The sequence below is a fragment of the Ipomoea nil genome, unplaced genomic scaffold, assembly GCF_001879475.1.
Source record: "Ipomoea nil cultivar Tokyo-kokei standard unplaced genomic scaffold, Asagao_1.1 scaffold2818, whole genome shotgun sequence".
NCBI classification, from domain to species: Eukaryota; Viridiplantae; Streptophyta; class Magnoliopsida; order Solanales; family Convolvulaceae; genus Ipomoea; species Ipomoea nil.
Genome location: NW_017619246.1, coordinates 2,407,689 through 2,479,777, shown reverse-complemented (window position 1 = coordinate 2,479,777; position 72,089 = coordinate 2,407,689). Strand labels below are relative to the sequence as shown.

Genomic DNA, 72,089 nt, shown 5'->3' with positions numbered 1-72,089 from the left:
AAGAAAGACCCTTCATAGCCAAGGAAATTAATTAAGGCTAAGAGGTAACCCATGTCTCAACAAAACCTATTTTCCTTGCTATAATTATCTTCTTTGGCCTTGATGCGGCCCAACATATGAAGATCCATTAAGAGTACTAATTGGGCCAATCACAAGGCCCAAGTCCAAACAATTAAGGCAACTCTTCATTGGTGATGTTCAAAGATGGCGGAAATCCAAGTCAAGCCCATTTGCAAAATATGAAGAAGAACTCAAGGATTTTTTATAATTGTTTAAGTGCTGATTTTGGTGATTAAATTAGGCCCAAATCAGCCCTATTATTTTTGGTCATCATTAATTTAAATTGTTTGGAATTAAAGAGAAAACACTAGTTGTATTTAGAAAGGATTCCTTAAATCATTTTCTAAATAAAACTCTATTTACTTGTTTTCTAGATTAGGTTTAGGACTCTTTTTTCCATTGTATTTAGAATTATAATGCTGCCCCTATACCTATAAATAGGGCACATCCATATCAGTTTCAGGGAGGCTTTAATTCAATAAAATTCTTAAGTTTTTCTTCACACTTGTGTAAGAAACCTTATGGCTAATTGTGGACTCAATTAGTGGCTAGTCGTGGACTCGACTAGCAAATTGATTCGTGGACTCGAATCAATCTTCCTTTCTTCAACCTTAGATTTAGGTTCGTGGACTCGTTCTTGAATCGAAGGAAACTAGATCCGACTCTAGTTGATTGAAGATTGCATCATCGAGGTACTTGAAGCTACAATGGGATTCTTCCAAGTCTGTGAGGATTCGAGACAAGGGGTTTCTCGTGAGGTCTAAGGTATTTTGATCCATCTCAATCTTTAGTTTTGAGAGCATTCTTGAGACAATATTCCATCTTATTTGAACCTTGGACTAGGTTCCTATCAGGCCTCCTCTCTATACTTGTGTCTTGTTAAATCATTTATGATATTGATGATGAGTTCTTGATGATTATGAGATGATTCTATGTGTGGTCTTGATGATCTTGATGATGATAAGAGATTATTGATGATTATGTGATGTTCTTGATGAATCTTGATGTTTGATGATTAAAAGAGGAACTATGATTTTATTGATTTGAATATGATTAGAGCCCTAGGTTAAAATTGGGAATTTCGTATTGTGTTATTCTTGATATAATTGGGTGGGATTTCGCATGTTCGGGTGTTGATTATGTTTAGAAGTCATGATAGGATATGTGCTATATGATTCTTGCTTTTGATCCGCTAATTGTCTACGTGGTGTCATCAATTGCGTTTAAAAGTGTCTAAGCATGGTTTCGGGTTCCATAACGGACCCCGGGACGTTTATTTTAATAAAGAGTCAGTGGGGGGTAGGTGGGGGTAGGGGGACCCGCCACCTACCCGCTGCCCGAGAAGGGCATCGCTAGCAGCGGGCAGGCGACTGCCCGCCGGGCACCCACTGCCCGGAGTCCTAACACCGGCGGGCAGCCGGCGGGTGGTCTACCACCCACCGGCTACCCGCTGGAAATTGTCCCAACTCGGGACTCCGGCTTCCCCGTTTGATGTTTCCCCGACCCTCATGGTGTCCCAACGGACCCTGTTTATCGTGCCTAAAGTCTAGTTTGATGTTTCGGGTCTTATTCGTAGGATAAATGAGTCTTATATATGTATATACGTTGCATGCTAGTGGAATTGGTATCCTGTTGGCCCAGGTGAAAGAAGTATGAACCCCTTAGGATTATTCCTAGTATGTGGATGACCACGCATAGGTTTCGTTATACGTTTCCCCCCGCCCCCCCCCCCCCCCATTCCCAATGTGTTAATATGGGTTGCATGTGCTTGTTATGTGTTATGTGTGCATGTTTCCCCAATTTGGTTGCAATCAAATTGGTATTCCTGAGCTGCGGTCAGAATTACACTCTCGGGCTGCGGTCCACCGTTTGGTTGCGATCAAACGTTTTACATGAGCTGCGGTTCATATTCCTGGCTGCGGTCATTTGACTACTCTTGGGATTCGGTCCACTGTTTGGTTGCGATCAAACATTATGATGAGCTGCGGTTCATCGGTCGGTTGCGATCGACCCCTTCGTATTGCGATACGAGGCAGGGTTCTGCGGGGCCGTGTCAGAGCTATATGCGTTGACCCTCATGTATGGGCATGCGATTGGTCCTGTGGCGCCACCAAAGTGTGCTTGTGTGTGATGAGATACGAATTGGGATGATGATATGAATGAGATGAAGTGAATCTGTGATCATAGGATATATGCTAGTATCTCTATATGCTTGATTATAACTGTTAAATGTGCTTATCCCTATCTGTCGAGTCTATTCTTGGTTTTAAAACTAGTGTCTCCTAAGTATATATCTTCCTGCTTCAAAATGGTTTTCATATATCTATATATATCTATCTATAATATATTTCAACGCGTTGGAGTGGGTTACCAGCATCTCTCGCTGAACAGATATATTTGGCTTTCAGGCACAGAGAAGTAGACACTGGAGCGCGCTAGAGATTTGGAGCGTAGAGTAGATAGTTTTCCCTTTCGGCCTCCGTGCCATGCTTATGTATTTACATTATCGAGGATATTAGTTGGTTAGTCTGTGCACCTGGGTTATCTAGCCCAGGTGTGGCATAGCACCCCGTACTCTATTATATTATGTTTTGGATTTAATGAGAATTTACCTTCATTATATAAGTTTCAAAAGTTTTAAAATTTCGGGGTGTTACACTACCCGCCGCCCCACCCGCGGGGTACAGGTGAGACATGGTCTCGTACCCGCGGGCGGAACCGCGGGTGGTTGTCCACCCGTGGCCCCACCCGCGGGGAACACATTTTGGGTTGTTTGGGGATTTGTTCCCCGTGATTCTTTTGACTCGGTAATTGATGTTTTGACTTCCCGATGTTGTTTTGTTGGGCTATTAGAGGGTCTTCTTGATGTTTCGTTTGTCTAGAACGATATGTAAGGAATCCATGTAGGATTTGGTGTCTTGAATCGTTCTAAGTGTTCAACCTTGTGATTCGTTGAACCATGATGAGTCTTGTATGTTCTACGGAATAATGTTTCGTTTACCCGTTTGATAAGCATACTAGTTTGATGTTGAAATGCTAGCGTGTGTGGTTTGTTCTCTCCTATTGTGGATGACAACTTGTGTTGTTCATCGTTGATGTCGGATTGTAATCCTTCCATGTTGAGTATGGTTCCATATCTTTGTTGTAATCCACTTATTGATTCCTGTGATGAATGTGTGTGTATTGGTTGTACCTTGATTGCACGGTTAATGGTATGGGACATTAATCACCAAGGTACAGATGTGGTCCTCGTGGTGGCCATGAAATGATATTGGAGTTGTAATCTGGGCTTCAGGCTCATGGGCTTCAGGCTTACTTGTAGGTGGTTGTGTGATTGAAATGAACGGTACCCTCGTGTACTATGTGTTGGTGGAAATGTTGGTGGGGGAACGACGGTTCCCGTAGGTAAGGTTGGACTCAAAAGTACAGGGGTTCTCGGAGGTAATGGTTGCAACTGTAATAAGGCCGGGGGTAGCCATAATGTTGGAACAAGGCATAAGGTTGGAACTTGTGACATGAAGTGTCACTGTGGCATGTAGTTGCCAATGTGTGTATGTCTATCCTTTTCTGATGAGCATGCCGAGTGGTATTCTACTTTGTGATCAGTAGAATACACCTCGAGTTGTACTTGTGTTGTTGTTGTCCTTGTCTAGATGTCTTCTACTTTGTGATCAGTAGATTACATATTGATCTGTGTTGAGTTGTATTGTTGTTGTTCTTGTCTTGATGTTGTTTTGGGATGTTGATTCCCTTTGTCCTTTTTGGGAGTGAAATAGAGTCTTTGCAGTTGACAACTCTATGGCTTTGAACTGATATATACTGTATTCCGTTTCAAAAATGATTTTGTATTACACAATCTATATATGCTATTTAACGCATATTGATGGGTTACCAGCAATATTCGCTGACCGGGCATCGTCCCCTTTCTTTATGTGCTTTACAGGTCCTGAGTAGACATGTCGAGAGCGTTAGCAGTTGGTTGTTTAGCTCCCTTGAACAATGTAGTTAGTGTTTGGCCTGTGTGCCACAGTTGTTGAACAAAATAGTTTGATGGTTTTAGACTTGCCTGTGCATTCACGTTGAGGTGAATGTGGCATAACACTCCTTGGTTTTCCCTGTTTTTATATTAGATTTCCGTTTTATGATATATGTTAGTTATCTTACCTTACGTATTTAAGTTTTAAAATGGCATAAAAATCGGGGGTGTTACAGTTGGTATCAGAGCCTATGTTTGAGCCTAGGATGTTAGAGTCTAGACTTTTAAGAAGTTAAGTGTGGTTTGAGACCCTACCTTAAGTATCTAAGTGTTTAAGACTTAGGACTTCTAGGACACGTGGTGAGCTGTGTGTTGCTGATGAATGTAGAAGTGTGATAATTGTATTTAGTTATATGTCTAACAATAAAGTATTTACACGATATATAGCTTCAAAGTCCTATACAACAAAGACATACTGATAGAATATAACTCTAGACTAGATAAGCTCTAATACGCCCCCTCAAACTCAATGAGGTAAGGACACAACATTGAGTTTGTCACGCAAAAAGGAAAATCGAGAGGAGCCGAGGGCCTTCGTGAAGATATCGGCCAACTGGTCCTTCGTAGAGATGAAGTGAACCGCCAAGTCCCCTGAAGCGACCTTATCCCTTACGAAATGGTAGTCAATCTCCACGTGCTTCGTCCGAGCATGAAAAACGGGGTTCGCACATAGATAGGTGGCCCCCAAATTATCACACCACAACCGAGGAGGTGAAGATAGCCGAAGACCCATCTCAGCTAACAAAGAAACCAGCCAAGACACCTCAGCTGACGCATCTGCAAGCCCCTTGTATTCAGCCTCAGTAGACGACCGAGCAACAGTCTTCTGCTTGCGACACACCCAAGAAATCAGATTGTTGCCAAGGTAAACAGCAAAGCCACTCGTAGATTTCCTATCCACTGGGCAACCGGCCCAATCTGAGTCCGAAAAAGCATGGACAACAAGAGAATCAGACTTAGATATACGAAGACCAAACTGTAAGGTACCCTTCACATAGCGCAATACACGCTTCAAATCAGTCCAATGAGCAACCGTGGGAGCATGCATCGACTGGCACAACCTGTTAACCGCATAAGATAAGTCAGGACGAGTAATAGTTAAGTACTGAAGAGCACCCGCAAGCCGGCGAAACGAAGTAGGATCCGACAACGGGTCAGACTCGGCAGGAGACCCCGACTTCGTAGTAGAAACAGGAGTAAGAATGGGCTTACAGTCCTCCATTCCCGCACGCTGCAAAATATCAGACATATAGCGACGTTGAGACAACACCAATGCGCCATCAACGGCCACAGTCTCAATACCCAAGAAAAACTGTGGAGCACCCAAGTCTCGAATCTTGAAAGCACCAGCAAGACGATTGAACAACGCTCACACAAGTGCAGAATCACTACCCATGATGAGGATGTCATCCACATAAACGAGCAAGTACACACGGCAGTCAGACTCCGCATAAATGAAAAGAGAAACATCGGTTTTGGAAGACCGAAAACCAATCTTGAGCAGATAATCATGTAACCGTCGAAACCAGGCACGAGGAGCCTGCTTCAAGCCATAAAGAGACCTCTGCAGAAGACACACATGATTAGGAAATTGCTCATCAACATATCCGGGCGGCTGACGCATGTACACAGTCTCAGCTAAATGCCCATTGAGAAAGGCATTGTGGACATCCAACTAGCGGATAGTCCAACCCCGAGAGACGGCTAAAGCAAGCAAAAGACGAACCGTAGTGGGCTTCACAACCGGACTAAAAGTGTCGAAGAAGTCCTCTACAGCCACTTGATTAAACCCCTTCGCCACTAAACGGGCCTTATGACGCTCAACCGAGCCGTCAGCTTTCCGTTAAACTCGAAAAACCCACTTGCAACTCACAATGTTCTGACCTGGACGACACGGTACCAAACGCCAAGTGTCATTCTGCAAGAGAGCGTTAAACTCAAGGTCCATGGCAGCCCGCCACTCGGGAAAAACAACTGCCTGGGAATAACATGTAGGCTCATCAGAATTCACAATAGCAGCTAAAGCCCGGCCAGCACGGGCGGACCGAGTCGTGTTACGAAGCTCCATAGTATGAGGACGAGGCCCAGGCTGCACCCGAGCCCGTTTTCGCCGTGGCACGGGAACCGGTGCAGCCACCGTACCAAAAACCGGAGTAGGCGCAGGAGGCATAGGCACATCACTGATAATAGAACGCGGTATAGGCTGGGCAACAGCCGAGATACCCCACGGTAATGACGGAGCTGCAACCGGAGGAGGGGGGTGCACAGGAATGGCAAAGGGAAAAGAACTCTCATCGAACCGTACATGCCTGCAGATGAACATACGATTAGTGCAAGTATCAAGACATCGATACCCACGGAACGACTCTGGATAGCTCAGAAACACACATGGGGAAGACCGAAACTCGACCTTGTGACGATTATAAGGACGGAGGTGAGGAAAACATAAGCAACCGAAAACACGTAAAAACGAGTAATCCGGAGGCCGACCAAACGCAACACAGTAAGGACTAACATTTTGTAAGACAGAGGTAGGCAGCCGATTAATCAAAAAAGTAGCAGCCTCAAACGCAAAATACCAGAAACGCATGGGAACGGACGACTGAGCGAGCAAAGATAGACCGGTCTCGACAACATGCCGATGCCGACGCTCAACACGCCCATTCTGCTCATGCGTATACGCACAAGACTGACGATGATAAATGCCCAAAGTAGAGAAAAGCTTACCAAGCTTTTTGTATTCCCCCCCCCCCCCCCCCAAGATCAGACTGAACAGAAATAATAGGGCAGGAAAACATGCGCTCAACAAGAGCCCGGAATTTAGAAAATATGTCATAAATATCAGTTTTTAAACACATCGGATAAATCCACATATAACGAGAATAATCGTCAACGAATAAAACAAAATACTTAAAACCATCACCGGATAAAACAGGGGCAGGACCCCAAATGTCCATGTACACAAGTTCAAGCATTTTAGTACTATGATTACTAACACGAGAAAGCGAAAACCGGGAAGACTTCCCCATTTGACATGCAGAACATAAAGTATTCGAATGAACTAAACTAGACTAATAAGAAACCGGACAATTGCGCAGAATAGACCGAAGAACCCGATAGTGCGGGTGACCAAGACGACAATGCCACACACTCGGCGACGCTTTCGCTGACAAAAGAACCATGGGACGCGAGACAGGAAGTGTATAGAGACCACCGGAACTCCCACCTTTAAGCAAGATGGCCTTTGTTACGCGATCCTTCACAAAGAAACATGACGGGTGAAATTCAAAAAAAACATTGTTGTCAATAGCAAACCGCTGAACTGACAATAACGAATGCGACAAGCCGGGAACAAGAAACACACGAGACAAAGATAAGGAACGAGAGGGAGTTGGCACAGAAGAACGGCCAACACCCGAGATTACCAAACCTGAGCCATCTCCGACACGGAGAGTATCACCGCCATTGTATGAATCCACACCGGTCATCGCGCCCACATCTGGGGTAACGTGGTCTGTAGCACCTGTATCCGGTAGCCAGGTGTGCGAAAAAGGAGATTCCTCCAATACAGTAGACTGCGCCAAGTGTGCCTGGGGAATTGGCGCATCAGAATAGCGCTTAAAACAGGATATAGCAGTATGGCCAATCCCACTGCAAATCTAACATTTGGGCAGATTAGTCCGACCACCACCACGACCGGACGGAGCTCCACGCCTGCCACCTCCTCGATTATTCCAGCGACCACAACCGCCGCGATTGCCGCTGCCACGCCCAGAACAGGAAACCACCATAGCAGCCGGCGCAGGAAGCAGACCACGAGCCGCGCCGTCAACATCATCAGCGCAGATAAACTGGTGCGCCGTCAAGTAGTCGCCCAGCTGTCCGATCGTCACCGCCGTACCCTTCACTGTAAGAGAAGATGCAAGTGCTCGTACTCCGGCCGCAGACCTTTGAAGACATAAAGGTTCTGCTCATCCAGTGACAATGGCCGGCCGGCGAGAGATAGTTCCTCAAGAATAACCTGAGCACGACCAAGGTACTCAGCGGTGGTGGAGTCTCCTTTCCGCAAGCCCTGAAGTTGGCTGAGAAGACTGAGCGAGCGTGCCCGTGTGGAGGACCCAAGCGCTGCTTCAACAGCAGACCAGACTGCTCGGGAGGTATCTTTGCCGACGGCAAGATACATGCACTCATCGGAAAGAGAAGATATGAGCATAGATAGGATTGTCTGGTCTTGCTGTGTCCAGACACCAAATGCTGGATTGATGACAGCAGTAGAACCACCAGCGGAGGGAAGGAACTGCACTGGACAAGGAAGGGAACCATCGACGTAGCCGATGAGGTTCTGCCCGCGGAGAAACGGCACCAACTGCGTACGCCAGAACAGGTAGTTCTTGGACGTAAGCTTCAACGAAACAAAGTGATGCGCACCCTGAAGAGAGATGGGTATCGCCAGCGACGCAGAAGAAGGCGCAACAGTGATGGTACGGCTATCGGAGACAGAAGAATTATCGGCCATACCTGGAAGCTGATACCAGATGAATGTAGAAGCGTGATAATTGTATTTAGTTATATGTCTAACAATAAAGTATTTACACGATATATAGCTTCAGAGTCCTATACAACAAAGACATACTGATAGAATATAACTCTAGACTCGATAAGCTCTAATATTGCTTGTAGTTTGTTCTGTTTGGTTGTTGTTTCTGTTTAGCTTTGAGTTCCTTTCACTAGCGCCAGGTAAGGGTGCGATGTTGTTTGTGCCTATCGTAACCGTGTTGTTGTTGTAGAAGCTTTGCCATGGCACCTCCTCGTCAACACGCACGCACGCTGGAGACCCCAACAAACGAGCAGCTGGCCCAGAACCTGCAACACCTCACGCAGACCATGCAAACCCTAAGTGAAGTGCTGCTGCACAACAATCATCCTGCTCCGCCGCCACAGCCTACCGGGCATAGAGATGTTGGACGCCTTGTATCGGGCCATAGACCACCGATGTTTGCCGGTGAGGAAGACCCCGTCATGCTCGAGGAGTGGGTGCGAACCTTCGACAAGATCTTCTCCGTGGTAGAGTGTCCAGAAGAGCGCCGAGTGGAGTTAGCATCCTTCTACTTCAGTCATGAAGCTGACTTGTGGTGGGTGCACGAAGGACCCACATGCCTTGAGGAGCCCGACTTCGATTGGACAGTTCTAAAAGACCGGATGCGAGAGCGGTTCTACCCGGCACATGTCTGAGCTGCTATGTATGAGGAGTTTCTACACCTCCAGCAGGGTTCATCGTCGGTGGTGGAGTACCACAAGAGGTTTTTGGAGCTCGCTCGCTTTGCAAGAATGCTAGTCCCCACCGAGCTCGCGAAGGTGGAAAAGTTTGTGGTTGGACTAAACTACGAGGCTCGTAAGGCGTTGACCGTGAGCAAGCCGATGACTTTGAAAGAGGCCTACTTGAGTGTTGCGGACTTATACCGGGTGCAACAGTTGCAGCGCAGATCGTTTGAGCTCGCTAGGAAGAGGAACAAAAGCGGAAGACCCCACAACTTCAAGAAGCCAAGGCAGGATTTCCGAGCCAAGACCGCACCTTCCCCACCTCAAGGACCAACTCGGGTGGAGTCCGGAAGTCAAGCTAAGACGTTCACATGCTGAAGATGTGGAAAGGAGCATGCAGGAAAAGATTGTCTAGGACAAGCTCTTCGATGTTTCAGATGCGGAGAGAGGGGACATAAGGTTGCTGTATTTCCTCTCCAAGCTAGTCAAAGGGCGTTGCCACCTAGTTCGGGACCCGAGGGAGCATCGGGAGGGAGTTCGCGTCGAGGAGCAGCTGGAGCCAGACCTTCGGGTCAGGTGTTTGTGATGGGGTGATCCCAGGCTGAGACGGAGGGGTTGGTTGAGGACGAGATGGCAGGTAACCCTTTTCTAAACCTATCCTTATCTTGAGAGTGTGTCTTTTTCCTTGTTGCCTTTTCTGTGTTGCCTTGCTTCCTTGTTGTGTGATCCTTTTGGTTTTAAGTGAGAGTCTTTCGTGAAGTTAATTGTTTATCTCTAAATGGGCCGTGCTTGTGTTAATTCCGTAGCCTTGCATATGTACTATTGTAACCCAACCTTTCTTACGAGTCATCTAAGTTTAATTAAGTGCCCTTCGAATTTATAAAAGACAACCCATAGAAATCCCTTCTTGTGTAGCCTAAAAAGACCAAGAAAATTTTAATTATAACCACCAAGTTTCAAACCTAGGTGTGTAAGTTACCAATTCAACCTTTAAACCACTTGAACCAATTATGCTTCATAAACCTCATCTCATCTAAATTCCATTTAACATATAATTTCTCACTTTACCAAAAAATCCCCAAATTAAAACCTTCTTTTTCCCAATTTTCCCCAAATTCCCAAACCCTTCCCCCTTCTTCCCTCTTCTACCCGTGAACCCCCCCCCCCCCCCCTAGCAGCCCTGCCCATCGCCAACCCCCTGCCAGTGTCGCCCAAGCCATCGCCGCCGACCGGAGCCCACGCCGCCGCCGTGATTCTGCTGCAGTCCGCCGATGAGCCGAGAAACAACGAGAGAGGGAGAGAGTGCGAGAGTGAAGGAGATGAAAGAAGAGGAGAGTTTTGGGTTTTCCTTTGAGTGTTTGGGTCATCTTGCAACCATGCCTAGGAGGACAAACTTGACGAGGAGAGTGGAATGGGTGGATGCCCACTACCTCGTGTTGGAAGGTAAAGCCTTTGACCCGGATTCTTTTTCAAGTTCCTTGTTAGAGATGTTGAGATATCAAGGTCTGTTGGATGGGTTTCTCGCCATTAGGGCCGAGACTTACCCGAGTTTGGTGAAGGAATTCTACCATCACATGGTTGTGACTAAAGATAGTGGAAAGATAGAGGTGACCTCTAAGGTGAGAGGTGTGAAAGTTGTGCTAACAGAGAAGAGGCTGGCTCAGCTCTTAAGTCTGACCACTACAGGAGTTTCACAGTATAGTGGTAACTCCTGGATTGGGACGGATACCATGGGGTATCGAGACTACCTGAGTTATCTGTTGGGTCGGACTAGTGGTTTCACCCAAGCCACGAGGCCGGAAAGGAAATAGTTGACTGCCGAACAGAGAATCTTGGTTATGCTTGTTTCGGACTGTCTGTTGCCCAATAACAACAAGAGCCGTTTGTTGGGGAAGTTAGAGTGCACTTTTGCCTTCTGTTTGAAGAACATGGTGAAGTTCAACCTGCCTGCTTTGATGTTGCATCATATGGTCTTTTACCGAGATCATAACCGAAAGAGTCTACTGTACGGAATGGTTTTGAGCTGGATCTTCGTCAGGAAAGGTGTAAGTGTTGAAGGTTGTGTGCCGAAGCCAGTGGGCAAAATGGTGTTGGATGCCACCAACCTGCGGAGTTGCAATCTGTTTTAGATGGATGACGGAGAGTATATCACGCTTGAGGAAGTTGCCAAGAAAACCCCCGATGAGAGAGATGCGTTGGTTGTTGAGATCGAGATTCCCGTTGGGAAGTTGAACCTCGCGGTTCAGAGTTTGGGAGGTGATGCGGGGGATGATGAAGAAGAAGACCAAGAGGAAGATGCGGATGTAGGAGAAGCTGTCGAAGTTGAGGAGAGTGACTCGGAGAGCGAAGAAAACCGGAGAAGGAAGGAAGGAAGCTAGAACCAAGAGGGAACACGACTCCATGACCCGTGAGGAGCGTGCGGTCACCCTTCTACGCCAGCAAAACCAAATGATAGAGGAAGGTTTCGCCTTCATGAAGACGCAGTTCGTTGCGGTTAACCAGAGGTTGGACCAGCTTGAGGCCAGTTTTAGCCGAGGAAGAGCCGATGAAGAGTCCGATGAAGACACTGAGGATTCGAAGAGCGAGTCCTTCTAGTGCGGAGTTGTGGTAATCTCGTCTTCCTTCCCTCGCTTGTTGATACCTTTATGTTGTTTTTTCCGCTTGCTAGTTGTTTCGTTGTTTGCCTTGTGTGTTCGTTCTTGTTTGATAGTTGTGTTGAGTAGTTAGCTTTGTGGATTATTTTACTAGGATCTAGTTGTTTAGAACTCTAGTGTGTTTAGAAAGTTGGTTGTTGTGTTTGACCTTAGTGTTTGTTATGCTTAAAGAACTTCGTTGGTTATTTCTTTCAACCTGTGGTTATGCTTCGGGGAGGAAGCATCTTTAAGGAGGGTAGATTGTGATACCCCGGTTATTTGAGTATTTTGTTATAAATATTATTATTCTAAATAAAATTTTATAAAATAGATATTATGTTAAATAAAACATTTTTACTATACGGTCTGTAATTATATTATTTTATGTGACCCAAAACTATTTAAACTAGTCTACTACTGCTACTCTTTTATTTCTAAACGGTGTATTATGGCTAATAATTATTTATTTATATATGTGTTACGTATGTATATATGTTAAGTACTAGTAGGCTAATATGTATATTAATATTATATTAAGTTTTTAAGTATTGTAGTCTCCTACAACTAGAATTATTATTTATAATACAAGTTATTAGTTAAGTGTTTAAGTAGTAGTCATATTGTTCCAGATAACCTAATTCAATATATTTTTCTATCTCTCTCTGTCGACAATCCCTCCTTTCTCCCAAACAAAAATAAAACCCTAGCAGTTTCTTCTTATCAATTAATTTCAAGAATTAGATGTCAAGATCATCAAGCTTAGGTGATTGCTTTTGGGCATTATTAGAGGTAAGATTTATGTTCACTAAAATTTCTTTTGCCCCAAATCAAAAATCACTTTTCCTATGTGTTTATGTGATTCATGATTTTAATGAATATGTGATATTTAATGTGTAAGTTATTTGATCATATTATGGGAGTAGATATGTGATTTAAGTTGTTTTGGAATCCCTGCATATGTGATATATGGTCATTTTAGAGTGTATGAAGGAAGAATTTTTTATTAGTGTAGTCACTATTTGAGAAAATTCTGACTGGCGCAGATGGAAATAAAAATTCGTGAAAAATCCTTCATAAACATATTTTTGCTTGAAGTTTTTTATGGATAACCTAGACTTGTTATATTTGATGTTTGTAAAAAGTTTTGGTTAAAAATATGTTTCGGTTTTTCCAGAAAAATTTCGTAAAGTTGAGGTAGTGTACTGCCAGTTTAATTTCTGTTTGGCGCAGTGTTGGGAAATATTTCGGGAAAAATACTTCTATGCCTTGGATTGACTTGAAATTTTTTGTGTGTAATCTAGACTTACTGTACCAATTATCTGGGAAATTTCATATGAAAATATGTTACCGATTTTTCTCAGTAAATTCTGCAATTCAGGTCATAGTTTCTGAAAATTTTTGTCAGTTTCTTATTTGAGATATTGAGAAGTTGCTTGCTTGTGAAATATTTGTTATAAAAACTTATATTGAATTAACTTTGGTCATGGAGGATTTGTACTTGGATTTTTATTGTGAGGTTGGTCTCTCACTTTTGAAATATTTGGTATAAAAACTTATATTGAATTAACTTTGGTCATGGAGGATTTGTACTTGGATTTTTATTGTGAGGTTTGTAACACCCCGTGTTACGACCCCTAACCCTAACAAAGTATTTAATCACTTGCCCTAAAAGGAGAATTAAAACCCCATTAATCAACTAAGAAAGGCCCACCATAGTCCATGGGTCCACATCCCTATAACCAACTCCTTAGTTCTATAAGGAATAGAATTAGCAAGCCCATAGTGTTTAGACCCCAATTGGGACTCTTAGGAATATATATAAATATAGGGTCATAGGAGGCACCTAGATCTTACACCACAATAATCTCTCACCACACAAGGAGTTCCAAGAATCCCCTTTAGGAGAAATCAAGAAAGAAGAAAGCTTAAAGGAAGACCCTTCATAGCCAAGGAAATTAATTAAGGCTAAGAGGTAACCCATGTCTCAACAAAACCTATTTTCTTAGCTATGATCTCCCTCTTAGGCCTCCCTCTATATTCTCGTGTCTTGATGAATTCTTCTATGATAATTGTGTTATGATCTTGTTGATTGATAAGATGATTTATATGCCTTCTTGATGATCTTGATGTTGAAAAGAAGTTCTTGATTTTGATATAATGATTCTTGACGAATCTTGATATTTCTTGATATTAAAGATAAAGTATGTTCTGGATGGTTTGGGCGGGATTAAAGCCCTAGGATGAATTGGGAATTTGCATTGTGATGTTCTTGATTTATATTTGGGTGGGAATTCGCATTTCGGGTGTTGTTTATGTTTAGAAGTCGTGATAGGATGAGTCGTATGTGATTCTTGCTTTTGATCCGTTATTTGACTACGTGCTGTCGTTAATTGCGTTTGAAAGTGTCCAAGCATGGTTTCGGGTTCCACAAAGGTCCCCTGGACGAAATTATGGTAAATGAGTCAGTGGGGGGTAGGTGGGGGTAGGGGAACCCGCCACCTACCCGCTGCCCAGAATCACCGCCGGGCAGCGGGTAGCCGCCGGGCAGTCACCTGCCCACCGGCAACCCGCTGCCGGAACAGTGAATTCCAGCGGGCAGTCGGCGGGTGACCCCCACCCACTGGCTACCCGCTGGCCCGTACCCCACCCCGGGACTCCGGCTTCCCCGTTTGATGTTCCCCATTCCCCACGGTGTCCCAACGGACCCCGTTTGTCGTGTTCGAGTCTAGTTTGATATTCCGGGTACCATTCGTAGGTTAAACGAGTCTTAGGAATTGCATGCTAGTTGAATCGGTAACTCGTTGGCCTAGGTGGAAGTTGTATGAACCCTTAGGACTATTCTTAGTATGTGAATGATCACACGTAAGATTATTTATATGTCTCTCCCCTCCCAATGTGTTATTACGTGCTCCTATGTGTTATGTGTTGCATGATTCCCCATTTTGGTTATAGGCCAATTGGGTGGTTCCCGGACTAAGGTTCGGAAGTCGGTTGAAGACCAAATGGATATTTCCCGGACTAAGGTTCGGAAGTCGGTTGAAGACCAAATGGATATTTCCCGGACTAAAGGTTCGGAAGTGGCTGAAGGCCAATGGATTTACTTCTTGGACTACAGGTCCAACTATGGGCCTCGGTGCTATGACCCACCGGACCTGAACGCACCAGGACGGTGTGTAGGGATAATAAGCCGAGGAAGGCTGTAGTCCACCGACCTGAGTAATCAGGCGGTGTGTAGGGCTACGGCTGGCTGCGATCCACCGAACGATGGGACAGCGGTGTGTAGGGCCATAGTCTCCGAGGATCTTCGCCCACCTACTGAGTACAGCTCAGGGGTAAGCCGGGCTTAGATCCGCTATGGTCCACCGATTGTGCGCATCGACGGTGTGTAGGGTCGTATGTCCCCCCTTGTAAAGGGGATCGCGGTCCACCGACTGGGTGCGTCAGCGGTGTGTAGGATCGTGATCCGACGTTGAGTTCGTCAACGGTTCTAAAAGGGTTGGTTGCGATCAACTCCCCTCATACCGCGGTATTGAGGTAGGGTGCTGCGGGGCCGTGTTAATGCTATACGCATTAACCCTCATGTTCGGGGCATGCGATTGGTCCCGTGGCGCCATCATTGAGTATGTGCTATGAATGATGATATGATGAAATCGGAAAGGGAACTGTGACCTTTGATGTGCATTTCTATGATGATATCTCTACTTAGCTATCTATTACTGTTAACATGCTTACCACTACTTGTCGAGTCTATTCCCGGTTTTAAAGGCTAGAGTCTCCTGAGTATATCTTCCTGCTTCAAAATGGTTTTCCTATATCTGTATCTATACATATTGTATTTCAACACGTTGGAGTGGGTTACCAACATCTCTCGCTGAACAGATATATTTGGCTTTCAAGCACAGATGAGTAGACACCGGAGCGCGCTAGAGACGTGAATCGTAGAGTAGATAGTTCCCTTCGGCCTGCGTGCCATATTTATGTATTGACATTATTGAGGATCCTAGTTAGTTTGCCTGTGCACTTGGGTTCTCTAGCCCAGGTGTGGCATAGCACCCCATACTCTTATATTATGTTTCCGGGATTTTATAAGGATTACCTTTATTATATAAGTTTTAAATGTTCTAAAATTCTGGGGTGTTACAGTTGGTATCAGAGCCTAAGTTTGACCCTAGGATAAGACTCTTAAGACCAGACTTTAGGACATTAGACTTGAACTCTAGGTATTCAGGGACATAAGACTCGGGAATCTTAGGACGCGCAGTGAGATTGTGAGCCTACCCACCACCATCACATAACATCGTATTGGTTTAAAGAGCCTAGTGGTTGCTACTCTGTGAAAAGTGGATATAGGAGCCTTAGGGGTGAATTTGGTGCATCCCCTAATGCTTTTACCAATTGGAATTCTTTGTGGAAGTTCCCCCAAAATGGAAGACTTTCTTATAGAGAGCTATTAGTGGTATTCTCCCAACCACTATTACTCTTCTTATAAGGAGAGTTGATGTGAACCCCTCATGCCCCATGTGTGCCTCTTATCACGAAGAAATCATGCATTCACTTATGGAGTGTGAATTTGCCAAGCTTGTTTGACATGAATCCCATCTCCCTATCTCTATTGTCTTTGGTGGTAATTTTTCAGAATGGTTCTAAAATGCCATGTCCGTGTTAACTCCTGCAATTGTGGTGAAGGTTGTGGCAGCCCTTTATCATATTTGGATGGCGCGTAACGGGTCCATGTGGAATTGTGCTTGCAGCAGCCGGCTAAGGTGCGAAAGAGTGATGTTGCTGCTCTCTCGGCTTAGGTATGCGCAACGGTTGGTCATCAGGCGGTAGCTCCTCGGCAGCGGCCCCTGCCCCAAGCCACGACGGCGCGATGTTAGTTCGATGCAAGTTGCTCGGTGGCAGACAGGACAACAGCGTACGGGATCGTCCTCCTCTCGTCAAAGGGCCAATTACTTGTGACATCTAATGGTAAGCTATTGCTCAAATCCTCTTACGGCGGAGACGCTAGCATGTAAAGAGGCCCTATCGTGGTTGAAGGATCGTGGTGTTTCTACGGTAGCTTTACACACTGATTGCTCTGCTCTGCACCGCTACATTACTACATCAATTACCAAACCAAGATCGTATGTTGGGATCGCGATTGATGATTGTTTACGTTTAATTGCTTCTTTTATTTCATGCCCTTTATTTTTAGTTCCTAGACAATTAAATGTGATTGCTCATACTTTAACTTCTAAAGTTTCTGCTCAGGCTAGTTCATTGTACTGGCACTCTGTCCCCCCTAGACTTTGTTAAACTTTTTTGCATTAATATATTCTAGCCATTATGCTTTCAAAAAAAAAAAAAAAAATCTAACACTTAAACAATGAGATAGAAGGAGGGTATGATTTAAAAAAAAATATATTTACAAACCACTAAAATTGTCCTATGAATCAAAATTTAATATTTGAATGGATGCATTGGTGGATGGTGGAGAGTCGAGAGACACAAAAACACCCACCATTTTTGCTTTGAAGAAGGAGAAAACAAAAATAAATTAGAAAAAAAAGGAAATAAATAAATGTAATATTCATTTGTCAGTTTTTTCAGTTAAAGAGCTGAGGAGAGGAACGGTTGTGTCGCGCTCTCTCCTTGTTTTTTAATCCCTAAAAGAGCCAGTGGAAGCGGTGGCGGTGGCGGGTGTGGGAGCGGCGGAGCTAGTCCTCATCGGCTGGTGAGTGGTGGCGCGCTGTCCAATTACTTAATTAACCCTGCCCCCGTTGCTTATTCGATTAATTTTATGATCATCACGCCATAATATAATGGCTCCCCAACTTCCCCCCGACGCCGCCGTTGGCGGCGGCATTCTCACCGTCGTCGCGGTCGACAAAGACAAGCACAGCGCCTCCGCCGTGAAATGGGCGGTCGATTGTCTCCTCGTCAACAACAATATCACTCTCATCCTGGTCCACGTCCGGACCAAAAGCTCAGCACACCGTAGGTATCCTCTTTCAATTCTTCTTTAATTTTCACATCGTTTTTTTTTTTTTTTTTTTTTTTGGGTTAATTGGATCCTCAGATTAAATGATTCTCGAAGGAAATTGGGGAATTCTGTCACCATTAAATTAGTTTTCAACAAATTTGGGACACATAAATTGTCAACTTTTATGGCATTTTTGCATCAATATTGTTTAATGGAATGAAACCTTGGTATTCGAGCAGATAATTCTTCTCCAGATGCAAATGGTGGAGCAAGCGATCAGGATTCCCAATCCGTTTTTACACCCTTCCGCGCATACTCTGCACGTAAAGGGGTATATGTTAAAGAGTGACAAATTTGCAATTCTTTTACTTTGTGTGTGTATATATATATATATATATATATATATATATATATTAAGATCAGAATGAGAACCCTCATCGCATGAGAACCTACAAACAAAACTATTTCAGGGTAGATTGTGTGTATTGTGTACTGGAATATGAGATTGTGTCCATTTATGTAGATGCTTGTGTGCACTTATGTACAACTAAGCAGGTTCTCACGGGAGAAGGTTCTCATTGGAATACCACCCATGATTTAGACTTCAGAGTAAACATAAACTTGATATAATATGCTTTTAAAAAGTTCTTCCAAAAGGTTGAACCCCAATCCTAAGGCCCCCACACTCTGACCCGACAGAGCATCTGGGAGGATGTAAATCATGGTAACACAATTGAACATTAACCCTAGAGGCTAGACCTTTGCAACTAAATTATGTCATATTAGGAAAGATTTGATCAAATTTTGTCCAAATTGTATTTTCCTTCTCTTATGGTGTCATAGTTATCCATTGGAAGGGAATACCAATGCAATACAAAATAAATTTGGTAAAAATTTACTTGACATGATAAGATTTGATAGGGCACATCTTAATTAAAGTTGATGTTTCCTCATTATATTTATGTTATCATAGTTAGTTATCCATTGGAAAGGAATCCAAGTGCATATGCATGTGTTAGGATAAAACGCTTTCCATTACGCCAAAAGCTATAACTGATACTCTGATAGCGAAGGCGCAATTTTATTTCCTTATACACATCTGTTGGGTGCTGGACTTGGGCCACTTGGCCTTTACCGGCCTCTGCCCAACAATCCCCCAACCACCGGGTGTAGACTTGGCATTTACTGGCCTCCGCCCAACAGCATGGCACATTAACAATCTTGAATTTGATCCTTCTGATTATGAAATTTTGGCTAATATAAATTTCTCATATAAACATTCAATGTATTTGAGGCTATATATTGCAGTTGATAGTGAAAGAGGTTATTGTTGAGGATAGTGATGTGTCCAAGGCACTTGTGGAGTACATAAACAAGTACCGCATTTCCAACATTGTTCTTGGTGCGTCAACAAGGAGCGCTATTGCCAGGTTATTCTCTTTGCAGTTTTCTCAGGCACCTGTACATGCTGCATGCATCTGGAGAATTGACAGTGGGGTGATACTTTTGCAGGAAATTTTGGACTCATGATGTGCCAACCATCATAAACAAGACTGCCCCGGATTTTTGCTCTGTGTATGTAATTTCAAAAGGCAAGCAACAATCTTTCCGGCCTGCAGCGAGACCTCTGGCATGTGCTCCATCTCAAGCACAGTTTACACCCCCTCACACAAGACCGCCTTTTAGGAACACAAGTGCTGAACTGGAGGATGTCAGGTAAAAAATAAGTAGAGAGCATATGAAAACTTGGCCAGTACAGGATTGAAGATTCTTAATGTGAAACTCTGCAACAAGTAGTTTATCATGTTATATTAAGTGATATTGACTCCAATGATTGTTAAAACAGGCACTCATCACATATGAGGGGGGAACAAAACACGAGACCTAAAAAAGGCTTGGGGACAGACAGTTTTGATGCTCCTATAAGACGGGCAAAGAATTCATCCACTCGCAATTCCCTCAGTGATAATGAAAGTGAAGTCCTTGCATCATTTCGTCAGGGTTCACTTGATCTGACAGTTCAAAATATAGACTTCACAAGAGTATCAGATGGTTCAAATGATGGAAACTCGGCTTCTGTAAGTGCAAAATTACCAGGTGGTAGATTTAAACCACACAGTCATATTTTAGTGGGCAATCCTGACTATTTTGCAATTGCCTTTTCTTAGAAAGAATACTTTCAGTTAATAAACTTTAATAATATGATGAAATTGTGCTATTGCAGAAAGATTTGGAAGCTGAGATGAAAAGACTAAAGCTAGAGCTAAAACAAACCATGGACATGTACAACACAGCTTGCAAAGAAGCTGTCTCAGCCAAGCAAATGGTATTCTATCTCAGTTAGAAAGAAAAAGAAAAATTAGGTGTTAAAGATGATAAAGCTTCTAAGAGAAGTATATAGGACTGCAACATCCCCTAGAAATCTAATTTAACGAGTGAAAAAGAACCTAATGACCAACCTGTTCTTCTGGTTTCTAAGCATGCTGGCTTCTTTGTTTCTACAGTTATTCATTTTTTCTAATGTGGAATAGGTGCTCATTGTTCTTGTGATTAGGAGGAAGTCAATTGGCTAATTGGCAGAAGAGTAGTTTTTCAAAAGAATACACATCCCAAAATTTTTAAAGAACAATTTTATAAATTCCAATTTTAATTGTTTTCAGGCTAAACAGCTTCAACAGTCGAAAATGGAAGAGGCTCGCAGGTTTGAGCAAGTTAAACTTTCTGAAGAGGCTGCTCTTGCGATGGTGGAGATGGAGAAGGCTAAATGCAAAGCTGCCATTGAAGCAGCTGAGAAAGCTCAAAAGTTAGCTGAGATGGAAGCACAAAGAGTAAAGATTGCAGAGATGAAGTCTAAGAAAGATGCACATGAAAAAAATCAAGCATTAAATTCTTTGTCTCATGATGCCCGCTACAGAAAATATGCCATAGAAGAGATTGAGGCTGCGACTGATAAATTTTCACAAGCAAAGAAAATTGGTGAAGGTGGATATGGACCTGTTTTCAAGGGAAAACTTGATCATACACCTGTTGCCATCAAAGTTCTAAGACCTGATGCTGCTCAAGGAAGGAAACAATTTCAACAAGAGGTACATAATTGCTTCCTTATCAGATTTTAAAAATTATGGTAGAAACAGGATATAGTATGGGCTCTTTTGGGCACTTTTCTCATCAATAAATTCTTTATCACCCTCAGGTTGAGATCCTCAGTCTCATTAGACATCCGAATATGGTCCTCCTCTTGGGCGCATGTCCTCAGTATGGATGTTTAGTATATGAATACATGAATTATGGTAGCTTGGAAGATCGTTTGTTTCGAAAGGGCAATACCCCTCCAATTCCATGGGGAATTCGGTTCAAGATTGCGGCAGATATTGCTACAGGTCTTTTATTCCTTCACCAATCAAAGCCAGAACCTCTTGTGCACCGAGACCTTAAGCCAGCCAACATCCTTTTAGACCGCCACTATGTCTGCAAAATCAGTGATGTTGGCTTGGCGCGGTTAGTCCCACAATCTGTAGCTGATAGTGTCACACAGTATCACATGACTTCGGCTGCTGGGACATTTTGTTACATAGACCCTGAATATCAGCAATCTGGAAGACTAGGGACTAAATCAGATATATATTCACTTGGAGTAATGTTACTTCAAATTATCACAGCAAGGCCCCCAATGGGTTTAACCCACCAAGTAGAGAAGGCTATAGAAAAGGGTACATTTGCAGAATTGTTAGATCCAACGGTGCAAGACTGGCCAATGGAAGAAACTCTTAACTTTGCAAAACTATCACTCCGCTGTGCTGAGCTCAGGAAGAGGGATAGGCCAGAGCTTAGTTCAGTAGTCTTACCGGAGCTTAACCGGCTAAAAGAACTTGGGATGGAAAGCATGCAAAAGAAATACTGGTCATAATCCTGGACCTTGCTGTTGAATTATCCTGCATTTGGCATTTGCTTCTCAAATGGAACGATCCTAAATTTTCTGCCAGGTTCGTCGTTTCTTGTGGTAGTTCCATAGGAACAGGATCAGTTAAGCATGGACCATACTACAATGCTTAAATGTTTCTTTCATTAACTAGTTTTCGTCTTGGATAAAAATTATGCATTGGGTGCATCCACCAGAATTTTTAAATCAATCATATTGGGTAATCATAGATATAGAGAATTGTTATTTTATTAATTAAGTGATAGCAATAGATGCATATAACGCATTCATAAGAATATTAAGGAAAAATCTTTTTGTTTCTAAATCATCAACTGCAAAATCATTTAGGAAATCTACTAATGGACACATACTTCAAAACATTTTAGGCACATTTACTGGAGAATGATATGAAGAAATTAAGATACCTTTCCAAAAACAAGGAAGCAAACAGCAGTAACAATTGAAGAGCAGTTTCTGGGAAACCAGGACTTGGGAGGATGGTTGCTCATCAGGAGTTGCTTCATAGGCACCCTTACTTCCTGACAAGAAGATAATTTGTGTAGACTTGAATAGAATCTGAGAACTTCTTTGTGTTCAGATCTGTTACGAAAGTAAAGAGAATATTTCTTAATATGCTGTTGTCTTATAGAAAAGAGAATACAAAGCCCTATAAATAGGTGCTAGAAGACGGAAACAAGTTTCCATATGCCTACTTACCTAAATCCCTAAGACTGCCTAATCTATAGAGATTCCATATATTAAATTAAATATATTTAATAACAAGATCATAACAGATTATGAGAAATCATTAATGTTAATCATTTCAAAACTGCATTTAATTGATAATCTACATTCTTTCTTTCCTTCTCCCAAATACTGCCTACTAAATCACTAAGCAAAGCCAGGGCTCTACATTCTTACTTTGTTTATTCTTCTTGTTGATTTTCTTCTTCTTCTTCTTGTGTGTTGAACAGATATCCATGAGGCCATTAGATAATGTTGTGACTGGTGATACCAACTTTATCTGCTATGGTGGTATAAAGCTCCCTCAAGATTCAAATTGCTAAAAGCTTATTGCAATTGGTGTTAACTCAGCTGATAAACACACACACACACACACTCCTTGTTGCAACTAATAGATTGTCAGTTTGAGACATCAATGTGTGAACTAGCCACTATTAGTTTTGATTTGCCTAGGCTTCCCAAAAGAAAATGGAAGCTTCTAGGAATATATCTTAAAATTCTAGTCCACAACAAAAGGGTATGTATGCAATGCAATTTGCCAAAACAAAACAAAAAAGAGCATAAAGTGTGACTCATAATTGGTGCCCACAAATGATGGATATTGTCAATAAAAAGGCATAACCATATTTCCAATTACTTTCCCATCAGTAGGAAGCATTGATATGATGTAGCCTTGACTGAGTCCATAAATGAATTGGAATGTGGTGAAACATTTCATAGAGAGAGGAATGCAAGTATGGTTGGGCTTGTGATGACGCACTAAGTGACTTTTAATTTAGAGTACTTTATTTTTTAAATTCTTTCTTGGGTTTGCTTCTTTCGTAAGAAAAAAAAAAAACAAGTTGTCTTAACATTCTTAATTTAGTTGGTGTCATACTTACAGAAAATTGATATTTTTCCTCCTAAATTACCTCTTAATATTCACATTTCCTAAATAAAACTTTTTTTTTTTAATATTCAGTTTATAATTTTAGTCCACCCCATCACAAATTTAAAAAATTAACATACTAATTACTCAAATAAATAAATAAATAACCATACATCAAGCTGTGAATATTTAGAGATATATGTAGGAAGGATATGTAACATCAAATGAATTACAGAAAGAAGAGGGTTGCAGCCTGTGGGTTGGTCAAAACTCAAAAGATATGAAGATTTGATCAACTTATTTTTCATGATTTTGTGGGCCTACGAATGTGGTTTCGATCCTTATGGTGAGGCCAGAAATCGTTTTGATATACGATTTTATTTTGTTTCAATTTTATTTATTATTCCTGATCCGGAAGTAACCTTTTCCTTTCCTTGGGCAGTATCTCTCAACAAGATTGATCCGTTTGGATCTTGGTCCATGATGGCCTTTTTATTGATTTTGACGATAGGATCTCTCTATGAATGGAAAAGGGGTGCTTTGGATCGGGAATAGCCACTAGTGAGAGGGCAAAAATCGGGGGGAAGGACAAAGGAAAGAGCGATGCCTACATTAAATCAATTGATTCGTCATGGTAAAGAAGAAAAACGGCGCACGGACCGTACTCGAGCTTTGGATCAATGCCCCCAAAAGCAAGGAGTATGCTCGCAAATACCTAATTCAGCTCCACGTAAGATAGCCAAAGTATGGTTGAGCAATCAACATGATATATTTGCTGACATTCCAGGCGAAGTTCATAATTTGCAGGAACATTCTATGGTCTTAATAAGAGGAGGTAGAGTGAGTGATTCGCCAGGTGTGAAATCCCATTGTATTCGAGGAGTCAAGGATTTGCTGGGAATTCCGGATCGAAGAAGAAACAGATCAAAATATGGTGCGGAAAAACCCAAATCGAGATGAATGGAAGATGCCTATGGAACTCAGTCAGGAGAGGTTTATCTCATTATCTCATTCGTATTCTGATCGAAGAAGTTTCATTCAACCAACTATCTCTTTGAAGCAGATAGTTCACAGTGCTTCTTCTTTTTAGACTTGAAAAACGAAATATATGGACGATTTTTTTCTGTCGTCTTGCCTTTTTTAAAAGAAGCTAGCGAACTTGTTGCGGTCCTACCACAAGGGCACCAGAATCTAGGGGTGTCAATACGGGCCGGCTCGCCTCATTAGGCCCGCCCCACTGCGGGCTTTTTATTTGGCAGGCCGGCCCGCGGGCTTGGAACTATACAACCCAAGCCCGCCTCATGCGGGCTTGGGGGTCTCGCGGGCTGGCCCGCGGGCCATAACTTAAATTTAAAAAAAAAACATTAAATAGTATATAAACATGTTAAAACCGCTTAAAATATGGCACCGAAAACTTCCATAAAATCCATAAACCTCGCCCAAATCTCCCGGATTGATACCGCGCGTTCAGCAGAATTGTAGAAGGGTGATCAAAGCTAGGGTTCAACAGCACACTCAATTTCTCTCTCGGCTTCAGATTTTTCCTCTACAATTTCCGTCTGTGTATAATACATATATAAATATGTATGTTTGCTAGACTTGGAGGCGATTTAGTAATTCATAAATATGTATGAATTAATGATTTAGTTTTAGTAATTATTTGATAGAGTTGGAGGTAGATGGAGACGGGAGAACCGAAGAACTACGTACTCTAGAAATTATTGAATTAAGAATTGACGAAGGATTATTGAATTATTGGATTTCTCCCCTTCTGCGTACTCTTAGATAGTTAGATCTACACATTGCCTAAGAATTAAGATATTATATATATGATTTTAAAAAAAAAAATATTATATATATAATTAATTTATTTATTTTTTAAATATGGCCTAGCCCGCGAGCCGACCCGCAACCCGCGTGGGTCTGCCCGCGCGGGCTCTGGCCCTCCGCGGACCATGACCGTTAGGCCCGCATTTTCACGAACCTAATTTCTTGCGGCCCTAACCTGCCCCATTGCGGGGCGGGTGCGGGCTAACCCGCGGGCTTCGACCCACTTTGACACCCCTGCCAGAATCCGCCACTCGAAGTGGTGGAAGGACCATCCACATTCAACGACTTACATCAATTAGAAGTGGATCATCGACTGGTTATACCAGCCAACACCAATTTACGAAATATCGTAACGTCGGTCGGTATAGCTTATTTTGTGGCACTTTCTTCAAAAGGTATGATTGTCTTGCCTCAAACAGGGCCCCCAAGAGGCCAGTCGGAGGCAGCAGAAACCGCATCTATGGGGCAAAACCAAGCTGTAGAGCAAGTTGGACCATCATCGCAGCAGTGGGAAACTAAATCACCCAGTAATCTGAATTCTTTGGATTTGCGATCTCTTGCCCCGATGTTTTGAAACGCTTCCTATGCCCAGCGATGAAGCTAGTTCGCTTCCTGTGGCCCAAGAGGCGTTGTCGCAGGCCCTGCGCTAGCTCCCCACCCTGCTGTTCCCAATCCACCGGTTATTCCGCAGTTTCCCCCTTTGCTTCTGATGGGGACCGCTTGGTCAAACTCAGAGAGACCTTGCTTTTGTATACCCCCACTGACTTCGGAAGCTTCGAAAATAAATTGACCTTAGCCATTCTGATAGAGAAAAATGTGGAAGCTACTTTACTAGAAGATGGATTCAATGCCGATCGTATCCGCCTGCAACTCAAAGAAATACGAGGAGTGCTTTTCTGCCATCCAAAAAGGTCCTTCCTTCTATCTTTGATACACTGGAACCCTATTTAAATGAGATACAAACAGAGGGGATGCGGAACAACACTCCATATCGGAAGGTCATGCAAAAAATTAGTCGGTATAACATTGTATTGTGGTGACCGAGCGAAAGAGGGGGCCAAATTTGGGTTGGGGAATAGAGCCATAAGCGCGGTGGGGGGTGACAGAGGACGTGCTCGTACGGTTCATATAAGGATGTAATAAAGTACTTTTTTCTTGGGAACTTTCAGTCCTCTATATTCGAAATATGCCTTTCTAGGAGCATTACGATCTGCAGCTCAAACGGTCCCCTATGAAGTCTCTATTGGCCTTATTCTTATTGTGCGCCTTCTGAGCGCGTTTGGATCCACGAAGGCAATCGCTCGGATGTTCCCCTAACCCAACCCGGAAACAGTCCAGAGGGAACCGCAACATGGGGAATGTCCGCGTCTCGTCGCAAGGCTCATTTTTAGTTGTGGGTCATAGGGCGGGCAGCTTTATCTGATCAAGGGCCGGGGCACAAGGGTCCTGGTACTATCCAGGTGCGAAGAACCCCGGATGTGACTGCAATGAGCAGAAATCTCAGTCACGGGCCTAAACGACGAGAAAACAGTTGAACGTGAGAGGCTGAGAGCAAGGGATCACCTAACGAATGGACGAGCTCAAAGGGGGGAGAGAGGCAAGAACCATGCTTTCAGAGAAGTGGTCGTCCGAATCTTATCTGAAATGCGAGAATAACTGACTAAGCCGTGCCATAAGGGGTCATTCTCCAAACGGGACGGGGCCAAGCCTTTAGGGTGTTTAACTAGGTTGGGTGACAGATCGGCCATAGGAGTACTCCGGGATATAAACCAGGGCAACAAAAGTGGGAGCATACGAAGATACCGCCCGTTTTCATTTCATGGAAGTCCTCGGTAGAGGAAAGGGCTGTAGGTAATGGCGTGTTTCTTATCTCGAGAGGGGCGGTTCATTCCTCTCTATTGGTTCGTGCGTGGCAACTGGTATATGATGAAAGGCGGGCCGCTTTATCGGGACCTATTCTCTTAATAGGTGGAAAAGCGAAATAGGAAAGGGGCCGAGCTGACTGATGAGTGTCTTTTTAGCCTTTAAAATTCTCTCATGTGGAGCAAACATGACAGGATACATATAAGTATAGCCAAATCAAGATGAGATGGGACGGAGGCCGTAGCGGGACTACCATAGGAAAGCCCGCCCCCGCTAGCAAAACTGTAATCTAATGAAGGGTGGGCATGTTGGTCAATGCTAGCTTGTTTGAAAGCAGAAAAAAGAGAAGAAAAAGAATGCAAAATGGGACAAACTACTTCAGTTCAAAATTCAAAGTTTCACACTGTGGGCAGTAAAATTGTTAGTCAAATTTAAAAAAAAAAAAAAAAAAAAAAAAAAAAAAAAAAAAAACCAGTAGCCAAAGTAGTGTAAGAGGTGCACATGCAAGAAAGGAAAAGTGGTGAAATGCTCAGATGATTTGGTTGCCATTTCTGTTTGCTTACTAGCAGAAGCGTCATCATACAATCAACAACAAACAATTTTTTCCACTTTGCCCTACACTCAATTACTGTGTTTTCTCTTAATATTGTAAATTAGATCGGTTCAACTTACACTATAAATATGAATAATAAAAGCATAATAATGAGATGCGATATTTTATGTGAAAACTCAAAAGTAAAGAGAGACGCATCTTTTTGGGCTGACCCAGACCAAATTCCATTGTTCACTAAGTCGAAAACCTTGTTCCAACCACTTTTGATATCCGGAAAAATTTTTGTTGCTATTTCTGATCACTTTTTGCTTTCAACTTAATTTAAGATCAGGTGATCAGAAATTCCATAATTTCCAGCAGTGGTTGTGTTGTACATGTGCATTTTAGCGTGAGAATGTATATAGATTAAGGGAGATTGAGAAGCTAAGGGTTTCAACCTCATGAGGTCATCATGATGCTCTGAGTGGTACAATACAAGTTGTGAGAAGAAGATCTCCTTATAATGAGAAATTCTATTCACACCACCTATTTTGCTATTTGCACCACTTATTTAATAGGTCTAATAACTTTATAGGTGGTGCAAATAGCACCACCATCAATAAATATGGTCAAAGAGTATCTTTATTATTCTTTTTTTTTTAACAATCAAAATATTAACTATAAAAGAAATAAAAATAAATAAATAAAACAATCTGTCACTTTCTCCAGTAAGAAGGCGACCCACTAAGCTGCCTTCTCACCGGAAAAGATGACGGGATCTTTCTTTCTTTCTTTCTTTTTTTCTTTTTTTTTATGACTAATTATTTGTACAATATTTTTTTAAAATTTTTATTTTCAATACATATTTTTTTTAAAGTTCTATTTTCAATACACCTTTTTCTTGTTCAATACATTTTTTTTTAACTTTCTATTTTCAATACTTGTTTTTGTTTATGGTTTAATTTTTAAATAAAAAGAAATAATAATTAATTTTGATATTTTAATATACTTTATAACTTAAATGTGTTGGCATTGGGTACCCTCCTATCAATGTTATCTTAACATAATGATTATTATTAACATAACCAAGGGCTATCGCTACATGCTCGTACCAAGGTGGTGGGCTAGATCGGAGTGGTAAATATGTTGTACTACCGGCCATACCTAAAAACATGTAGTATCACATTGTATCGGGAAGCAATTAGTACACCCATCTCCGGCATAGTCATCTAGTGCTCAACTAGTGCACACCGATCTTGTGCAAAAAAATTCAACATGTTATAGACATTATACCATCCTTGAGTTCCAAACATATTAGTATATTCCAACTTGTGAGACTCTAGTTCTTCGATTAAATTAGATCAAATTTTGAACCATTCGTCCTCCTTAAAACCGAGACAGAGAACTACTGCTCGAAATCCACAGTTTCCTTCATATCTCACATCTTGCACTTGCATGATGAAAGGATGGAATATAACCGGAGGTTGAAGAATATATGGATGGTAAAAATGTCTATCACCTGAAGTTGATGCAGCTGAACAACTACTCCGAGCTGGTTCTTGAAACAGAATATTATTTGACTCGACTTGAGTTTTTTTTAGAGATAGAGTCCTTATGAGAGATTTTTTTTTTTTTTTTTTTTTTTTGAAGTGGGACGCCCACGAACATTTGTTTGCACGGCTGGCTCACGGATCGAAGTTGTAGATGGCGCGATCAACTCCCTCAACTTTATGAATATGTAGAATTACCAGTTATTGATTATTTCTTGAACTGATCCTTAAACATATGAAGCTCATGCTCAACACCAAAATCCTCATTGGTTAGAGAGATGGACGATGATAAGTCGAGCTTCCTCCAAAATATATCAATCGAATCAAGTGGGATAGGCTTACCACAGTTAAAATATGTTACCTGCTCGTGTGCACATGGAAGCCCACAACTTGTTCGCAATCGACATCCACAATTTTCAAAAGTAATCCCGCCAGCCCGTGACCTCTCAAACTCATTAAAAATGAGCTTCAGTGCATGAATAGACACAAATCCATGCAATTCTTGAAAATGTGAAGTGTTGAACCGATGTCGAATGACAATTTTGCTTTGTTCAAGACTTGATTTGATTGATATGTCTTATGACTGAATAACTCTGTCGATATAAATCAATGATGTCTCCAAATCTGACTGCGATGACTCCAAGTATTTTTTTAACTTGGCATGTTGAATCTCAACTTTGCTCGTGGTGTGATTTTCAAAATTGAGATATCGATCAATCCAAATAGATGCAAACATTTCTTTATACGGTTGCAGCCAATTATCATCAATATAACCAAAAACACCTAAAAATGTGAATAATTGCGAACAAATATGCCTTATTAAAAAATATTAAAATATACATCGAATAATACATGAAAAGTCAACCAAAACTGCTTTTAGTTGAACTAAATGGGATATATATGCTTCATGAGACTGAGACTCAACTAATGCATTTCATGATTTGTAGAATAAATCTCAATGATGTTTGATGGTATCGATGCCCTACACTTTCTCAAAATACTTCTATAGATATGACATCTACAAAGTAATCCTTTAGCATCCGGATACACATTTTTACATGCTTTCATCAATGCCAACTCTCAATCCGTGACGACAACATGCGGGGTAATGCATCCCTCAATTGTGGTTTTGAGACAATTTAATGCCAAGTATAAGTGGACTCATTCTCTTTGTGCATGAAGGCGATTGCTATGCAAAATGTCATGTTGGTCGAAGTTACACCAACCATTTCGACGAGGGGCATCGAGTACCTATTTGTTTTATACGTCCCATCTATCAACAAGACATGTGGAAATGCACGCCACTTCTCCATAGATTTAGGATGAACAAAGAACAAATCTTCTAACTCATTTGTTGCATTATTAGTTCGACTCTCATGCACATAACCATTGTTATGTAAAAAAGACATAACAACTTGCATTTGAGTTTTGTGATTTTTGTGATGGAAACATTGTATATGATTTTTGTGATGGAAACATTATCCGGAATTTTTGGCATGCATTGTATATGATTTTTGTGATGGAAACATTATCCGGATTTTGCCTCTTCACAGACGTTAAAATATCTCGTGGTTTCACATGCATCGCTGGCAATTTTTCCACCAATTCGACTTCATTTCCTAATAATCGCCTTGCATAAGGGTGACCTTCAAGGTGCAGTGCAGGATCGTGATTATGTACTCCACATATTACCCTTACCCTCCAGCAACCATCAACACGTATGTATTTTCCCTCCAATTGGAATGGACAATCCATTTTTCTTGTATCCGTGTTTTTGGATGAGATTTTTTTTGGCACGTAAGTACCACTATGGTCACACTGAAATATAACTGTAGGACTTTTATTCCGGGACCTTTTAATCACAATAACATATCCGAGATCCCGACCTCTACTTTGAACCCATTCAATTAAATCTTCGTGAGACATGAATGCCTAATAAAAAAATTATTTGTATCAATAATAAAAATACCATGCAACCTCGAGATTTAGGTTCACTTGATCACCTATTATATATGACTATACCTTTTTTGCCTTGTTTGGTTCTAAATTTTTAATAATAATAATAATAATAATAATAATAATAATAATAATAATAATAATAATAATAATAATAATAATAATATTATTATTATTATTATTATTATTATTATTATTATTATTATTATTATTATTATTATTATTATTATTATTATTATTCTTCCAAAAAAAAGGCTGAACCCCAACCCTAAGGGCCCCCACACCCCGGCCCGACAGAGCGGTGGGAGGTTGTAAATCATGGTGACTCAACTGAACATTAATCATAGAGGCTAGACCGGTGCTCACTGCGCACAAGGAGCCCCCCTCACTTTGAGAGGTTGCTCCCACACTGCCGCTGGTGAGACTCGATCCCTGGTCATTCTTCCAAAGTTATTATTATTATTATTAATGTTGTAGATTGTTTGTAATAGTACAGATAATTTTGTTTATTTTTGAATGTAAACTAGATTTCTTCATCTATTTTTAAAGAGAATATCAATTAATTATAATCATAAACAATGGGTAAAAGATTATAAAATGTTAAGTGGAGTATTAAGGCGTGAATGACTACATGCATGTATACCAACAAATAAAAAAAAAACAAAAATAGAAATTAAGTATACGTACTAATTAAAGCACAATATATACAAACAAGTTGTTGCTTACATACTTACAAGTTAATAATAATAATAATAATAATAATAATAATAATAATAATAATAATAATAATAATAACAACAACAATATAGTCCAATGATGCTATTAGTCAACATGCATAATATATATATATATATATATATATATATATATAAATCAATAAGGAGCTCTGATCTGCTTATGAATTTTGTTTTACCATTTCTATAGACAATTCGCATGCAACCTCGAGATTTAGGTTCACTTAATCATCATCTTCATTTCTATTGTCATCATAAAGTTCGATTGCATTTTCGTCCTAAACAAACAAACAAATAGCAACTCTTAATATATAAATACAAAATAATATATTCGATATTGATATGTTAAAACAATAAATGTCTAATCAAAAATAAATATACGTACTTAAATTTCTAAATAATATATAAAAGCAATGAAAAAATATAAATAATACGTAAGTTCAATTCAATTTACTTAAGTTCATATATATATATATATATATATATATATATATATATATATATATATATATATATATATATAAGCAATGAACATATATTTCTAAATAATATATAAAAGCAATGAACAAATATACGTAGTTCAATTGTAACATTTCAGTAACAATTCAATTAAAAAAATAATAAAAATACCTCATAATGTTCTTAATTTTGATTTTGATCATTGTAACTAAGAAATTGACTTTGATTTTCATCGTTGTAGCTAAAAAAAAATTTCTATCCAACCGTCCATAGCTTATAAATTGTATGAGACATATACATCACACACACACCACATATATATAGAGTCATTTGAGTTTAATTTGTATTCCTTGCCGTCTAAATTACCAGTAGTTTCATCTCACAAATATCAATATTAACTAAAAAATATGTATTGAAATTATAAATTTTTAAAAAAATATGTATTGAAATCAGAAAGTTGAAAAATCTATGTATTGAAATCAGAAATTTAAAATAAATATATATTGAAAAAAAAATTGGACGGTAGAGAAGGCAAGGAGGCGAAAAAAAAAGGAGATCCCGTCACCTTCTCCGGTGAGAAGGCGTAGGACTGCCTTCTCATCGGAGAAGGCAACTGGGCTGCCTTCTCACTGGAGAAGGCAACCCAGCTAGAAGCGTACCTGTGTCGCCTTCTCCGGTGAGAAGGCGACCCACTGGGCTACCTTCTCAGCGGAGAAGGTGACGTTTCGTTTTTTTTTTTAAAATATTTTAATTAATTAAATATTGAATTAATAAATTATTAATTGCAAGTTCGACCCGGCGGTGTAAATAGCAAAATGTACCGCCACTTGACTATTTACACCACCTATTAATTATTAAAAGTTTTCACTTTTTACAATTTAATTTCAAGATGTTTTATACCCACTTTTGGTCAAAGGGTGGTGCAAATAGCAACCACCCCTTTACAATAGGTAGGGTATCCTATTTATACTAAGTGACAAGTAGACATAATGATGACAAGTTACTGATAGAGCTGACATGGCATCCATCAATTGGGCACTTAAGTTGATCATGACACGTGTAAACTATTAATATGACAGTTGGTGAAGTGACGTTAGAGTTAACCTGTCTAATAGTGTGGTCAGGAAATCTATTAAGCCAGAGGTTAGGAAGTCTACTAATATTGAGGTTGGAAAATCTAATAATATCAAGGTAGGGAAGTCTACTAATATCAAGGTTGGGAAGTAGACAATGTAGGGCAAGTAGGGTTGCCCTATAACCCCATCATCTCCTTTTATAATATAGAAAAAAAATGTATACTTGCAAAATATATGACAAATTTCTTATTTCTTCATATATAAATTGATGTTGTTATAGGGCAATTCTATTGGCTCGATATCTTAGATATCACGTACATGTCAATTCTTCTCGGTCATATACTATCGGATTGAGCGCAATAATTAAACAAGTTAATTTTGCCGCCACTTCACTAACCATCACATCAATGATCAATGCATGCCATGACTGACTTCAGTATCTAGCCATGGGACGCCAAATCGACTTCATTAGTGTATTTTTAGTATGCTACTCCCCGCATTGCTAATATACTGTATATCAACCAAATCCAACTCTTTTTTTTTTTTTTTTCTTTTCAAAACAAAAAATGTATAGTCTCTCATTTAGTCGTACTAGAGCTTATTAGATAATTAATAATACTCATATTATTAATCAGTTGCTAGTTGAAAATTTTTTTTACCTACCTTTTCAACTTGTTTACTAGACTTATACTATATCACAAATCTTGACTCAATTACCTGAATCATATAATACAAAGAGAGTGTAATTAAGTTTAATAAATCAAACTCCGGCCATCAAATTAAACATATCATATCATACAATAAGATTCAATTAGCAAAAAAAAAAAAAACTATATATAATGATATTTATAGTGAAATCTATCACAAATTTGAAGAAAAAGTAGAGTGCATTACAGCAGATAATCAAAAGGGAACAAAACCATCCAATTTTCTTCAGAAAAGAAAGCACAAAAATCAAACTTTTTGAAATAGCAGAGCCAAAAGCACAAGCCTCGAGGTGATGACAAAGTCTCAATAAAAAGCAGAGATCACAAAGTCTTCTTGCCCAAAAGAACCTCAAGAAAAGTCTTTTCCAAATCCATGGAAGTTCTAAAATCCACAAATTTTTCATTCTTCACACTGAACTGGTTGTGTTGTTTCTTACTTGGCATAATGGTTCCCAGAGTGAAATCTCAATCCGGTTTGGTCTGCATTAGCGACTGCGCTACATGTCCCATGATATGCTCGTCTCCACCGCCTCTGGAAGTCGTTTCAGAGCCGCCGCCGCCGCCGCTGATTTCATATGGGCATCCGCCTCCAGCACCACCTCTACCACCGTCATCGTACATTTCGTGGGATGGCGCTACTACTCCGCCTTCTCCTTCGAACTACTTGGGCTCTTCTCCGGCCACAGAAACGCCAGCTGCCGGCGTAGGATTGGGGAAGATCAACTATAGCTATCCTTACTTCTACTATTACGCCTCCAATGGAGTTTCTCTCACTTCTCTGCAACTCCACCGCTCCACTCTTCTTGTTTTCTTGATAACAATGCCCATCTTTTACGTATTGTCTTAGCTTGCTATGTATATATATATATATACTGGTTTAAATGCGAATAATGCTTCCGGTATGGCTGGTGAGGATTGATCATTAGGTACGCTAAAAGCACCACAAAGTGTTCGAAAATCATTACACCGCATCATACACCAAAAGTGCATTTTCAAATATTTTGTGGTGCATTTATGTATACCTAATAGCGATCTGTACGGCTGCACGAGAAGCCCTATCCGTACAAGAACCTGACTATATATATATACACATATATATGGAACTGTTAGACAGTTTAATCAAACATAGTATCCCCATATTTTGTATAACTCATGAATTTGCTATCACAGCTTATTTTGTGTGCTCTAATAGCAGATTGAAGATATATATATTTGGTTTGTTTGGAAGGGTGGATGAGTGACTGGAAGTCTGGAACATAATTATCATATAAGGAGTTTAATTGTGGTTAATATTTAAGATCGATTTAATTAAATTTGTTGCATAAAATTCTTCTAATGCGGTTTATTTAGGATGGGGTAAAAGTAAAGGTGAGATTGTACATTTATTTCTTATTGTATGTTTATGATAAACAGGAGAGAGGTTGCCAATAAAGTTGCAGTAACTTTATTGCTTTAATTTGCCTTTGATAAAGCTTTATTCTGTCAATAGGAGATTGCACTTGAGTACGTATTAGGTTTGTTGTGAGAGTGGTTAGAGAAACCACATAAGTGAATTTTGGTGGATTTTTGGAATAGTGCAGAAAAAAGGGTATGATTTTTTGTTGATGTAGGTTGGGGTTTTTGGGAAAAGTTAACTCTTGCAAATTAATAGATTGTTGTGGGGTCCACATTTGGAAAAGGGAAACAAAGTTGGCCGTCTATCTCCATGTGCTGGAGACGTACTCACGCGCCCGTTGGTGAGTTAGGTACTGCTAATTTTTTTTTTTTTCTAATTCCGTGTCAGACTCTTCTTTTTTTTTTTTTTTTTTTCCTCCCTCTTCTTACTCCTATTTAGCACATAAAAAATCATAAAAAACCTAGACTATTATGGATGCTCAAGAAGGGGAGATGATGAACCATATATGTATAGCTAGTGCATTCTCATAGTTTTTGGTGCCTGAAAAACATATTACTATCACTTGATAGAAAGTGACTCTTTGGCAATAGTAAATAGAGTGAAGTATGCTAGTAATAATGGTAGAGATTCTGATTGTTACTTGCTTGAAGTTATAAGAGATCTTACCGGCTGTGTGGAACTAAAACTAGAACTGTTCAAATAAATATATAGAAGCAAATATTAAATTTCTGATGATTGAGGACACATCATGGTCACTCTCACTCGATCTGGCTTGCATGTTTATGAGTCATTCAAAGGGTCTAACGGGCTTCTATTCGTTGACATTGTGGATGTTTCTTTACTTGTGCTTTTGTAATTTTTGTTTTCTTTTAAACAATTTCTCTTGAATCCATGGGGAAAAAATACATGTAACAAACACAGTTGAGAGGGTTTTACATTGAAAAATTAGATTGAAAGAAATAAACTTATAAATTCATGGGTTAAATTATTCAATAGGTTAAGTTTAATCTTCTAACGATAATTTGACACATATGCATTGTATTTCTGCCATCAAAGCTAGCCACTAGTGTTGGTGATAATGAACCAAACGTCGATTTAATATCAGAGTATTTTTATATACATACGAAAATATATAAAATACTATTTGATATATATCCGAAATATATATATATATATATATATATATATATATATATATATATATATATATATATATATATATATACTCAAATATATATAAAACGGACCCAAAGGTTATATATACATATATATCTACGAAAAAGATATACTAATATATATCAACCAAAAATTGGAACTTATAATCCTTAGATTATAATTCCAATCCAGCGACTATATCAAATAATGAGAGAGGATTTAACACGAAAGAAGGAGAAGAAAGAAGGTAAGTACGAGTCAGGTGAAGTGCCACTACAAGAAAAATGCACATAGACAACGGTTAATAACCGTTGTCGTAGGGGTAAAATTTCTGTTGTTGAAGCCGGTGTTGTTGTAAGTCCCGCGCATAGACAACGGTTTTTAACCGTTGTCTTTTTTAGATACGACAACGGTTTTTTAACCATTGTCTATTAAGTGTTGTTGAAATCGGTGTTGTTAAAAGTCACGCACATAGACAACGGTTTTAAACCGTTGTCTTTTCTAGAAATGACAACAATTTTTTAACCGTTGTCTATTTACTGTTGTTGAAACCGGTGTTGTTAAAAGTCACGCACATAGACAACGGTTTTTAACCGTTGTCTTTTCTAGAAACGACAACGGTTGTCTATTTACTGTTGTTGAAACTGGTGTTGTTAAAAGTCACGAACATAGACAACGGTTTTTAACCGTTGTGTTTTATAGAAAAGACAATGGTTTTTTAACCGTTGTCTATTGTGTGTTGTTGAAACCGGTGTTGTTAAAAGTCACGTACATAGACAACGGTTTTGACACCTCCCAAAAGTGCCAGGAGCATTGTGCCCTAGGCTTCCCAGGATAAATCGTACTACGGTTCGACTTGAGAACCCAAACGAACGAACCCGGCGAACTAGAGCACGGGCAGAACACAACACAACTTCAAAAATGGGGTAGGAGAAGAGTTTTCTGCCTCTGCTCCAACAACACTCTTATATAGGAGGTGAAGGATGCCAATCTCAGCCAATGAAACTTTCACCTTGGCCTCCCAAGGTCGAAGGAGGTCGAACTTTCAGCCAAGGCCAACTTTTGGATACAAGTGCCGGCACACACGAGCTTAGGTTTGAGTCAAGCCTTTTCGCCGCTCCATCCCCCTCCCCTGCGCGCGTGAAAGAGCCTTTATGCTATACATTCAATAAGTCTTTAAAAGACTCTTGAATAAATAGTGGGGCAAATCATCTTCCCAAACCAATATGGGACAAAAACTCACTTTTTCCTTTCATTTTTCCAATTCAATGGGTCTACTTTGAGAATAAATATCCCATTCACCTATTATCCGTTTTGAGAGTATAATATATCAATCTCTTCGTCTCACTACGAAGAATTCGAATCCACTTTTACCCGACCAAAATCGGAAGTGGACCCCATTGATAATTATACCACAAAATAACCACTTAAAATGCCTTTTTAATGCTATTTTTCCAACAATCCCCCACATAAATGAAAAATTGATTTTCAGGGTATTTTGAAATTGGAAACAATTGTGTTCAACGGTCGATCCCTGCATAGGATAGGTAGGTGTTACCCTTTGAACCTTCCCTTGTGAAGATATGTTTACTCTACTGGCTTTACGATAGAACGCGATGTCTTTGAACCGACTGCCGTTTGTGTAGACGATGACATATCTCACACAGGAACCTCCCAACCATGCTATGTTTTCATGAGTGTGCCCATTTTGGTCGTGGGTCACCTTACTGGTTCTGCAACAGTTTGTGAAGAATTGTGCCCATCAATTCTCCTTTGAAGCGACCCTCACTTCTCTCTCACATAGGTGATTCTTTCTCGAGTATCCCACATACTCTCACATGTCAACCGACATTCGAATCATTAAAGCATCAATGTGCTAGCCTCGTGCGGGAGTCACTATTTCTAACGAGGAGTGGTAGGGAGTCCGAGACCCCACAGTGACACGCTCTGTTCCACAATTTAGTTGCCCTTTGAACCTAGGTCCCAGCTAGGTTGGGTATCCACTATAGAACTTTTAGTCCAAGGGCTTTAGACCCATTCCTCGTTCCAACTTCTCAACAACCATTTGCTTACCCTCGGGTTAGCGAGTTAGCGTCCGCTACGTTATCTTTTGACATCACATAGTCAATAGAGATAACCCATGTTGTGAGAAATTGTTTAATAGTATTATGTCTATGACTTATAAGTCTAGACCTACCATTCCACATTTAACTCTATACTTAACCAATTTTGGCTTGATTATCGCAACGCACAGAAATTGGAGGTACGAGTTTACCTCTAGGAACATTCCCAAACAATGGCATGACCATTCGGCCTACTCGCTCGCAATACGAGTGTAAGGCTCTCAGCTTTGATCCCGTCATGGATCTTAGCTATCACAAATCGTTTCAAGAATTTGCATACGACCAGCTGCACTGGCCTACGTAAACACATAGCCTTTAATGGACTTAGCGTCCTTTGATATTTGTGATATAATTTCCAAGTACAGCTAGATATCCCACATAGTGTCACTAGTACAAAATTGAACATAGAAGATTGATCATAGGCCACCATTGTTGAAAGAATGGTTGCCTAATCTTAGCCCAAAAATTCGCAGTGGTAATTTTGTAAATAAGTGATCAATAATCCGCCACCATTATTAGTTGTAATGGTTGCCCATTGTATTTTGTATTTATTTAAAAAAAATTAATTTATAATAGGCAACCATTTCTAATAGAAATAGTTACCTTAAAATAGAACTTGTTTTATAATAGACAACCATTTTTAATAGAAATGGTTGCCTAATATTAACCCTAATCTACCCATCACTCCATCAGATCTGATATGCTCATCCTCTCATACCCAACGCCGCGTCTGCTCATCCTCTCATACCCAACACCGTCTGCTCTGACCTGCCGATCTGCTCCGACCTGCCGATCTACCGTGAAAACCTCGACGCAGCCACTACCTCCACCGCTGATCTGCCGACGCCACCGCTGCTGCCACCGCCATAGCCGACGTCTCCGCCCCTGCTTCAGACACCCACGACCGCCGCTCCATCGAAGAAGAAGAAGAAGAAGAAAGCTCAGAGGTTTCTCTCTGTTTTTCGTTTTGTTTCTTTCTCAGATCTAGAAGTGGGTTGCGCTCAGATCTAACTCGATCATTCAGAGACCATAAAACCCTTAATACTCATCTCTGACTCCCTTTCGTAGCACAAGACCACTTGCAGATGGCGGCGTTGGTTGCGGCTTCATCATCAACCTCCGGATTGATGGAGAGGAGAGGAATTTCGGCGGCGGTGTTCCTGAAGAACTGTTCAGGTACTTGATTATCCTTCTGGTATGCTTCAATTCATCATTTATGCCACTACTTGTAACTTCTTTAATCAGCATACCATACCTGTGATTTATAAGTTAAAGGAAAGAGTTCTCACAGTATTTGGTACCATGGCAGGAAGAGATACAGAAGCTAGCTTAGCTTGCTGATGGATATGATGCACAGAATTATACATGCAGGCATCACCAAATCACTTGGTTAAGTTGAGGTGTCAATTTAATTAATTTGCTGAAAATATTATTAGTAAATATTATATATACGTACTGGATAGATTTCAAACTTTAATTACATCAATTTTGATGCAAACCAGATTTGAGCAGAGCAGCTTAATTTACTGCATGTATGTGCTTCAAATTTCATAACTGTTGCTAACATATGATCCTAAAATTAAGTTGCAACACCTCCACGCCAGAGCCATAGGTGATCGAATTCATGCATTCGTTCTTATCTTGATTATATTAGTTCTGCAGGTGTATGTGTTCATTTAATTTTTACTCTGTGAAATCACCTCTTTTTTTCGTTCTTTGAACACCACAAAACAACCATATTCTAAAACTTCTTTCAATTGTTATAAATTCTTGAAATCTTATGCATGCATATATATGAGGGCCGCAGAACTGAAGTGTCAGCACGTTGATATGATCTGATCTGCTTCACTCAATTCAAGAATTTCTCTGTACTATATATAATTGTAAGCTAGCGAGCTGAGTGATCTTCATTACTCAATAATCTTTGGCTAAGCTAGGTAATATATATGTGTGTTTTACATTTACTAGTTACAACCAAAAAGGCGTTTTTCTTTAATGATGAGGATTTGATATCATGATACATGTATTGTTCGATGGGAGAAGCATTCTTTTTGAAGTCAACAATTATGGCATGGGGAGATGCATCAATCTCCCCTCTCCAAAAAAGGAATTGGAGTTTCTCCCTGGTCAGAGTTCTTTAGCTTCTGATGCGGTTGCTGAAAAGAAACTCATGTAGTAATGTGCATTTATGATAGACCTAAAGTTGACAAAATCACTAATTTCATGTTGCTTTTTTATATCATTTCCATATTTGTATAATTATGTTCTAAATTGTTTTATATTCAATCTTAACAGAAAAAAACTGTATGATGGTAAAATTATGGTAAACTGGAAGGAGTAAAATAGTAATGAAAGAAAGGAAGGATATATGCCAGAAGAAGATTTGATCAAGAACCATTGCAAAGTGCTTCTGTGCAATATATGTCTTCCACTAGAAAGGCTCATAAGTCTCTTATATAGAGGGTAAAATGTAACAGTCTTTGGAGGTGCCTTGTTGAAAACTTAAGTTCCCACTTCACTTGTTGCACTTGGAATTCTGTAGATTCCTGAACCACTAGAGAAAGGACTTGCTGAGGACATTGAAAATGGTGTTGTCTTCTGAACATGGCAGAATAACTTGTCTTCTGAACGCTTGATTCTTCAGGACACACTATTGGTAATTTGAGTCATTTGACATCTATTGCTTATCATACCTTTTTTAGTATTCTGTATCACTCTGTTTTTCTTGGCTGCAATCTGCTGTTAGCTTTAAGGTACTTCTAACACAATTGCATTGATTTGCTTCTAAAACTAAATTTGAATTTTTTGCTCCCTTATTCTAATGCTTGTATTAACCTTATGGGCATGGACTTCTTGCAGGAGCAAACATCTCCTGCGCCCTTTCAGACTCAAGTGTCACCTAATGATCCAGACTCCATATTGCATACAGAAGATACACACACCCATACAAATCCTGTTGGCCATGCAAGTGATGTTGCAGGCGGGTCTGGGTTAAGGATTCGGAAGCGTCAACGACAAAATCGACCAACTTCAGGAAACATTATCACCCGAGGCACTGCCCCAAGGAGAATTCATTTTGTGTTGGAACGGGAACCAATTTCTGTTAGTTCTGCTAATATGGCAGAGGCAGGAAGTTTTGGCAGTGAAGTGCATAAAGCACAATCACTCGTGGCAGAGGTAAGCTTAGGGCTGAATCTTTCCTTAGGCTTGCCTTTTGAACTTTTATCTATAAATGAATCCAATTCCCTGAGATGGACCACCCTCTGCCTTTTCCCTTGATATCATGTTCTTTGCAGGTTCAAGCATCTCTCACATCCTTCAAAACTAAGGCATCAGGTAATCCCTACTGCTCAGATGGATAGCATGAAACTGATCTTTATGATCATTCCATTGAAGAGAGGGTTTTGCCAATCTTAACCCTATTGATTAATCTTATGTTAAATTTGTTTAACAGAAGAATCATATGGGGATAATAGTGCCACCAACCACCGCACTACAGTAGATGGTGAAACTGGCACAAAGGTTTGGATGCCTCAGCTATTTAACCAAGCAAGCTCATAGCACAATGTGAGCCAGGTAAGTGCTGCAAAGAGAATTTTGCAGATGGAACAAGTAACTGTGTCGGTTAGTTTTGGACAAGCAGGCATAGGACATGGAAGAAGAGCTGTAATAGGGGAGGTAAGATTAAATGTCAGCTTTCTAAATCAGTTTTGTTTTGTGTACTGCTTTTGAAATTGTTCTTAAAACTTGAGGAATTCCAAATGAAGACATGGCGTTTAACTCGTGGGTGTTTGCTTATTTGCTAAGAACTTCTCATAATGTGTTCTGTAGGCATATATTTTTCTGGAAATAGAAAACAAATTTCTTTCATCCTGGTAAAATCTGTCATATTCCATGCAGGCCCATGAATGCACTTCAAGCACTGATAAGGATGAGATGCACAGTGCAAGCACCATGGAAACCACTCAAGAACATGATACAACAGTTCGGTTACTGTCCAAACAGGGCAGTAATCATCACCTCTCAAAGAATGGGTTCTCTTTCTCATCGCTTGTATCGCATGTTCTCTGTGGGCTCAGCTTCTCAAGATTATATGCTGTCAGCATATATGTAATAGTAGCCGTGTCAATATTCTGTATTATGATCTGGAAGTACCCAAGCAAAGCTGTAGTGCAAAGATAAACATGTGCATGCTAGTCTTTGTTATTCAGTAGATTGCTGTAAGTTGCATGAAGTCTTCTTGTAAATAGAATAAACACATTAGTCCCATACCTCCATCTAGGCCAACACACTTTGTAAGGATTTTATGTCACTGCTTCATTTGTTATTTATTTATTTATTTAAAATTTTATTTGCATTTTTGAGTTATCTCATATTGTTGTAATTTTATTCTTTTCTTTTGTAGTTTTCAATTATTTTTAATTTAGAATTGCAAATATGTAATTTCATTTATTGTTTTTTACTTTCATAATGGTTGTGTGAAGAATTGCATGGTGCAAAATAAATATAGTTTTAAAATTATTTTTTAAATTATTTTTTTATTTTTTAAAATAGTATCCGCGACCATTCTTTGTTGAAGAATGGTCGCGGAAAGTTGATTTAAAAAAAAAAAAAACAATACGCGACCATTTCAATTCAAGAATGGTCGCGTATTACATTTGAATAAAAAAATAAAAAACAATACGCGACCATTCTTTGTCAAGAACGGTTGCGTATTACTGACAATGCGCGACCATTGTACAATGGTCGCGTAAAGTCCATGGCTTTCCGCGAGCCTCTCATAGGCAACCATTGTACAATGGTCGCCTATTGCCTTTTACAATGGTAGCCTATCTGCAATTTTGTACTAGTGTGTAGTCCAAAGTCACGAGCATACCTCAAGTATCTCATAACTCTCACACACATAAATCATCTTATCAATCATCAAGAATATATCACAAATAACATAGAGGAATTAATCAAGACACAAGCATATAGACGGAGGCCAAGGAAGGAGATTATAGCGAAGAAAAATAGGTTTTGTTGAGACATGGGTTACCTCTTAGCCTTAATTAATTTCCTTGACTATGAAGGGTCTTTCTTTAAGATTCCTCCTTTCTTGATTTCTCCTAGGGGAATTCTTGGAACTTCTTGTGTGGTGATAGATTATTGTGGTGTGGGTTCTAGGTGCCTCTTATGTTCCTATTTATATAGTTGGCTACTTCTATTTCCTATGGGACTAAGGGTTGGATTTAGGGATAAGGGTCCATGGGCTTATGGTGGGCCTTTCCTAATTAATGAGATTTTAATCTTTCTTTCTGGGTAATTAATTAATTGGTTTATGGGCCATAACACGGGGTGTTACAGCTATGGCGAGTGTCATCCTAATGGATTTCATTCTCATCACAACAGAATATATATCGAAGTGACCGTGGCACTCGCGTTGCATGTAATCTACAATTACAAGCCCGACCATTTTACTTCAATATAACCAACCGGTTTTATCTTCTGACTAGTGATCCACTTAGGATCCAGAGGTTTTACAACCCGGGGGAAGAACAACCAGTTCCAAGTATGATTCTTTAATATAAAATCTACTTCACCTCGGTAGCCTCTCTCGGGTTGGTCCACATGTAGAAATCAACACTTCTACATACGTTCGAGGCTCGTTTTCCAACAACCATGTAAGAAAATCCAATTTATTTTCTAGTAAACAAGTTAGAATATGCGCGTCACATTCTAGCATGTACGTCAGAAAATCTGGACAAAGGGATTTTACAATCCTAGCTCTCTTGCTACGTTTAGCTTTGAGCTCGTGTTCTCTTTCATACCCTTCTACCATAGCTACGTCGAAAGTTTATTTCATCGTGCTAGGTCCTTTTATTGAACCTTCACAGAAATGCATCTTCTAAAGAGCGATAGACTTCTTAATTCAATTTACCGTGTTCTTATGTACATCTAAACTATAGGACTCGTGTACTAAGAACCAATACACACCTTTGGCAAGACACTCCCACATTTAAGGCATTAGTAGGAAAACTTCCTACGTACCCACAATTCGTAAGAATTTCATGCGGGTAACCTTATTAAAAAGGTACTTACTTGTCCAAAGTATTGTCTCACCCCACATACCTTGAGGTGGACCCGAACTTATCAACGTCTTGATATTTATGTTTGGCAACAACATTCGATTGAGGTGAATACCGTGTCGTACACTCGAGTACAATACCAACGCTTGCGTAGAAATCACCAATAGGTGTTTCATATTCACTACATTGATCGTTCGTAACCGCATTAATCCACGATTAATTTAGTTTTTCTCTTTATTCTTATAAAGAATAAACATGTGTTACACGTTAACACATCTTGTGGGTGCTAACAGATTAGCCCTCACGAATCCATTCGGAATTTGACCGAAAGGCCAAGACCATGAATCAATGCTTCCGAAGTTGAAGCACGAATCAATGCTTAGGAATGAGGCACGAATCATGCTTTACCAAGCATGAATCATTGCTGCCAAACTAACGCGCCGATTCCAAAGCAAAATTCTATTGCTTTAAATTTTATAAACTCACAGCAACACATAGTTGCTTAATTTATAATTCCAATGCTTATTAGCTAATTATAAAATTAGCCAAGCATCCTTTCGTTAGTGCTATCAAGCACTATCATTCGTGCTATTAAACACTACTATTAGTGCTTTCAAATAGCACTTAACTAGTGCTAAGTTAATTAGCAATACAGTGCTAATTTTATCTTGCACTCTCCGTTAGTGCTATGAAAGCACTATCCAACAAATCATTTTTTGTCTCAAATAAATTCCATACTAGTGTAATTTGGAATTTTTGATCAAGTTAATTTTAACACAATTAACAAGAACAAATCAACCAACTTTCACGACTAGTTGAATCAAGTTTATATAATCTTACTCAGAATATTATTTAAAATATTCAACAATTGAGCTGCGATGCTTGCAATTATACAACTATCCCCACTACTACAGAAAAAGGATATTACGTCGCCTAATTAACGTCGTTTTTTGAAAGACTGACGTTATATGTCAATAAAATAAAGTAAAAGTAATTTATATTAGTTACGACGTCGGTTCTCTAGAAAAACCGAGGTCATAAATATTTTTTTTAAATATTAACACATACGACGTCGGTTATGCAAAAAGACCGACGTCGTAGATTATAAATAATTTATTTAAAAATAAATAAAAGACATACGACGTCGGTTCTCCCTAGAACCGACATCGTAAGTTTGAAATAAATTTTTTTAAAAATAAATTAAAGACATACGATGTCGGTTATGCAAAAAGACCGATGTTGTATTTTTTAATTAAAATTTTAAAAAAAATGTTTTTCATATTTAACGCATACAGATCTAGATCTCGACATCTCAAAGCACACACTCTCTCTCTCTCGTCTCCTTCATCCCTTTCTCAGAAGCATAAAACAGAAAAGAAAAAGAAGCTAGCATCTTCGTTCTTCATTCTTTCTTTCACCATGGTCTTCTTCATCCGTTCCTACAGTACGCCGTCTTCTTCGTCACGGTGTACCAGCATCCACCAGCAACAACAACTTGCGTCTTGGACAACAACGATTCGATGTAGATCTATGTTCTTTGTTGACGAGCGAGCTTCTAGCTTGGAGTGTCGACGAGCTATCTCCAGTGACCACGACTGTATGGCGACGAGCTTTCTCCGGCAACCTTGATTGTAAGGCAACGAGCGTAGCAGGTCCGACGTGGAGGATGCTGATAAGTGCATTTTTGTCTATATTTTTACCCATTTCTTGAACCCTTTTTATTTGTGAATTGCCTAAAAACTTGTGTGAATTGTGACTAAGTTATGTTGGTTTTATTTCAAGGTGCAATCATTCACAACAAGTGAGGAATTCAATGATTTGTGGGAAAATACGAGCAATTTAGGGACCAAGAGATCAACCAAAGAGTTTGGAATGCATTTAGGAATTTTAGGAGCATCGTACTGCCTCCCGTACGCCCATCCGTCAGCCCGTCCAAGATCTCAAAAAAGAAGCAGGTGGCGTACGCCCTGCTGTACGCTCGTACGCATGCCCGTACGCCCTTTCTAGTGAACCAAGAATAAATTGTACTGCCTCAGGGATGGCTGTCCCTAAGGCAGTATCACTGTGCTCTGTTAATATTTATGCGTTTTTCTTGGATTTTTGGGGGATGGGAGAACCCTAAATAGCTAGAACTCATTTCTCTTCATTTCCTTAGACTTCCTTAGCTTAGATTAGTCTAGTATTACATCTCTAACTCATCTAGCAAGCTTGTAAACGCGGATTGGAGTGGGATTCAACCACAAAATCTTCATCTTCAATAGAGAAGCTTCTTACTCTTCTTTTAAAGCTTTTGTGCAATGTTTATGATATTTTCTTGTGCTTTGTTGTTATTTATGCTTATGAAGTGTGAGTAGTCTGTTTTTGGGCTCGGATTAGGGTGATATTGCCAACCTAGATGCTAAATAGGTGATTATTGCATAAGGGGGAAAATATCTAACCTAGGGTTCATTTGTTTGTGAAGGATTTATATTGAATCTTGTTAATATTTGGTACGTAGCTCTTATTAACTTGCTTTTGGGTAGTTTTTCTCCACAATGAAAGTTGGGGGAAGAACTTAAGCCTCTCCTTTCTCTAAACCCATTTTCTTTCTATGAAAATAGGGAAGAATTGGGGGCCTAAATGCTTATGTGCTTTAAGAGCTAGGAATTGATACACCATGAAAGTGGGGCAATCCTTGCTCTAATCCTTGTTCTTTAGCTTATGAAAATGGCTTTAAGCTAGGATTTTTATGTGCTTTGCCCTTGTGTTCCCTTGGTTGATGTTCTCCCCTAATCCCTAAGTTGTTAAAGCATCTAGAAGGCAATATCCCCTAATTTGAGCCCATCTTTTATCATTGTGTTTACTTGTGTTTAAATTGCATTGTCTTAACTAGATTTTTAGCCTTTAATTGTTGACATTACCCAGCCATGAATTTGAATTTGTTTGGATTCTTGTGGGTTCCAATACTTTGGTGCCTAGAATTTTAGTTGTCACTCAAGTACGTGTCATAGTCCCAATCCCTTGCGGAACGACAATTTACACTCGTTTACTCACCATCTCTTTCCCGTACATAAACTTTTTTCAAAAAATTTAGTACGTATCAATATATTTTTTTAAAAAAAAATGAGATACGACGTCGGTTTTTTCAAAAATCCGACGTCGGGTTTTTGGAAAAATCGACGTCGTATGTATTATTTAAAAAATTAAAAATAATATACGACGTCGGTTTTTTAAACCGACGTCGTATAATTTATTTACAACGTCCCCAGATCTACGTCGGCAAATAACCGACGTCGTATGCCTAAAGTAAATGACGTTAAAAGGTGTTTTTGTAGTAGTGCCCAATTTTTGACAAATTGATTCTACTTTAAAATCTATATCGTTCAACATGAACTAGAACCGAAGCCCTTATGAGATTTCAAACATGTAACACGCTTGTTACATTTCGTTCCGGCCGTTAAGCCATTTTAGCATTTTCCAAATAATGCTACTTGATGCACTAGGCATCCATATTGAATCTTTTATATAATAAAATATCACACATGAATATTTCAAAATATACAAAGTTCAAACACATAAATGGAACGATTCATTTTTATTCAACACTTAATAAAAATGTATCACAAGGATACTACAACATTTATTCAAAAATAAATAAATAGGAAAAATTACATTGGAAACACATTTCCTTATTCCTATCTCATAGTAATCCTTCAACCCGTGTGTCTTGTTCCATTTTCCAATCGTCCACTCCATGAAGGGTGGTCTATAGCGCACATCGGGGGTACCTCGGTTGTGACCTCACTCGTCCAACTATCCACATGTTTTAAACATAGCAAAATTGTCCTCAACCTTTTCACCAGGATGATGGATCGCTTCATAGTGGCATTTCTCCTTCTTCTCATAATCTTTTTGAAAGCTAAGATTTCGCTTGCCTTTCCTTTGATTACGGTTGAAGTCATTGGTCACACTACAATAGTCCTCAGACCATGTAGTGGTCACATAAACACTAGATCCTTCGTGGCTTTTAGCAGATCCATTAGGCATCGCAATAGGTACCAATTGCGTGCCATCAACCACAGGTCTACCGGTTCGTGAACCGAAGTTCTCCGGAGCACCATCGTGTGATTAGCAACTCCCATGGAAACATCATTTCCAACGTTGCTGCCGTCAACCGGCATCACGGAATGTGCAACATCGTTGCTGTTCCGACCATTTGAATGTGCACCACAAGCAACATTCGCGGATCCAATACTCTTGGAATCCATCGACTTGTTCATTAGCAAAAATAAATAAGGTTTTAAGATTATTAGTGATAATGAACCAAACATCGATTTAATATCCCAAAATAGTATTTATATATACACTCGAAAATATATAAAATACTATTCGATATATATCCAAAATATATATATACACTCAAATATATATAAAACGGACCCAAAGGTTATATATACATATATATATCTACGAAAAAGATATACCAATATATATCAACCAAAAATTGGTACTTATAATCCTCAGATTATAATTCCAATCCAATGACTATATCAAATAAAGAGAGAGGATTTTTGCTTAAAGCATAATCCAATACGAAAGAAGGAGAAGAAAGGAGGAAGAAAGAAGGTAAGTACGAGTCAGGCGAAGTGCCCTTATTCATTAAAACCTTATTTTCCACCTCCCAAAAGTTCTAGGAGCGTTGTGGCCCAGGCTTCCCAGGATAAAATGTACTATGGTTCGACGTTTGAGCACCCAAACGAATGAACCCGGCGAACTAGAGCACAGGCAGAACACAACTTCAAGAATGGAGTAGGAGCAGAGTTAGAATGGAGTATGAGCAGAGTTTTTCTGTGTGTGTTGTTCTCTTGTTCGTAGTTCTTCACTACTTTCTTGTGGAAAACCTGCTGCTCGCATTTAATTTTGGCATTCAAACCAATTCAAAATTGGAATTAATGGACAATGTGTGTTGTTCTCTTGAAACATGCTGCTCCAACAACACTCGTATATAGGAAGTGAAGGATGAATAGGATTTAATTTTGGCATTCAAACCAATTCAAAATTCAAGACAACTTTTGACCTCCCAAGGTCGAACTTTCTACCTCACGAGCTTCAACTTGAATTAAACCTAATTAAACATTTTCAATTTGCACGCTTGCAGACGAAAGAAAGCCTCTATGCTATACATTCAATAAATCTCTAAAAGACTCTTGTATAAATAGTGGGGCAAATCCTCTTCCCAAATCAATGTGGGATAAAAGCTCACTTTTTCCCTTCATTTTTCCAACTCAATGGGTCTACTTTGGGAATCAATATCTCATTCACCCATTATCCGTTTTGAGCATACAATATATCAATCTCTTCGTCTCACTATGAAGAATCCGAATCCACTTTGACCCGACCCAAATCGAAAGTGGACTTCACTAATAATTATCCCACAAAATAGCCACTTAAAATATTTTTTTTAATGCTATTTTTCCAACAACTAGGTGGGAGAATATGAGCTTTGGAAAATGCAAACAAATGCTTCTAAAGCAAGGGTTAGGGCTAGGGCTAGTTGAATTTCATCAGAATTTCCATTCCTTACACATCTATAACATGAAGAGCATTCATTTCTCCATCATCCATCCAAACAAGGACAGTTAAGAATATATCAATTCTGAACATATTTTCTTCCCTTGGACCTTGGGGAAGAAAGGAACCCAGCAAATTTAATTAGGATTGGGGTGAGCGTGGAGCGGATTTAGGGTGAATCCGATCTAATCCTCTAAAGATAAATTTGAAAAACCTCATTCACAAAAAGTGTGGATCTAAACCGATGCGATTCGTTAATAGCAGATTGAATGCGGATCGAATGATGGATTTTAAGTTTACAAAATAAAATAATTTATAATACAAGATTTCAAATATTAAAAAAAAAAAAAACAATTTTTAAGCATTTGATTAAAAAATCCAAAATATCCAATTTTTAAAAATACAACTAATTAATTTGAAATTAAATTCAAACAAATCTAAATTATGATCTTCATTCCATCCACTACAAGTGGATACGGATTAGATCAGGACAGATTTAGCGGATATAGCAGATCCTTCCTCACCGTTAGGACAAAATGGACGTTTAGCCAAGCCAACTAGACTCCGTTTAAAGCTAAGTTGAGTTGTGTGTATAGTAGACCAAATGGTTTAGGATTCATGAACTGCAAATAGCCCAACTTCGATCAAGTTATTTTATTGACAAAATGGATTTCTCTTGTATTCTAGAGACTTGCCTAAAAAAAAAAAGACTAGCAAGCGCAACGAAGGATCACTTGTATTATTTAATTATAAGTGCAGTTGAAATTTGAAGAAATGAGAAAGAGTATTTAACTAAAGGAAATGTTGTCCAAGCATGATTACAAGTCAAAAGTCATGAATTGGACACCACTTGATAAATTTGAAAAGTTTAACCCCTCTTGCCTAATTTGAAAGACAAATAGCACATTTGCCAATATTTTTGTCATGTGTTCCATACAAAATCGAATTGAGGGATTCAAGACTTGAAAAGTTAAGAGAGATTTTTTTTTGTTTTTTTTTAATCTTTTGAGTTTCCAAATATCTTTTATAATCTTTTGAGTTTTCAAAGATTTGGAAGATATAATGTTCAAAACCGAACATGAAGTTTATGCCTATGTATAATTTTCAAGAAAAATTGCATATTTGATTTCTGAGTTATACTCAAGTTCCGACTTAATCCCTGAGTTATGACCATATTTATTTTTGGTCCCTTAGTTATGAATGAAGTGGTGCATTTGGTCCCTGACTGTTAAAACTTACGGAAAAATTAAAAAAATTTAAAAATTGAGGGGTAAAGTAGAAATTTCACATTTTATTCTCCTTCTTACATCAAAATCACTTTCACAACATTACTTTTTCACTTATTAGCCTCTTATTCCAAGATTGTTCAATTCTAAAAGCATTTCAATAACTTTAGCATAACTTGTTAGGAACTTGGCTCTCGTATAACAAACTTAAAGCTTAGCGCAAACAAAGAAAGACTTAATCGTTGTCTTCAGACGTGTAAAACACACTATCCTATCAATTTTCAATTTTCTTTACTAAGCAACAAAGGTAATCAAACCATAAAAGATACAAAATGATGTCAAATTTCTCAGGTTGCTTTTATGATAAATTCAAGGAATAACTTGAGATTTTTTGTCTGTAAATTTTTTTCATATGCAGTAGTTTAGTCAATAATAATTTTTAGAAGTTATAAAAGTTTTTAAAATTTTCATAACTTCGTCTTAGATACCTCATTCATTACTCTTGTTTTTAAGAAGACAAAGGAGGTGACATATATATATATATATATATATATATATATATATATATATATATATATATATATATATATATATATATATATATATATATATATATATATATATATATATATATATATATATATATATATATATATGTTAGTGTTTTTAATGTTCAAAAACCCCATATTATAATTGGCGATATTATTATGGCATAACTAAGATAGGTTTAGAGTTTGTCCGTCCAGCTCTACAGTCAACTGATCAATCAGAAGCAACAACAAAAGGACTGACACTGAAGATCTGATTTAGGAAGCTGATTTCTAAAAGTCTTACGCGGTATTATCAGAAAAGTTTGGAAAGAAGATCAACGTATATTTTCAAGAAAGGTATGGACCTAATCTTCTGAGATTACATTCCTCTTTTATAGTCTTACCTTCTACAATCAAAGTCTTTTATGGAGAGAGTTTATTGAAGAATCTATAAGTATCCTCACTCGAAGAGATTTAGGGTTACGCCGAAAATATGAAGAAACACTCCCCATCTGCTATATGAGATTAGATCTTTGATTGTCATGTATCTTCTCAATATAATATGTTCATGGTGATTAAGATGATGAACTTGAGAAGAATCACTGCTGCTTAAACGAAAGGACACTGTGATCACACTGTTGTGGGAACAACTATAAAGAGCGTCATTGAAGTGGACTGCATCAGAGTGGGCTCTCCAAGTGAAGGGATTTCATTGGACTTCTATATGCATGGCTCTCCATCTTCAACAATCCACTAAACCTGTGTAGACTGAGTTTGTACCTTGTGTGGGGCACTTGGGTAAGATTATTGTATATCTACCTTTGTACATTGGATTATGATTTAGTGGATTGGACGCCTATGTGATCGTCCCCCAGACGTAGATACACACTGTATCGAACTGGGTAAATATTCTGTGTCGTTGGGTTTGTGCTCTTATCTTTCTCTTATATCTTCTCCACCACTTATTATTACTGACTGACTTCTTAACTGAATCAATCAGTAATCTCTGACAGTTACTTAATTCTGTTAATCTATCTAAAAAGAGAATATGCAAAATTACATGTGGTATTAGAGCTTTTAAGTCTACATAGTGACTTGATCCGACAGGTTGTTTTTAGTTTTGCATTCTCTCTGTCTTTCGTAAGTTTTTTTCTGTGTTCGTTGGCTGGTTGTTTGTATTCAGGATGGATGCAAGTATGAAACCACCAGAACTAGATGGTCATAACTACTCTTTCTGGGAGGCTCGCATGGAGATATATTTTCAAGCACAAGGTACCAGGGTTTATCGTACTGTCCTAACTGGGTGGAGTCGTCCCACTACTCAGAATGCACAAGGAGTTACTGAAGATAAGCCCATGGAGACTTGGACAGACGATGAAATGAATGCCTCGGATCTAAACAACAAGGCATTGAATTCAATTGTAGGATCTTTGCATGAATTTGTATTTACTCTTGTCACAGGAGTAAAAGAGGCTAAACGAGTTTGGGAAATTCTTGAAACCAGATTTGAAGGAACTAGTGATGTCAAACAGTCAAAGCTACAAATGGTTTTGTCAGAATTCGAGGCACTCAGAATGATTGAAGAAGAAACCATTTCGACCTTCCACAGTAGGGTTCAAAATCTTATGAACCGAGCCTCAATCCTTGGACAACCTTTCACTGATGAAAGAGTGGTCAAAAAAATCCTTCGATCTTTACCTAAACGCTTTCGAATGAAAGTAACTGCTATTCAAGAACACACAGGTTGGGAAAAGAAGACTGTCGGAGAACTTATGGGAAGCTTACACACATATGAACTAGAAGTTCTTGCTGATGATGATCTTGGAAGCAATAGAAAAGGAAAGTCAGTGGCCTTTGTGGCTGAGGCTGATCGAGAATCTGACACAGACGACATAGATGATGAAACCTTGGCTCTTCTAACCAAAAATTTCAAGAAAATCTTAAAAGGTTTCAACAGAAAGGGACAAGGTCAGTCTACTAGGACACAATACAAAGGCAACAACTCCTCATATCAAAAGGCTGAAACATCACCTTTCTCTCAGAACAATCAATCTCAGACTGGTCGAACCAGACAAAACAGAAACAGTTCCACAGACACAGGTAAATCTCTCAACCGGTCAGTGCAGTGTAGGGAATGTGAAGGATATGGACACATACAGGCTGAATGTGCAACGTATCTCAAAAGGAAAAAGGCTTTGTCGGTAGCTACTTTAAGCGATGATGAGGAGGAAACATCAAACGATCAGTCAGATGATAATGTGGGAAACTTTGTAGCCTTCTTTACTGCTACAGACCTTCAGTCAGACAAAGATCAATCAGATGAAGAATCGTACATATTGATGTTATCACATCTGTGCTTGTTTTTATGGTTATTTTGAATCATCACAGTAATTAAGCTCTTTAATTTTGCTTATTTAATACATGTTTTCCTTGCTATTATCATTTAATTATGGTTCGCACTTGTTTTGAATATTTATGGTGTTTGTTAGTGTTTTTGAACCATTTTAGGTCAAAGATATGACCAAGGGGAGTTCAAGGATGAGTTTGGAGCAATTTTGGATGAGTTTGGGGCCCAGTGGACTCGACGCGTCGAGCCAAGGGCTCGACACGTCAAAATTTTTTGCTTTCAAGTTTTTGTGTTCTTATCTTATTTTATGCTTTCAAGTTCAGTTATTTACATTTGATTAAATAACCTAATTAATGAACACGATTGTTGCATAAAATAAAATCAAGTTGACGGTAAAAATGTTACCGGTAATAATAATATTAGAGTAACGGATTGTAACAATAGTTGAATTGCCTTAGTCTCAGTATAGAAAATACAGGGTGTCTTTGTCCAGAGTCTTCAACGTGTCCCCTCAAGCTGAGGGAAGCATCTACTTATACAAAGGTGCCAACGGTAACAACATGGGACATAAATGGGGAGCCAAGCCTTTAATTCTCTCTCATCAATGGTGGCATCAATGGTGGCTTCAATTGCAATAAATGTGACACCTGTTGGAATTCTGTCCGTTGGAGTTTTGCCCGTTAGGTCTCCCTGTGGTGCCGGGTCAAATATGGCGCCGGGTCAGATGCCCACTTATGATCCGGGTCGGGTGCCAGCCCTATTATCCTGTCACCAGTCCCCCCTACTCCTGAGTCTACGGATGTGTTTGAGTTGACTTGGGAGTAAGGCTGAATCTATCTTGAGACTGCGCAGAATCCTGAGTGATTTAGGATATGCGATTTTGTTTTCCAAATCCCACATGGTTTGTGCTTTCCAAATCCTTTCCCGCCTGAGCGGTTTGAGCACCTCTCTATCAGCTCTTGTCACCATCTGTCGGTTTCTGCGGTTTATCGTTACCATTTTTTTTTTGTGGCGTGGGCCGGCTTCGGGCTGGGGCACCGCCACAACTGGCCGAGGCACTGCGCTTTGGACACAGCCGAGGCATCGCCTCAGCCACTTGGCCGAGGCGTGCGCCTCAACCCTTCTTTTTTTTTTTTTTTTTTCTTTTTTTATGCTAGCTGAGGAGCAAGCCTCTAGCCGACCGCGACCGAGGTGTCGCCTCGATCGATCGTGGCCGAGGCGTCGCCTCGACCGATCGTGGCCGAGGCATGCACCTCGATCGCTCGTGGCCGAGGCGTCGCCTCGACCGATCGTGGCTTAGGCGTGTTAGTATGGCTAGTATTTTTATATTTATTATTTGTATAATATATAGTCATAGATTAGTGGTGGTAATTCTGTTTGACTTAGCTTTCTATTAGTTAGGATTAGTTAGAGATTAGTTCTACGATATACTCTGTAATCCTATCTTTTGTTCAATCAATCTGAGGTGAATTCACTAATCTGGTATCAGACACAGGTTATCCGATCCTCTCCAACCTCCACCACAAACTTTTTTTCCCCCTCTCACCCTCTTTCGCCGGCGACAACGCACGATGTCGACTTCTTCCGAGCGAACTGCTTCTGCTGCCGCCGGGACTTCTTCTCCGACCGTCGGAAATACGTTGTCTGGTGCACACCACTATATCACGATGAAGCTGACTCTCAAGAACTATCTATTCTGGAGGATGCAGCTCCTCTCTTTCCTCCGCGGCCAGGATCTCCTGGGCTTCGTGGATGGTAGCTTTCCATGCCCGCCGGCCACAATTCTCGGCACTCCGACGACCGGCGATTCGGCAACCACCTCGGCCGCGGGTGTAGCGGTCGTGAATCCGGCGTACCATGCCTGGGTTAAACAGGATCAAACCATTGTCTCCCTCCTCGTTTCGTCCATGGCAGATGAAGTCCTTCATCTTGCTCTTGGCCGGGAGACGTCAGCTGCCATATGGGCCTCCATCACCGGCGCCCTGGGATCCTCTAGTCAGGCTCGGTGTCTCACCTTATTGAGCCAATTCCAGATGTTACGTCAAGGGAATGCCTCCACTGCCGATTACCTCGGGAGAGCTGGTGTTCTCGTCGAAGCCCTCATCCAAGCTGGTCGCCCACTCACGCTGATGGAGCAGAACCTGTATGTTATTCGAGGTCTGCGACCGGAGCTGAAGTCCCTTGCGACGTCTCTCACGGCGACTGGAGCGGCGGTGACTCTAACGCATTTGTCCGATTTTTTACAGGCCCATGAGTTTATTCTCGTGGACGACTATCCGTCTCTTGATGCCGCAGGTTCACACACTGCCCTGTATGCCGGTACTGGTCGGGGCTCGCACGGCGGAGGCAGGCAGTCGCAAAACTCCCAGCAGCAGCGGGGTGGCCGGTCAGGCCGTGGTGGCCAGAACCGGGGAGGACGTGGTGGTCGCGGGGCGCCGAGATGCCAAATTTGCCGGTCACACGGCCATTCGGCGGTCTACTGCTACAAAAGATATACAACCTAACCACCGCAGCCTCAAGCGCACGTTGCCATGTCCGGTGAAGCTCCGGCGGCTCCAACCACTGTTCCGGGTGATGGGTGGTATCCGGACACCGGGGCCACCGCTCACGCAACTCCGGACCCGAGCATGTTGAGCCAGTCGGATGAGTATGGCGGTTCAGACGTTCTCAGAGTGGGTAATGGGGCAGGTTTGTCTATTTCGCGAATTGGTCGTGCAACTATCCCATCCTTGTCTAAAACATTATGTTTAAATAATATCCTGCATGTACCCAGTCTTTCCGTTCCATTACTCTCTGTCAATAAATTTGCAATTGACAACAACGTTTTTTTTGAATTTCATGCCAATTACTTTACTGTGAAGGACTCCACAACCAACACAATTCTGCTTAAAGGGCCAACATCGGGCGGCCTCTATAAACTCCCGGTGTCAAGACAAAATTTCGCGTTCGTCAGTTCCCGGGCTACTCCCACCACTTGGCACCACAGGCTAGGACACCCGCACAAGCAAGTCCTAAATAAAATTCTCCAAAAGTGCCCCGTCACACCTAATAAAGCTGCGTCAATCGAGTCGTGTACCTCGTGCCATCTCGGAAAGTCATCTAGATTTAAGTTGGATAGTGTTCAAAATTCCACTAAAAATGTATTAGATTTAATTTGGACTGATATTTGGGGGCCTTCCCCTGTATTGTCTATTAGTGGTTTTCGATATTTTTGTCTTTTTGTAGATGACTACTCCAGATTCTGCTGGTTTTATCCATTACGGGTAAAATCAGACATATATAAAGCTTTTGAGTCGTTTCGTGTCTTGGTAGAGCGGCAATTCTCGCGCTCTATCAAATCAATTCAATCTGACTTAGGGGGTGAGTACCGAAAACTTCACAAAATATTCCAATCTTTGGGAATAAATCACCGCCAATCCTGCGCATATACCCATGAGCAAAACGGCAGAGTAGAACGCCGCAATAGACATATTGTCGAGACTGGCTTAACTCTACTCGCCGAAGGAAAAGTACCCCATGAATATTGGGATTTTGCTTTCGAAACAGCAACCACCTTAATCAATTATTTACCTTCATCAGCCATTAATTTTGAAAGCCCATACACTCGCCTTTTTAATACGTCACCCCCATACACCTTCCTTCGTGTCTTCGGGTGTCGGTGTTATCCATATCTAAGGCCATATAACCGGCACAAGATTGAGTATCGCTCTACCCCGTGTGTCTTCTTAGGTTACCCACCGTCCTTTAGGGGATATAGGTGCACTGATCTAATTAGCGGAAAGACTTATATCTGTCGTCATGTCCGCTTTGACGAGTCTATCTTTCCCTTTGACACAGATTATTCAGCGCAAGTGCCTACCACACCGGCCTTACCGTGGGCGTCAGCGCCAATTGTCTCGGTCCCAACAGCTGCACCGGTTGAAACACCGGCCCCGCCCGGACCTGAGCCAATACCCCTGGCTCGTGAGTCACCACGGCTAGCTATAGCACATACTGCCCCGGTAAGAACAAGGAAACGACGTGCCCAGCCACAAAGTCGTGGTCATGTCATGCGGCTGCGACACATGACGAGGGGTACGGAGGAGCCATTCTAGGCTCTAACCGCGGTAACGGATCCCACATGCTATTCGCAAGCTGTGGGCCATGCACATTGGCGTGAGGCTATGGACCAGGAGTTCAACGCCTTATTGCATAACAACACCTGGCGGCTTGTCCCACCTAAGCCACACATGAACATCATCGGGTGCAAATGGGTCTTTCGCACCAAACGCACTGCTGATGGTTCTGTTGAGCGGTACAAAGCCCGCCTAGTGGCAAAGGGGTTTAATCAGGTAGCAGGAGAAGACTTCTTTGACACATTCAGTCCGGTGGTCAAACCGACCACAGTACGGATGCTTTTTTCCCTGGCTGTTTCCAACAGGTGGACATTGCGGCAGCTGGATGTGCATAATGCCTTCCTAAATGGGCATTTAGCTGAAACCGTGTACATGAAGCAACCCCCGGGGTACGAGGACCCCACCACACCGGGCCATGTGTGTCATCTACAACGGTCACTTTACGGCTTGAAACAAGCACCTCGGGCTTGGTTCAAGCGTCTTAATGACTTTCTCTTGTCTGCAGGTTTTAAGTCATCTAAAACCGACGTATCCCTGTTTTATTATGCAACTGGGGACTCCCGTGTGTTTTTGTTGGTGTACGTCGATGACATAATAATGATGGGCAATGATGTCAAGTTGGTGACTACACTTCTACAGCGACTGTCCACTACGTTCAAGATCAGGGATCTGGGATCTCCCGGCTTTTTCTTGGGCATTGAGACGATCAAGTCAGGTGACGGGTTTATTCTGTCTCAGCGTCGTTATATGACGGATCTCCTAGGGCGCTCAGGGATGTCTGATTGTAAACCCCTCACTACACCGGCTGCTGTCACTAAATTAGTCACACCTACGGAGGAACTGTTTGATAATCCGACTCAGTACCGTCGCATAGTTGGAGCTCTACAATACCTGACTATCACTAGGCCCGACTTGGCGTATGCTGTCAACCGATTGTGTCAATTCATGCACTCACCAACAGTAGACCATTGGGCTCTTGTGAAACGGGTTTTGCGTTACATCAAGGGAACTCTCGACTACGGCCTCCGGCTTGCCTCGTCTTCCTCGACCTGTATACATGCCTTCTCCGATTCGGACTGGGCTGGTTGTCCAGTGGATAGAAAGAGCACCAGTGGTTTTGCGGTGTATCTAGGGACCAACCTTATTTCCTGGCTGTCGAAGAAGCAACGTACTGTTGCTAGGTCCTCCACTGAAGCTGAGTACAAAGCCCTAGCAGATGTCTCCGCCGAGGTCACCTGGGTTGTGTCGCTTCTCCGGGAACTTGGGATGCATTCAGGCCACCCTGCGACGCTATGGTGCGACAATCTTGGGGCTACTTACCTTTGTGCCAATCCTGTATTCCACGCCCGCACGAAGCATGTCGAGATCGACTATCACTTTGTCCGGGACAAGGTTGCTTCAGGAGATTTCGTCGTCAATTATGTGTCTACCGCGGATCAGTTAGCGGATATCTTCACCAAACCTCTTTCAGCGTCAAGGTTCGCAACTTTACGGGACAAGCTCAATGTTGTCTCTCTACAACCTTGTGCTTGAGGGGGTGTGTTAGTATGGCTAGTATTTTTATATTTATTATTTGTATAATATATAGTCATAGATTTGTGGTGGTAATTCTGTTTGACTTAGCTTTCTATTAGTTAGGATTAGTTAGAGATTAGTTCTACGATATACTCTGTAATCCTATCTTCTGTTCAATCAATCTGAGGTGAATTCACTAATCAGGCGTCGCCTCGACCGATCGTGGCCGAGGCGTCGCCTCGACCGCTCGTGGCCGAGGCGTGCGCCTTGGCCAATCGTGGCCGAGGCGTCGCCTCGACCGATCGTGGCCGAGGCGTTGCCTTGGCCGATTGTGGTCGAGGCGTCGCCTCGGCCGATCGTGGCGGAGGCGTGCGCGTTGGCCGATCGTGGCCGAGGCGGGCTCGGGCCTATTGTTTTTTTTTTTTTTTTAAGGCCGAGGCGTTGCCTCGGCCTTTGGCTGAGGCGCCGCCTCCGCCATCTGGCCAAGGCCGAGGCGTTGCCTCAGCCCTATTTTATTATTATTATTTTTTTTCGCTGGGCTGAGGCGCCGCCTTGGCCAGGTTTGGCTAAGGTTGCCTTGGCCGTGGGCGCTGGCTGAGACGCGTGCCTCGACCTGGCCGAGGCGTGCGTCTCAGGCCATTTTTTTCGAAGGCGCTCCACGGATGCCGACAACGAACTTGCTTCAATAAACAACATGGGCGGACCATGAATACAAGATATTATTCCAAAAGATTTCATAATATAAAGCGGGCGGAACGCGATTACCACGCACTAGTCCCAAATGACTACCAGAATATTAAGGAAAATACTTAATCAAATATTCCGTGTTCCATACCCGATCGATCAGACTTGTAGATCCTTTCTGCCAATCTTTTTTCATGCTTTTACGTAACAACTGCGGGCTGCTCGCTGGTTTCCTCTGACGACCCTTATCCCATTCGGAGTAGGGAACTTCGTACACAAGTGTTCCACCGACACTATGGCCTTGAGGTTCTCCAGTGCCGGCCTCCCCAATATGATGTTGTGCGCGTATGTGAGTCTTACCACAATGAACTCTATGCCCAGCTTGAGAATGTTGGGGCTCGTGCTTATCTCCACGGACAGGGTCACCGACCCTTCTGTTTCCACCGAATCCCCATTAAACCCAGAGAGTGGAGTTCGTACCTCTTTGAACTGGCCTCTAGGTAGCCCTAACTTGGTGAAGGCGTCGTAGTACATCACATTGACCGAGCTTCCCGTGTCGACCAAGATGCGATGTACGATCATGTCATTGATGTCCATCTTAATTACTAGTGCGTCGCGATGGGGTAAGGGGCCCTCGGGGAGGTCCTCGTCAAAGAAAGTGATGGCCTCCGGCCTCTGCTTCTTTCCTTTGGGAAGACTTAACACTTCTCCCATGTACAGTTGTCTGCTCCACTTCTTCCTCTCTGTGGGTGTGTCTCCCCCGGCAGGTCCACCATAGATAAAGTGTATGGTGTGCTTCTTTTGTCGTCTAGGCGCCACCTCGGTTTCCTTCTCTCTATCATCCTCCTCAAATATTTAGTCGTGTTCTCTTTTCTTGGCGTTTGAGGTAGACGGCTCGACGCCAACCTCCTTCCTCCAGACATTTTTTGGTGGATCGTGTTGCGGCTGTTGTTGCTACTTGGATCGCTTGAGAAAATGTCGGAAGTAACCCTGATAGATGAGTTCTTCTATTTGTCTCTTCAGCACGTTGCATTCATCCGTGTCGTGCCCGGGTTGCCTATGGAACCTGCAGTACTTTGTTTGGTCTCCTTTTAGGGAAACCTTCATGCATTCTGGTGGGAACTCCACTATTCCCATCTCCTCCGCCTGTTTTAGAATGACAGTGACGGGATGGGTAAGGGGAGTTAAGTTACGCAAAGGGACCAGGCGAGGCCGTTCATGGTCTCAGCCTTTCCCTGCGGTCGGGTGGTTCAAGCGCGGGTGCCTGGCTGGCGGACTAGCTTTCAGAGGCTTCCCACTTTTCCTGCCGTCCTCTTCATCTTTCTTCTTTCTGTCGACGTCCTCTACTTCGGCATAGCGGCTGGCCGTCCTCATTAGATCTTCGTAAGAACGGGGGTGGTGGGCGTTCAGCTGCTTGTGAAAATATCCCGATCTTAAGGTATGGATAAATATCGGGATCGCCGCCTTGGAGTCGAAGTCGTAGACATTATTGACTTCCTTTTTCCATTTGATCAGGAAGTCTTTGAGGCTCTCGCCTCTATCTTGCTTTACTAAACAGAGGTGAGAGAAGGGTTTCTTACGTTGTATGCTACCGGAGAAGTATGTCAGGAAGCTCTTGGACAACTCCCCAAAGTTTTGGATCGATCCATCCGGGATGGTGTTGAACCAGTCCTGGGCCGCTCCATCCAGGGTGGACAAGAACGCTCGGCACATGATGGCGTCCCCTGCCCCGATCATTACCATAGCAGCCTTGTACCACGTCATGTGGACACGTGGGTCAGTGGCTCCCGTGTACGCCTTGACGGCGGGTAACCTAAAGTCCCTCGGCAGAGGCGGCAGAGGTACGTCCATGATGCTTGGGTAGAAAGGTGTTGCCATCCGTACCTCAGGTTTCGGCGACTGCTCCCGTTCCTCCACCCTTCTTGCTAACTCCTCGATCCCTCTCTGCAGCCTTTCGACTAGGGCCGACTCGTTAGGGTGCCGGCGCGGGGCCGGCTGTTGTTCCTCCATGTGTTGCCGTGGAGCTAGTTCAACTACGTGCCGTCCATCTGAGTGTCGACGCGAAGTTGGTTCCTCTACGTTTCGTCCATCCAAGTGTCAGTGTGGAACCCGCTCATCATCGCGTCGCTCGCCCACTGAGTGCCGACGCGGAGCCGGTTTATCCATGCGTCGCTCCACCGAGTGCCGACGCGGAGCCGGTTCATCGAAGCGTCGCTCATCCGAGTGTCGACGCTGCAGGCGCAGGGCCGGCCCACGAGACTCGCCCATCCTTTCTGTGGGCGACCTCTCTACTTCTCTTTCCTTGTGCCGGCAAGGGCCTCTAGCGGAAGACCCCTCTGCTAGTGACTCGGGCCTTTGCCGAGCGGGCGCCCCGTGTCCCAACCGTTCTAGGGCAGAGCGGAAGGGTCCAGGTTGCCTTCTAGCCGGTCCACTTCTTTGGGTGCCCTCCCCTGGTCCCCTATCCTGGTACGACGCCCGGCGTCCCTCGCTGTACGGGCTGCGTCTCGGGCATCTACCCTTTGCGGGGATTCTACCTCTATTTCCTAAGGCCGCGGCGGGGCCACTTGGCCTTGTAGTCCCACCGCTACCTGATTTAGTGCCGCCGTCACTGCTTGCTGAATGGCCGCCTGGTGGTTCAAAACTTGGTTCGCCCCTCCATTGTTGAGTTGGTCTCGAAGGTCCCCTCCATTGTTGAGTTGGTCTCGAAGGTCCCCGGGCCTCCCGTTGTTGAGCTGTTCTCGGAGGTCCCCTCCGCGATTGTTGGTGAGTTGATCACGGAGGTCACCTGAGGCATTGCCATTGTTCACGTTGCGGGATCCGTGAAAGCTGCGGGACACCATTCTTTCAAGCTTGCTGTTGAAAGAGAGAGTGAGTTGTGTGTGTAGTCGCCTGCTTGAGTATTGGACTCAGGCTCTCAATGAAAGCACCAATGATGGTAAAAATGTTACCGGTAATAATAATATTAGAGTAACGGATTGTAACAATAGTTGTATTACTTTAGTCTCAGTATAGAAAATACAGTGTGTCTTTGTCCAGAGTCTTCAACGTGTTCCCTCAAGCTGAGGGGAGCATCTACTTTTACAAAGGTGCCAACGGTAACAACATGGACATAAATGGGGAGCCAAGTCTTTAATTCTCTCTCATCAATGGTGGCATCAATGGTGGCTTCAATTGCAATAAAGGTGACACCTGTTGGAATTCTGTCCGTTGGAGTTTTGCCCGTTAGGTCTCCCTGTGGTGCCGGGTCAAATATGGCGCCGGGTCAGATGCCCACTTATGATCCGGGTCGGGTGCCAGCCCTATTATCCCGTCACAAGTAAATTTTTAAGTTTTATCTTGCATTCAAGATTCACGGTACAATTTCAATTGGTATCAGAGTCTGCAGACTTAATTTATTAGTCTGTCGATCTGGCTATTCCTTGTCTCTTGAACTCAAGCTTTCAGCGGCTTTTATTTTTTTCTTTATTATGTTAATTTGTTCAATCTCACTGGTTGTTGAGTGTTACAGAATTGATCGTGTTAAGGTTCTTCCACAGTTAATCGGCGACAACTACGCTTATTGGAAAGCTCGCACACGTACACATCTAAAAGCTCAAGGTGATGCAATATGGCGGTCCGTGGTGACAAGTTGGACTCATCCGACTAAAGCCAGTACCAGTGATGATGGAATGCGAGTAACTAAACTTAAAATCGAATGATCCCAAACTGAAATAACTAAGCTGTAAACGATGATAAGGTTTTAGATACTATTTACTCTCTTATCCATGAACGTCGATTTCCTATAGTTGCAGGTTATGATTCAGCTAAAGGCGCGTGGGAAGTCCTTGAGTCAACTTACGAAGGCACGACGTCTGTAAAACAATCGAAGCTGCAACTGGTACAATCCAACTTTGAAGAACTCCAGATAAGTGAGGATGAAACCATCACGAATTTCCACACACGCGTCCAAGAACTGGCAAATCGTGCGATGGTGCTCGGTGAACCTTTCCCCCAAGAAAAACTTGTTAAAAAAATTCTGAGATCGTTACCATCCAGGTTCAGGAACGTGACAGCTGGGAGAACAAAACGGTTACTCAGTTAATGAGAACTCTTCGAACCTACGAAATGGAAATTTTAAATGATCACACGAAAAAAAAACAACAAAAAAATGTAGCTTTTGCCGCTGAAGGAAATAATGTTGTATCTGATTCAGACGAACCAGGTGATGATACAGTTGTTTTTTTGACTAAACAATTTTCTAAATTTTGAAACAGGTATCAAATAATTCACGCAACAAAAATCCACAAAGAGGAACAATATCATCCAAAGTTGGTCCTAGGACAGGCTCGTCAAACATCAAGTAGTCTGTCCCACGTCTAGGGCAGTCCAAAGAAAAATCTAACAATAAAGGAATCAAATGCTATGAGTGTGAAGGCTTTGGACATGTACAAGCGGAGTGTCCCACCTATCTCAGATGCAAAAAGTCTATGTCAGCCATTACCTGGAATGGCGACGAACCTGACGCTGAAACAACTGGATCTGATGTAGTAGAACTCTCCGGTAATTTTGTTGCTTTTACTGCACGTGTTGCTGGATGTTCAAAACTTGAAGAAGGAGCTGACTCAGAGGGAGGTGAATACTTCTCAGCGGAAGATTTAGAATTAAATGCTTTATCTTTTGAAGTTGAGTTTAATAAGTTGTACCCCAAATGGGAAGCCCTAAGAAAAGAAAATCGCAAATTGACTAATGAGATATGGATTGTAACAAATGCTAGTAAAGTGTATCAAACTCAAATAGCTGATAGGGATCTGCTTCTTAAAGAGGCATCTGCCCGAGAAGAGACACTAAAACAGGAGGTACAGACCCTGAAGCAGGAGCTAAGCATCTACAAACGACAAATCCAAATGATGGACACCACTTCAACACTTGACAAAATCTTTGATTCCGGAAGAAAAACTTCTGCAAAATTCGGTTTGGGTTTCACCGGAAGCAACTCAAAGGATAAAACGGTATTCGTCAAAGCGTCTGGACCTGATCTAGGAGACATTCTTAAATCCAGCTCAACGAAACATAACAGTGGTATAGTAAGGTCAAACAAGCAATATTACAAAGTCTATAACCCCATACGTCATTATTGCAGGTTGCGTGGCCATACCAGACCCGAATGCTACTACCTCTACAAGGATCAAAGAATCGAGAAGTTCAGGCACAAGAACATCCAACCTTTACAAAACAGATTTGGGTTAAAAAGACCGACTATATTTCGTTTGTCTCTTTTCACTCTAAAAGTGCAGGAATAGAAGAGAAATAGTACTTTAACAGTGGGTGTTCCCGTCACATGACAGGAAATGCCAAAATTTCTAAGTAACGTAAATGCAAGCAAAAGTGAAGTTACCTTTGGAGACGGTATTGAAGGTCAGGTCACTGGCATAAGTGCACTAAATGTAGTTAGCCTGCCAAAGCTAAAAAAAATATTGCTAGTCAGTGGACTTCACGCAAATCTCATAAGTATAAGTCAACTATGTGACCAAAACTGGAACGTGCGCTTCACCAAAAATAACTGCAGTGTCCTGGACAAAACAAATCAATGTGTTATGGAAGATAAAAGGTCAACTGACAATTGCTATTTTCTAACTAACATATCTTCTATTGCAGGACCAGCATAGATGAAGCTGAGCTATGGCACCAAAAACTAGGGCATCTGAGTTACAGACTACTTGATAAACTAGTGAAGATAAAAGGTGTTCGTGGTTTACCCAAGATGAAAGTCTAATCAACCATTTGTGGTGCCTGCCAAGTTGGGAAACAGACCAAATCATCTCATCCAGCTCAACATACCATAAACACGCGTCACTGCCTAGAACTGATCCACATGGATCTCATTGGTCCAACTCAAACAGAGAGTTTTGGAGGTAAGAAATACATACTGGTATGTGTTGATGATTTTTCACGTTTTTCATGGCTAATCTTTCTCAAAGAAAAATCTGAAGCACTTGAAGCTTTCAAAACATTGGGACTGAAAGTCCAAAAGGAAAGAAATGAACCTATTATACGAATTCGAAGTGATCACGGGCGGAAATTCGATAACAACTTGTTTGATGCCTTTTGCAATCAATCAGGAATTACCCATGAGTATTCAGCACCAAAGACACCACAACAAAACGGAGTCGTTGAATGAAAAAACCACACCATTCAAGAAATGGGACGTGTCCTGCTCAACGCCAAAGGATTACCTCAAAAATTCTGGGCAGAAGCTGTAAACACTGCATGTCACATCCCTAACCGAGTTTATCTTCGACTAGGCACAAGTCAAACACCGTATGAATTATGGAATGGTAAGAAACCGAATATTAAATACTTTCACATTTTTGGCTCACGATGTTTTATTTTGAAGGATAAAAATCCTGTTGCAAAATTTGAACCAAAAAGCGACGAGGGGATCTTTTCCGGTTATTCAACGAACAGCAGGGCAAATCGTATATACAAAAAAGTGACCAAGACCATCATGGAGTCTACAAATGTTGTAATTGATGATCAACCGAATGATTTTGTTGAAGTTTCACAACCTGAGTCAGTGATAGAACCTGATGCAAACCGTTCTGAAACTCCTGAACCAGATCCAGAGTCGCCTACGCCATCACCCACACCATCTTAACCTGACCCAGAACAAGAATCAGAATCTGATACTGATCAAGACGACATTGACATTCCAACATGCATCCACAATAGATCATCCATCTTCAAAATTAATTTTGCCATCATCTTTGGTGATAAGGTCTATAGGTTCATTACTCTCTAATTCCTTTTGTTGATTTCATGAATATTTTAGGGTGTCATTGTGTAATGTGTCCTGTGAAATACCTGCAAATATTCCTATGTCTAAAGCTGAGATTTTATGTGTTCCTTTACGTAATTTGGCGCCATATACTTCAATATCCCTTCATTCATCAAATCTTGACAATTCTTCATCTTTGCCAGTGTAATATTCTGCATCTATGATAGAATCTGTTTTAGGATCAGGGAATTTATCTTTTGAATTAATGGTTCTGTTCTTACATGCTCTCACATTGCATCTATGTCTTTTTTGTACGTGTGTCTCTCTATGATTGATTTGTCCTCTTTTCCAATTTTTTTTTTTAATTTTCTCGCAATTAGTCCTTTTCGTTACCTGCTACTCTAAATTGCGGATTGATTCTTTGTGTTTTGTTCTTGACTGTTTTCTATGCGTTTACTAAATGTTCTACTTGCGTTGTTTTGAGTGCTTTTGAACTGATAAAACTATTTTTGCTTAGGTTATTTTTGTTTCTTGTGTTGCATCTTTGAATTCTCTATGGTTACTTGAATGAAAATTTGATTCAATTTGTTTAATATTTTCACAATATGTGAATGTGTTTTGTTGGTCCGGTCATGACCGTATCTGTGTTTGCTTGTATAATTATTGTTCTAACTATTATAAATTCTTGCCTGAAGTTGATTTATATGAATCTGTGCCTGATTGTGCTCTATTTGAATATCTGGCTGAATATGCCTTACCTGAATGTGCTTAATGTCTTATTTACCAATCTGTCTTCTTGAGTGACCCAATTGTGTGTTTTTTGTGTTATTTGTTACGAATTTGTGCTTGAATGTGTTTGTGACTTGGTACGTTTTATCTACTTAATCTGCTCCAACTTGACTTATGCTTATATGTTATTTGTTAAAATTCTTATCCCGTTCTGCTTTTCGTTTCTAATCTTCTTATGCAGGTTCAGTCCCATAGGGCAATCCGTCAGACTCAATCCAAGAATATAGATGTTCACCTTTATCAATTTATTGGAAAAAGGGGGGGGGGGGGGGTACAAAGGGGGGAGTACAATGGGGAAGTATGAATTAAGTACAAATGGGGAGTTTTGGTAAAATTGTTGGAATTTTGGTTTGGTATGTTCTGGTTGTTTTTGTTAGAATAAGGGGGTAAGTAAGAAAGGGGGAGTAGTAGTTAAATAGTTGATGTATTGGCTTGACTATAACTGCTGCATATGGTATTTTTTTTGGTACTACTACTCTTATGGTAAGCCTTTATTTGGCTAATCCATCTACTGTGCATTGTGTTTGGGCAATGCTTATTCTCTGAATTGTGAAGCCTCATGGATTCTTCAATAGTCAAGGGTCAGTGAATTATAATAGGTACACGGATGGTACATGGTCCAAAAGAGTTAAGTTTAATTCCTTTTATTTATTAAGTTTTGTTCAGTACAAATACTAAGGCCTCAAATAAAATTAATTTGATTCTTGTATTTTGCCCAAAGTATTAGATATTATAGTTTTACCAAATAAATTGTCAAATGGGGAGATTGTAAGTGTACAAATTTAGTACACATTAAAAACCTTGTTGGCTAATTTATTTAGTTTTAATTTAATTAGATTTTAGTTAGATTAAAACTCTTTGGACCATTACTTATCATCTAATATTAATTAAAAGGCTAATATTAAATGGTTTATATTGGAAGTTAGCTTTGGCGTGAAGTATGAAGGGTTCAAGACAACATTGCGTGGCTATGGTTGATTGAAGACTTTGTGATGCTAATAATGTGGATCATGTGATGGGGTGAGCTGTACTATAAAAGGAAAACATATTCTTTTGGAAAGTGACCAATTTTGAGAATTCTATATTGAGAGAAAGGAATCTGCATTACAAAGTTATTTTATTAAATTCACTCTTTGCTATTAATTCGTGTGTGATTAAAACACTGAGCTGCACAAACAGTACCTGGAATAGCTGAAGATTCTCATGGCATGCACGGTTCAGTCCTGAGTAGGTGTTAAGAAGGGTTGTGGTGATAACGGCTAATAGTCATTTGTACTTACCTATTGTATAACTCCTTGGTGAACATTTATAGTGGATTAGGCAGACGTGGGTTGCCCCGTAGACGTAGGAGAAGCGCTCTGAACTGCGTAACAATTTTCTATGTGTTCTTATTTAATTTTATGCTTTCAAGTTCAGTTATTTACATTTGATTAAATAACCTAATTAATGAACACTATTGTTGCATAAAATAAAATCAAGTAATTTTTTAAGTTTTATCTTGCAATCAAGATTCACGGTACAATTTCAAATATAATTATACACACCAACATATACATAAGCACCGTCGTCCCCCACCCTCTTAGTCTCTATCCTCCGACAACCAACACTGTAGTAGCAGCAAGTGAATCTAACAATGACTGAACAACGATGAACAACAGCATCTCCGATGACCTTGGACCTTGGTTTTCCGGCGGTGGGTGACTGGTGTATGTAAAGAAGCAGAGCAGATGATGATGAAGAAGGAGGTAGGATGAAAATGCGCAAATACCTCTCTTCAAACGGGGCATCTAACGAGAAGAGTGACGGAGGATCGAAATTGTCCTTATCAAAATAAGAGTGTCCACAAATTGTCTAATTTTTTTTATGGAGGACCAAAATTGTTCATGCCACTATAAGTCTAGGATAAAAAATATCTTTTACTCTTTTATCAATATTAATAATTTTAAATCCTTGGACTTTAATTTGGTGATCAAACATATTCATGTGAGCATTGTGGTGCTTTGTTTTGGTTGGAAGAAAGAATAAACAAAATTGTGGGGACTCAAAAACCAAAGTATTCGCTTTGTTGTACTCATGGGAAGATAAAATTGCCTCCAACTTCCACTCCACCGGCTGCACTGTAACACCCCGTGTTACGACCTTTAATCCCGAATTAATTATTTAATTAATTCCATTAATAATAATTAAAAATGATTTAATTTGATCAGAAATCTCTTTAATTAATTAATGTGGTCTACCACGGATCGTGGACCCTTGCCTAAACTAGAGTCATAAGCCTATTAGAAATAAAGAAAGTATACTTTTACTATTCAGATTATGGTTAGGATTCTCTTTAATTAATTAATATGGTCCACCATGGACCATGGACCCTTATCCCTAAAACAAATCCTTAGTCCTATAAGGAATAGAATTAGTAAACCCATACCATTCAGACCCTAATTAAGACTCCTAAATATATATATAAGGACATAGGAGGCACCTAGAAGTCACACCACAATAGATATCACTACGCAAGAATTCCCAAGGGACTCCCCACCACCAAGCCTAAGGAGATCAAAACGGATGAAAATCTTAGGGAAGAACCTTAATAGCCAAGGGATGATTAATTAAGGCTAAGAGGTAACCCATGTCTCAACAAAACCTATTTTCTTCGCTATAATCTCCTTCCTTGGCCTCCCTCTATATCCATGTGTCTTGATTGAATTCCTCTATGATTAATTGTGTTATGTTCTTGATGATTATAAGATGATTTATATGCTTTCCTGATAATCTTGATGATCTTGATGATTGAAAAGAAGTTCTTGATTTTGATATGATGATTCTTAACGAATCTTGATATTTCTTGATGTTAAAGATAAAATATGTTCTTGATGATATGGGTAGGATTAGAGCCCTAGGTTGGATTGGGAATTGGGATTGTGATGTCTTTGATTTATATTTGGGTGGAAATTCGCATGTTCGGGTGTTGTTTATATTTAGAAGTCGTAATAGGATAGGTCCTACATGATTCTTGCTTTTGATCCGTTAATTTCTTACTTGACGTCGTTATTTGTGTTTAAAAGTGTCTAAGCATGGTTTCGGGTTCCACGAAGGTTCCCGGGACGAGTATATGAGTAAAGAGTCAGTGGGGGGTAGGTGGGGGTAGGGGAACACACCACCTACCCGCTGCCCAAAGGGGCACTGCCCGGAAGCGGGCAGCCGATTGCCCACCGGCAACCCGCTGCCCGGAACAGTGCCCTCCGGCGGGCAGCCGGCGGGTGACCCCCACCCACCGGCTACCCGCTGGTCTATACCCCACCCCGGGTCTTTGGCTTCCCCGTTTGATATTCCCCGCTCCCCATGGTGTCCCAACGGACCCCGTTCGTCGTGCTTGAGTCTAGTTTGATATTTCGGGTACCATTCGTAGGTTAAATAAGTCTTAGGAATTGCATGCTAGTTGAATTGGTAACCCGTTGACCTAGGTGGAAGTTGTATGCACCCTTAGGACTATTCTTAGTATGTGAATTATCACATGTAAGTTTATTTATATGTTGTTCCCCTCCCGATGTGCTACTATGTGCTCCTATGTGTTATGTGTTGCATGATTCCCCATTTTGGTTATAGGCCAATTGGGTGGTTCCCAGACTAAGGTTCGTAAGTCGGTTGAAGA

General features: G+C 40.8%; 3 protein-coding genes and 1 long non-coding RNA gene across 6 annotated transcripts; all 4 read left to right on the top strand.

Annotated features, from left to right (window-relative positions):
* The first annotated feature begins 17,473 nt into the window (after nt 1-17,473).
* Nucleotides 17,474-23,249, top strand: LOC109158469 (U-box domain-containing protein 35-like). Of its 2 annotated transcripts, none has more exons than XM_019306373.1 (9): nt 17,474-17,964; nt 18,190-18,281; nt 19,259-19,380; nt 19,463-19,666; nt 19,797-20,028; nt 20,175-20,276; nt 20,611-21,036; nt 21,144-21,933; nt 22,844-23,249. In XM_019306373.1, the coding sequence occupies exons 1-8, from the start codon at nt 17,790-17,792 to the stop codon at nt 21,855-21,857; spliced, it is 2,067 nt and encodes a 688-aa protein (XP_019161918.1). In that variant the 5' UTR covers nt 17,474-17,789; the 3' UTR covers nt 21,858-21,933; nt 22,844-23,249. The 2 variants fall into 2 exon arrangements, with proteins under 2 accessions (XP_019161918.1, XP_019161919.1); XM_019306374.1 differs by lacking the exon at nt 22,844-23,249 and adding an exon at nt 22,256-22,636.
* An 11,384-nt stretch (nt 23,250-34,633) lies between these two features.
* Nucleotides 34,634-35,035, top strand: LOC109158449 (leucine-rich repeat extensin-like protein 3). The gene has a single exon (XM_019306355.1). The coding sequence runs from the start codon at nt 34,634-34,636 to the stop codon at nt 35,033-35,035; it is 402 nt and encodes a 133-aa protein (XP_019161900.1).
* Nucleotides 35,036-39,605: 4,570 nt separating this feature from the next.
* On the top strand, nt 39,606-43,086 carry LOC109158470. Of its 2 annotated transcripts, XR_002050395.1 has the most exons (8): nt 39,618-39,809; nt 39,931-40,038; nt 40,172-40,262; nt 41,158-41,518; nt 41,722-42,039; nt 42,159-42,198; nt 42,317-42,540; nt 42,763-43,086. It is a non-coding gene; the product is annotated as an uncharacterized LOC109158470 (long non-coding RNA). The 2 variants fall into 2 exon arrangements; XR_002050394.1 differs by having other exon boundaries at nt 39,606-39,809; nt 42,317-43,086.
* A 13,068-nt stretch (nt 43,087-56,154) lies between these two features.
* On the top strand, nt 56,155-57,087 carry LOC109158448. The gene has a single exon (XM_019306354.1). The coding sequence runs from the start codon at nt 56,155-56,157 to the stop codon at nt 57,085-57,087; it is 933 nt and encodes a 310-aa protein (XP_019161899.1).
* Nucleotides 57,088-72,089: the final 15,002 nt, after the last annotated feature.

Coding starts and splice junctions, on each gene's coding strand:
- LOC109158449 (XM_019306355.1), top strand. CDS start 34,634: ATGGTTCCCAGAGTGAAATCTCAATCCGGTTTGGTCTGCATTAGCGAC.
- LOC109158448 (XM_019306354.1), top strand. CDS start 56,155: ATGTCGACTTCTTCCGAGCGAACTGCTTCTGCTGCCGCCGGGACTTCT.
- LOC109158469 (XM_019306373.1), top strand. CDS start 17,790: ATGGCTCCCCAACTTCCCCCCGACGCCGCCGTTGGCGGCGGCATTCTC. Junction 17,965..18,189: donor GACCAAAAGCTCAGCACACC/GTAGGTATCCTC, acceptor GTATTCGAGCAG/ATAATTCTTCTCCAGATGCA. Junction 20,029..20,174: donor ATGATGGAAACTCGGCTTCT/GTAAGTGCAAAA, acceptor GTGCTATTGCAG/AAAGATTTGGAAGCTGAGAT.